General features: G+C 39.0%; 1 protein-coding gene across 2 annotated transcripts; it reads left to right on the top strand.

Annotated features, from left to right (window-relative positions):
- Window positions 1–3,067: 3,067 nt before the first annotated feature.
- Window positions 3,068–45,324, top strand: LOC110964933 (polycomb group RING finger protein 5-B). 2 transcript variants are annotated; one of them, XM_022213796.2, is made up of 9 exons: window positions 3,068–3,329; window positions 8,803–9,438; window positions 14,779–14,875; window positions 15,108–15,163; window positions 19,965–20,024; window positions 21,554–21,738; window positions 22,027–22,125; window positions 25,000–25,089; window positions 44,843–45,324. In XM_022213796.2, exons 2-9 carry the CDS (start codon window positions 9,324–9,326, stop codon window positions 44,888–44,890), a joined length of 750 nt encoding a protein of 249 aa, XP_022069488.1. In that variant the 5' UTR covers window positions 3,068–3,329; window positions 8,803–9,323; the 3' UTR covers window positions 44,891–45,324. The 2 variants fall into 2 exon arrangements, with proteins under 2 accessions (XP_022069488.1, XP_022069489.1); XM_022213797.2 differs by having other exon boundaries at window positions 3,070–3,329; window positions 21,557–21,738.
- Window positions 45,325–72,089: the final 26,765 nt, after the last annotated feature.

A 72,089-nucleotide genomic window follows, 5' to 3' on the forward strand; every position in this document is an offset into this window, starting at 1 on the left:
ACAGAGCCGTGCACTTTAAGGAGGCCTTTTTGCATTTTCATTTGCCTCCAGCAGTCTCATGCAGCCTCAACTTCAGAGTTCAGAGATGGATTGGTTTGCCTGTGGTCCACAATGTTCTCCAATCACTTATCCAGCCTCAGCCAGCTGCAGATGGATTATTTATTGTCCCCTCAAGTTCTGGTCCCCATGAATGTCCTTCTTGGCACAATGCACTTTTCAGATGCTGCAATGGTGCTTCTTTATTTGTTGGATTTGCTTGATTTCTATTATTTGTGAAGAATTCAACAGAAAGTGGATCAATGTTAGGTTTGCTGCTGGAGAATTATGAGGCATTTTACAGTGGAAATAACCTCTTCTGAAAGGTTTTTTGGAGCCTCTGGCAGAAGGTCAGACATAATTTGTTAATGACAGAAAACTCCACAAGGTGTTTTTCCAAAGCAGTATCTCTGTACCCTTCATGGAAGATTTCACTTTCAGGTAATTTATGAAAAACCCTATGAGACGTTAACGAAGCAAACAGCAACTTTCTGGAAGACTTCTAGTATTGTTCCCTAAAGGTTCCTTAAAGGTCATTTCATGAAACTTTTAGAGAAACTTCAGATAACCTTACATGGAACATTTCCCTGACTGTTGTGGGAAGGTTGATTTGGGAAAAAAAAAAAAAACAAGAGTTTTTTTTTTTGTGCGATGGCTCCATCCACCCATCCATTCCATCCCATCCCATCCTCACTAGGGTCCCGGGGGTGCTGGAGTCTATCCCAGCTGACTCAGGAGAAGGCAGGGGACACCCTGAACAGGTCGCCAGTCTGTCGCAGGGCTGTGTGATGGCTGCATTTCTAAAAATGTTTATCCAGAAAATAGCAACCTTCTGGAAACCTTCAAGTCATGTTCCCTAAAGGTTATTTTGTAAAAAATCTTTACAGTACCGCCGGGTAATCTTCAGGTAACAATCTCTGATGGTTCTGTGATGGTTAGTTTGGAAACACCCCACAAAGCGTTTTTGGAAAACCTTAAGAGGACCTTCAGAGAAAGACTCCTGATGGTTCCCTGAAGCTCATGAGGGAAAAAAATACCATGAGGAACTTTTGCAATGACTGCCTTTCTGAAAATGTTCACCCAGCAAGCAGTAACTCTTAGGGAACATAAAAATGAAATGAAAGTTACTTTTAGAAACCTTCAGAGGAATTTCAGGGAATGTTCCCTAAAGGTTATTTCGGAACAACCTCTCAAGGCCGTTTATTGATGGCCACATTTCTGAAATGATTTATCCGACAAACAGTAACCTTTAAGGATAGATGTTCCTTAAAGGTGTCCAGTGATCTTCAGAGGACCTTCAGAGAATGTTCCTTTTAACTTGTTTTGCTAAACCTTCATGGACCTTCAGGGAATGTTCCCAAAAGGCTATTTTGGAAAATCCCACAAGGTTTTGTTGCGATGGCTGCATTTCTGAAAATGTTCACCCAGTAACCTTTGGGGAATGTTGCATGAAGGTTTGACGATTATTTTTTATGACCATCAGAGGAACTTCATGAAATGTTGCCTAAAAGTTATTTCAGAAAAACCTACAAGGCATTTCTGAAAATGTTCTTTACCCTTTAGGGAATGTTCTCCAAAGGTTAAGAAACATTCCTTGAGGGTTATTTTGTATAACCTTTATGGGACCTTCATGGAATGTTTCTTGATCGTTCCCTGAAGTTCATTAGGGGAAAAACACTATGAGGAACTGTTTCAATAACTGCATTTCTCAAAGTGTTCACCCAATAAAGAGTAACCTCCAGAGAACCTTCCTTGAAGGTGATGCGTGAAACCTTCAGAGGACCTTCAGGGAACGTTCACTGACAATTTGCTAAAGGTCATTTTGGAAAAACCCCTCAAGGCCTTTTTGTAGGGGCTGCATTTCTGAAATTGTTCACCCAGCAAACAGTAACCTTTAAGAATATTAAGAATGAAAGAAAATTTAAGAATATCTAGAATGTTCCCTAAAGGTATTTCATGATCTTCAGAGGACCTTCAGAGAATATTCTCTTTAGCTTGTTTTGTGATACCTTCATGGACCTTCAAGGAATGCTCCCTAAAAGTTATTTTGGAAAAACCCCACAAGGCTCTCTTGCAATGGCTGCGTTTCTGAAAATGTTCACCCACAAAAGAGTAACCTTCAGGGAACCTTCCTTAAAGGCAATGTGTGAAACCTTCAGAGGACCTTGAGGGAACGCTCCGGGACAGTTCCCTAAAGGTCATTCTGGAAAAATCTCTCAAGGCCTTATTATGATGGCCGCATTTCTGAAAGTGTTCACCCAGCAAATGGTAACCTTAAGTGACAGATGTTACAATAGGTATATTAAGTGATCTTCAGAGGACCTTCAGGGAATGTTTGTTGTCTGAAAGTTATTTCAGAAAAAATCACCAGGCATTTTTTTTTATACCTGCATTTCTGAAAATGTTCCTTAACCTTTAGGGAATGTTCGGAACATCACTTGAAAGGATAAAAGCCCGACGGTTATTTAGATAAACCTTCAAAGAACCTTTAGGTAGCCCTCAGGACACATTTCCTATACCGTTTTATTCCCCCCCGCCAAAAAAAGCAAACCTTTTGCAGACATTGATGAAAGTTTCCAAAATGAAGGTTGTGAAACGTTTGCCATAAAGATGCACTGAACACAGGCGGAACATTCCCAAAACGTTTCATTGTTCTCTGGCCCAGACTTTAAGAAATGTACCAATTTCTATGTTTTTTTACATGAAAACATTAACTTTGTTTTAACACATTTCATGGACCTTTTAGTAGTTTTTTCTTCACATTAAAAACAAAAGGGGCAGAAATGACGATCTTACCATGTTTGGAGCTGACTGTTGTCTGGAGCCTCATTAACGTGAAAAATGAAGCTATTTTTTCATTTATTTCTATTTTTTACATTAAAATGTGTAGAATGAATAAAACTGTGCAGTCAGGTCAGACTCAACAACTGAAGTGAGCGCTCCATTGCTGTTCGTGTGTATGTGTGTGTACGTGCGTGTGTGTGTGTGTGTGTGTGTGTGTGTGTGTGTGTGTGTGTGTTGTGGGCCAATAGTCACTCAGTTACACAACCGCTTTCAGTTTCCGAGCCCTGCCTGCTGCTGGTGGCTCCCCGCCCACCGCTGCTCTCTGCTGCCTGCCGCTTGCTGCCTGCTGGGCGGACTGGGGCAGATCCGAGCCGACCAGTTCCGTGTTCTCTGCTCCCAGTGCACGGAGCGGACCGACCGGGAGGACCAGGCGGCGTCATGGTGGACATTCCTGGCCGGCCGCGGCGCCCACAAGTCCGGGGGCGCGTGTGGTGAAAGTGTGGACGGAGGTGAGGAGCGTTTCTTTCTTTTTTGTAATTCCTCGTTATTTGTGCGCTGATGTCGGATTCATGTCGTTACGTTTCAGCCAAACTTTGACGCTGCTGGCTGGACCTACTCCCCCCTCCCTTCCCCCTGTCTCCCCTCCTCCCTCGCCAAAGTGCGTCGCCGCGCACACGCACATGCGGGATCGCTGTGCCTTCGTGCAGGTTTGGTTCGTGGAGAGGCCGAGACGTGAAGCTGTGCAACTTTTACCTTCGATGCGTGCGTGCGTGCGTGCGTGACGACGACGAGCTGCGACACGCGCGCACATGCGTTGCGTTGACATGCGGGTGCGCGTCGCTGTAACGCGCGTGTCGTCGTCCATTGATGTTGTTTTGACACAGGTGACGTAGAGCGTGACGCGCCTTAACGATGAGATAAGCAGATCCGCTCTGTGCGTGTGCGTGTGCGCCCGCCCGCCAGCAGTCGTCTCATTGACACTGAGGGGATTTCTGAGCTGCGCACTCTGGGATTTTTCTAGCAAAGAAGCAGAAAGAAGCCGAAGTGTGAATGCTTCCTCTGAGTGCAGTTTCTTCCTGAATCTGGCTGCGTGCACACACCTGACGCACGCACACACACTGCGCGTCCACGTGCAGTTTAGGCCATGTGTCGTAGTTTAAATTGATGGAGGAATAAAGTGCAGCAGTGATGAAAAAGTTGCAGTAACAACCTCTGTTATTGTAATATTTCAGTCTGGAGTTACATGAAGTGCACAAACCTGCAGCAGGTGAACAACACCACAGTAACACCACAAACAATTAAAGAAACATTTATATTTATTAATTATTTTTAATAATAGGAGCCGATCAACACTAGTCTGTGGGGTCTTAGGGACAAATACATACAAGTTTGAATACTATTTAATGAAAAAATGATGAATTATTAATGGTGACAGTTCAAATCGTGAGATGTTTTGTTATACAGGGTGACACAAAAAAACGGGAACTTCTTAACAATCCAATAAAACCAAGAGTGATGGAAGAAAAATAATTTATTCATACTAATTGAAACCTTAAAACATGCCATTTAAGAAACAATGAAGGAATTTTCATTTTTTAAAAATTACTGCCTGTAGATGGCGTCCTCCTGTACGAATGCGTTCTTGAAATCTGCCTGGGCTATCATAAGTGTAAAGTGTACACGACTTGACCAAGAACTCTGGATGAGTCAAAACAGAGAATTCTGGATGAAATTCAAAGTATCCCAGCTGAGATGTTGCAGCGGTCAATGAGGAATCTCTACAGCAGATTTCAAGAATGCATTCGTACAGGAGGACGCCATCTACAGGAAGTATTTTTAAAAAATGAAAATTCCTTCATTGTTTCTTAAATTTTGTAATTAATTAATTGTGATTAATCAAATTTTTGCCAAATACAAGTATTTGACAGAATAAGCAAAGTTTTCCAATTCAAATAAATTCTGGTTGACAACTGAATCGATGAATAGACATATACATGGACTTTGTTTCATTCATATTTATCTCTAATTTCATCTGTCTCCTACATTGACAGATCACTGCAAACTCAAAGTGCAGTTATGCATATGTGGGTGAAGTTTTATTAGCCACAGATCGGTTCATCCAAGAGTCACTTTTAATGTCTGTTACATTTGAATCTTCACTGTGTTTACTTCTGACACCATCATTCATTGGCATATTCTCACTACTATTTATCACATGAGCAGTTTATGGCTCAAAATAATGAAGTCATATGAAATAGAAGCAACAAAACTCATAGAAGCAACAAAAGTCTGATGTATGCTAAACTCATAGCAAACATCAGTCAGACCTAAATGAGCTGAATAAACACAACCTGTCGACTCAATACAGATTATTCAGCAACTGTTATTACAGTCATTTGCATGATGATTAATATTTGATGCTATCCTGTTATTATCTAGTAATGGAGAGACTGCCGCTTGTTTACAAAGAGGAATGAATCAGAGCCGAGAACAGTGACTAATCCCACATCCAGAAACATTCGCCGATCATTTACTGTAACTGCAGCTCTGACGCCCTCCCATTAAAATAAATGCTTTTAGAAAAGAGGTTTGCACAGTAAATATGAAACTTCCAATTGCGCTTGCAGCCGCCAGAGTGAAGCAGCTCAGCGTCTATATTTGAAACCAAAATTCATTCAGATCCATCAAAGTGGGGATAGAATGGGGGCAAGTTGGAGAGGTTGGCTATTCATAGTAATGGGAATCCAGAAGTGGATGCATGTAGGTCAGAACCATCTGGTTAGAGAATGATTCCGTCAATGTTTTTATTAATCATATTAATTACTGATGAATAATTCTCAAAACAGGTACAAACTACAGATCTTACAAGAAGGGAAACACACAGAAAAGTTGTGTATTGTGTGAATATCTGTGTTTAATTGCCAAAAATCACAACATTTTTGACAGCTTTAGAGTTTTGAATTGTCCCACAGTCTTCGAACTACTCAACCGTGATGGAAACTGAACCAAATCTAATATAAACTCTTGTGATTTCATCGAAATGACCTTATTCTACTTACTTCTTTCCAACATTTCCCAAAATAAACTGTTTATTGAAACCAGATTCTTGAAGTACAAAAAATTCTGCATTTTTTTGTCATAAACTACGAGCGTTTCAGCTCTACCTGACAGTCATAATAGGACCGAAATTCAGAAACGTTTTTGTGGAACTGGGATGAACTGCAGCCAGTGTTTATGCAGAACATGTGTAGGAGACAAATACGGAAACAAATGAGAAATTCAGTAGTAAAATATATACACTGCCTGTCCAAAAAAAAAGTCGCCACCTGGATTTAACTAATCAAATAGGTAAGAGTCTTCCATTGGATAATTACTCCAGGGATGAATACTTTTCAGCTGTAACAACTTATTTAACCTTTGCTAATGTAGTGAGGAGCTTCTCATTTCTTTAACAATCATGTTGGAAGACATATCCTGTGGTCATGGAAATGATGTTCATCTGTCTCAGAAGGGTCAAATTATTGGCCTGCATCAAGCAAAGAAAACAACTAAGGAGATTTCTGAAACTACTAAAATCAAGTTAAAAATTATCCAATGCATTATTTAAACCTGAAAGATAGTGGTGAACCATCATCTTCAGGGAACAAATGTGGTCAGAACCAGGCGTAAACTAACCGTGACGTCACCCGTTGGTTTCAACGTCGAGAAAATGAAGTCCGGATTTTGCTACTTCCTGGTCGCCATTTTGGATTTTTTGGAGCCAGTGACATAAAAAGCGTCATCAAACAGGCTGGACCGGAGAGCAACTCGGGGCAGGACCAGTCTATGGGACTGTCAATCAAGTATAGCCACGCCCCCTAGCTCCGCCAACTTTAACGATTTATTTAAAATTCAGTATTGATTTATTTTAAGATCGGCCACCCGATCTCTCATTTTGACCATGAAAACTAACGGGGAAAAAATCCTGAGCTGTAGAAAATCAGTCTATCACATTTTATTTTTTCCAAAAATGAATTGGGGCCTATGGAGCAAAAGCTTTTTGGAGCCAACCCTAGCGGACGGCGTGATATTGCAAGTTTTTGACACTTCCGGGTTGGCTTCAATTTTGGAGCCAGATGCTACGTCCATCTTTATATACAGTCTATGGTCAGAACAAACAGATGATCATAGGAAACCAACAGTAGAACTCTCGGCAATGTCTAATAGTGAAAGCGAAAACATTTCCACACACAATGCGAAATGAACTCAGGGGATTGGGACTAAACAGCTGTGCAGCTCTAAGAAAACCACTGATCAGTGAGGCTAATCAGAAAAAAGGCTTCAGTTTGCTAGGTAGCATAAAGATTGGACTCTGGAGCTATGGAAGAAGGTCATGTGGTCTGATGAGTCCAGGTTTACCCTGTTCCACAGTGATGGGAGCATCAGGGTCAGAAGAGAGGCAGATGAAGTGATGCATCCATCATGGCGAGTGCCTACCAGACTGTGGGGGTGAGAGTTATGATCTGGGGTTGGTCAGGTTCAGCAACGTTATGTTCCCAAAGAATGAGGTCAGCTGGCTACCTGAATATACTGAATGACCAGGTCTTTATATCAATCAATTAATCTAAAATAATCTTTTTTTGTTTCTTCAGGGTTTTGTTTTATTTTTTGGGGATGAAGGAACTTGAATTGTGTCATGAAACACAATTTCTAAGTCCTCTCCATTTCTTTATGGTTGTGCTTTTTTCATAGAGTTGCAGGACTTTAGATTGCAGTGAAAAGTTAGAGTCAAAAGTTAGACGGCGTCTGACACAAAATGGTGTTGAATCCAACAGAATGTGTTGAGTTTTTATCACAGCTGAATGTTGAAAGAGACAGAGTAACGCACAAGGAAAAAGTTTGACTTAAAAACTGAAAATCTGCATGGAGATCAGTGAATGTGAATTGCATTTAAACACATTAATGTATGTGTTATAAGATCTGTCCGTTCCGAGCTTGTGCTTTGAATTTGGTTGCATTTCCTGAAAATAAATCTACAAATTCAAACTTTCTTCCATCTCAGATTTCTTTCTATTAATTAACCTCTTGACTCTTTCTGAATCCGTCAGCTTCTTTGAATCTTGGAGCTTTTGCATCTTGCTTACTTTATCTGTAAACTTTTAATCTTTTGCAGACTCTTCCATCTTCTTCTCTTAATTCACTGTGGAAATACTAAACTCTTCCCTCTTTGGAGTACATGAAGCTGAACTCAAACCTGCACAGTTTTTACTTACTAGACAGCTAAGACAACCGGTTAGAGATTCATGTGTAGCTTCTGTAGAGTTTTTCTTTTATTGTGTTTAAAGCTGTCCGGTAATGTGTTCTTTTCTGGTGCACAGATTTGCTTTTTGCTTCTAGAGCACTTTGTAAATCTTTATTTTAGCGTAAAAAGCATCTAGACAGACTTAAATGCTACAGTTAGTTCTTTTTGTTTAGATTTTTTGGAAGATCTTTGTTTTAATTCAGTGCCCTTTTTTCCCAGTTTCTTGTCTATTTTCATGTATTTGAGTGCAACTGTGTTGAAGTTTGAGGTACTAAAAGTAAAGGGAGGACATTTCTTGCCTTTAAAACAGCACCAGATCTCTTGACAGACTTTCTAGCTGCTTCGTGTTTCAAGCATCTTGTAGCTGCTGCAGTTTTTCTTTAGTTTCGGTGTCTTTTTGTCTCTTCTTGTAACCTCAGACTGACTCGGTGATGCTGAGATCAGAACTCGGTGACCATCTGTTGCAGGACTGCTTGATCTTTTTGTTGCTAAACCTCCTGTTTTTTAGGAGTCTGGCTGTATTTTGTCCTGCTGTAGAGAGAATCAGTGACCGATCAGACGCCTCTCTACTGGATAAGAGTCTAAACATCACGTTTTATGTGACAATTTGTATTCTCTTTAAAAAACTTTGTTCTTTTTGGTACTCTGCACAAAACTGCTTCTGCTCTACCCTGATTTTTTTTTTATTTTATTCTCTCCAGGTGACGTCTTTGTGAGTTAAAAATTTCACTGTCCAAGATGAGCCGACTCGGGTGACACAGGAGCGTTTGGCTTCACTTTATCTCACTTGTGACCCTTCATGGACTAAAAAATGGCACTTTGGCTGCGACAGGGAGGACGGCGACTCTTCTTATTCTTTGACCATTCTGGAAAAAAATTTGCTTGAGAAAGGGTTGGATTATTGGATAAGCTTCGGTTGGGTGAAGAGCAAAAGATGTTCCTGAAGAAGATCTGACTGTAAAACAGAGTTCGAGTCAAGGATGGAGCAGGATTTTACACAGTAGGATCTGCTGAAGGCTTGTATGCATCATCCTGGACTAACTTTAGCCAGTGGTGGTGGATTGTACAACTCTTGACGCCTAATTCAACTTAACAAAACAAACTCTAGCTCTGTAAACCCTTCTGCTGTTGTGAATGGACGTCTGACTCTCCAAAAGCTAGAGGGTAACTTTCCCCTTCGGCTTTAAACTCCAGGTTGCTGCAAAAAAGAAAAATTGCAAACATGGCTGCTACGGGCAGGAAGCACTTGGTGAGAGACTTTAACCATTTCATCACCTGCTACCTGTGTCGAGGATACCTGATCAAACCGACCACGGTCACCGAGTGCCTGCACACCTGTGAGTCAAACGCTTCTTTCCCTACATCTCCTTTCTCAGTTTGTAAATCCTCAATTCCTTTTCTCGACTCCTCTGCTCGCATCATAGTCCCTCAAATCAGAGATGCAAGTGGAGGAGGGAGAGGTTGAGGCAACAGACATCTAACTAAACAAGACATCTTCTTCGCCTTGAAGCAGTTGTTTATAAAGCAGCATCAATTAAGTCTGACGTGTAGTGCAGCTGCATGGTCTGTCTGTTGTTTAGTGTTAACCCACTGCTGTATTTTATGTTCACACTAAATTATGGTATGTATTTACTAGGGATTACATCCACAGTGTAGCAGAACTTAAGTAAAATGTGTAGATGTCATGCATTTTTACTCTGTCAAGGAACACGATGGAGTTATGTGACGGTCAACATTGATTTGTCTGTTCGTCTGTCTGCAAGCAGCAAAACTCAAAAACGGACCCACAGATTTAAATTAAATTTTCAGGGAAGGACAAATGACACAAGGACCAAGTGATCAGATTTTGGCAACGATGCGGCTTATAGTCTGGATCCACGGATTTGTTCAAGATTTCTGTATCGTTGCGAGGTAGCATCACTCTGACAACAAATGAACACTACGTCAGCTGCCTGCTGATGATCACATGATTGCAATCCTGCTACAAATCCACCGCTGCAGACCACAAATTGTTTAAAGATTTCATCCATCAGAAATCATACGACTGAGCAGCAGAGTGTTACGCTCTCAGTGCTTTTCTTCTTGTATTTGCCTTGTTCCAAAATTTGCCCCAAATTAGCGGTTCACTGGAATTGGATTCTGTACAAAAAAATCTCCAAGTCTTCGTGTAATCGTGAAGCTACAAGTGAATCAGCTCCGACGTCATCTGTTTTATTGTCAGAATGACTTCAGTGAGGATTCACCTGCACATTTTCCATTCTCAATTCTCGAGATGCATCTAAGGAATTGAGACGTCCTTTGTGATGCTGAGATTAACTATTCAGGTCACAGTCAGGGCAACAGAGAACAGAGGAGATGAGGAGGCTGAAATCAGTGAAACGAAGCGACATTTTTTTTGTGTTACATGTAAAAAAAATATGATAAGAAATCATCAGAATAGTTAGAAACTGTCACATTGTGTGAATAAAGTCACCCATCCTTATCAGTTAGAAGCAAGTTAATACTGCTTTCATTTCACATTCTGTAGAATAATACTGTGAGCAGCTGAGTGGGAGAAACATGCACAGCTTAAAAAACTTCAAATATAGAAAGCTAATTAGAGTTTTTCATATGGTGCCGCTTCAAGGTTAAAAGTCAGATGAGGGTTATTTCTATCACAGAGAATATTCAGCAAATAATATTAATGTTGCTTTAATTTGAACGATTTTCACATATCCTTCATCGTCAGACCTAAACCGGAGTACACTGAGCGGTAAAACAGAGCTTACACAGTGAACAGTCTTCTACCAGCATTCCTCTGTGGCATCATTTGTAGTACCAGTTTTGCTTTTTACTGTAATACATTTTTACACTCGTAATAGATCTCCCTTGTAATAAGTTGTTCCTCTTGACTGAAGGAGGAAGCATACAGCTGGTCCACTTTATGCAGAAAGAGTCAAATCATGCATAAAACACCCTCTGAAAAGGTTCATTCAAGAATTGAAGGACATTTGGGCTTGCAAATTTTTGAAAAATCAACCTTCTCTTTTGCAGTGTTCTGCTCCATATTGATCAATAATAGGTAATAAACTATCAAAGGCTTGATTGGCTCAGGTTACTCATCAATGGTAGCATTTGTATTCCATATTTTATTTGTTGTTTGCTGACCCTACTCTAATCACAGTAACAGGGTTGCTAATCCATGCTAATGTGATCTTTTTCTCAGCAGTAGAAGCTAGATATTTAGCTAGCTGTTACTGCTGACCAAGAGGACAAACTGACTGATGGAAAACAGTCCAAAGAATGAGTCTGATCCTGATAATATGAGGTAGAGTGAGGCATTGTGATGAAAAGATGAAAAAATAGAAGAGAGGACACAGCTTTGCTCTACCCATTCTTTAGGAAAACTGTTTGATGATGTTCATTCCAGGGTTTCACGTGATTCACTATTTTCTTCTTCCTCTACCACCTATAAAGGTTATAGTAACAGTTATTATTATTTAAAATATTATGTTGATAAAAAAAGAAGATTTAAATTTAATTTTAACTGTTTAATTTGAGATTCAGTTTGGTCATCAGAGAGGTGGGACAAGAGAAAAATGGTGTTTTTGGGGGAACTCCAGACTGATTTGGTATTTTAAAAATTATTTTCAGCCATTCTTTCCTCCTAATTTTTTTTTTTTTTAGATTTGGTTTCAGGACAAGTAAATTTACACAACACCTGCATATTTTAGTATTTTGTACATGGATTATTTGAAATTTAGTGGGTGGGGCGTAAAATGTCCTTCAATTCTGGAAAGACCCAGTTACCACCTGTTTGATATTGTCTACTTTCCCTTTGAGTTGCCAAAGCTGGACCATGGAAAGCAAATTATTTGGGTCCTGCTGGTCGGATGGTGGGACCTCTGTGAATCAGACTTCTTCCAGGGAGTGTTTTGGAGGCCTTGAGCTCTTGGTTATGATCCTGGAGCCTTTTTGGAGGAGTTTTTGCAGTGTGGCAGGCTTTATTGTTCTGCTGGAAGACGCCACTGCTGTCTGTAAAAAATATGTATGTTAAGAAGGTAGCACATGTCAAATATCCACATTAATACTGGAACCCAAAGTTTCCCAGCATTTTGATAACCTGACTAATGTTAGATCAGTGGTTTTAATGTTGTGGCTGATCGGTGTATAGAGTCTAAAGAAATAAACCTGGTTGACCAAAAAAAAAACTGATAACCAATATCATAATATTCATTTTGTGTTTTTCTTATTAAAGTATACATAGTCACAAAGTAGCCCTGTGACAGACTGGTGACCTGTCCAGGGTGTCCCCTGCCTTCGCCCGAGTCAGCTGGGATAGACTCCAGCACCCCCCGCGACCCCAGTGAGGATAAAGCGGTGTATAGATAATGGATGGATGGATAGTCACAAAGTAAAGTATTTATGATATAAAAGGCATAAAAATCAAAAACACTGGACAGGCTTCCCAAAGTGACTAAAAAAGACCAACTAGACACTACACAAAACTATCCAACTCAGCTCAAGCAAACACAACTAAACAGACATCTAAACGGCTAAGCATGTCCATCATCTGGAACTGGAGTTTCAGGTTTTGTTGAGTCGACTAAGACAAAGAGGCTTAGACTGTTTTTATCGAGAGACTTATCAGACTTCCAAATATCTCCAGTTCTCAGCTGTAAGTAGATGTGAGCATTAATAATACACACGTGGACAAAATTGTTGGTACCCCTCAGTTAAAGAAGGAAAAACCCACAATTCTCACTGAAATCACTTGAAACTCACAAAAGTAACAATAAATAAAAATTTATTGAAAATTAAATAATCAAAATCAGCCATCACTTTTGAATTGTTGATTAACATAATTATTTAACAGTTTGATAAATAATTTCTGAGTAACCTGCCAGCAAATGTGTTTACAAGCTTGTAAGTGAATATTCCAATTAGCAGCTCATCCTCCAAAAAGAAGAACAAAAAACCCCCAATAATGATATCAACTAGAGAAGCATTCAGAGAGTGCAGTACATAAGGAAAGTTACCTTCATTGACAGGTTTAACAGAGTGACAGGGCTGAGATCATTATCCACATTGGGGAGGCACACTTTCTTATTATTTGCTCAATACAATGATATTTATAGACAAGAAAAGCATTCACAGAGCACAGTACTCCTCCAAGGCTGCTCATTCCTCCTATTGCATTGTCAAAAATGCAGCATTTGTTTATTAGTTACTGATGATCAGAATTCACAACAGCATAAAATGCGTCCTTTTAATATAGATATACCCACAAACAAAATGACCTGGGCACAGGCGTGTGCTATGCGTATGTACGTTATGTACTGCTACCGTATTGTGTGAACTAAATATGTAGCGAGCGGTGGGAATTGATGGGACTCGGCAACACCCCCACAATTTAATCAGTTCTTCCTTGTATCATTACTGATTGATAAGTCCACAGCGGTGGATTTTTAGTAAGATCACAATCATGTGATCGACAACAGGCAGCTGACATAGTGTTCACTTGTTGTCATGGTTACAGTGACGCTGTGCCTCTGTCTCGCAATGATACAGAAATCTTTAATAAATCCATGGATCCAGACTATAAGCCGCATCACTGCCAAAATCTGATCACTTGGTCCTTGTATCATTTCTGACCTTCCCTGAAAATGTCGTCCAAATCCGTTAGTCTGCTTTTGAGTGATGTTGCAAACAGACAGACAGACAGACAGACAGACAGACAGACACCAATCGTTACATAACTCTGTGACGTTCCTTGGCAGTAATAACTAGATGAGCCCTCAGTAGAGGGCAGAACCGCCCCCTGTCCTCCCTATACAAATGATGCAATATGTATCAATTTTGATCATCGTACGTATCTCCCTTCCTACTTGATCTGCTGACCTGTAACTCCACAACTGAGCAGGGGACCTTAGACTGATCTTCAGTGCCAAGTTTGATTATCCTGACTTCAGCAGTTGCAGAGATATCGGACCGGACATAGCCACATACATACATACATACATACATACTTACCCAGCCAGATACTCCACCGAATGCAATAACCCCGCCGACGTACCCGTCGGGCGTGGTTAACCAAACAGTAGCTGTGCATTATACGTGCCAGCATTTTGCACATATTGTGTTAAACAAAATACAGTTCATACTTTTTGCATTTCTTCAAGGATCTACGTGAAGTAATTTTAGGGCTTGTAGGGTCCAGATGGAGAACCTACACACCACAAATTAATCAGCCGAGCACAAGTCAGTAAATGAATGGTGCTCAAAACAAATGCTAGTTAGTGGAGACCATGCAAGGAGATTCTTCATTATCCACACCTTTGTAGTTCATTATTGAACGTTTTGGAATGGAAGCAATCGCTGCTAAACTTTGGAGGAGCTTTGATCTATGAATGGTCTTTGTTTCATTTCTGACCTTCCTTGAAAATTTCATCCAAATCTGTGAGTCTGTTTTTGAGTAATGTTGCTAGCAGATAGACAGACAAACAGACAGACAAACCAACGGCAATCATCCCATAACTCCCCTGCATTCCTTGTAAAAAAAAAAAAACACGACTTGCTCTTAGCATCTGACATCACAAGCAAACAATTCTGTCCTGTTCCCTGCTCCAGGATCTTTTTCTTTTACTTATCAGAATATTATCCCCAGTAATTCTTGTTCCTATTTTTTTCTCCTGCAGTCTGTAAGAGCTGTATCGTGCAGCACTTTGAGGAGAGTAACGACTGTCCTAAATGTGGCATTCAGGTCCACGAGACAAACCCACTGGAGATGCTCAGGTGAGAGACTCTTCTTCTCTCTGTTCGTGTTTCTTCTTTTTCTCACTGAGTCATCTTAAAAGAGACATTTTCAACACTTTTCCATTCGTCTCAGACACATTAGCTGCCCTCCATTCACCTATTTTGTTCTTGTCTCATTATCTTTTGCTTCTTTTTATTCCTCCTCCGCCTCCCCCGCTGCCTCCCTCCTCCTCGCCCCTCTTTAATTTCATCTCCCCCCTCGTTCTCTCAGGTTGGACAACACCCTGGAGGAGATCATTTTCAAGCTGGTGCCCGGACTAAGAGAAAGTGAGTCGGCCAGATGGTTTCATCAATCTGTCTCCTCCGTTTGCGGTCCACGTTAAATTATGTGACTGTTGGCGGGAGGTAGGAGAAATCATTTACAGCGCTCCACAATCGCGTCGTTTATTAGGAGACTCGCAAAGGCGTTAATGCAGAAGCACAAACGGCCGTCAGCGGGAAGACCAGCAGACCAGCAAACCCCATACTGGTTTATCTGCAGTTTAACCGGGAGAAGGACAAAGAAAGGAAACAGTAAACTTTCATAAAAGATTAAAAACATCGGCATCTTCTACATAGCTTTCTCATGACACTCCATTATGATTATTAGTAAATTTTTCATAGTCTATCTTGCACACTTATTTTTCTTTTTTGTGATCTAATGTTACTTATACATATTACTTGTTAAAAAGGGCTTTGTTTCTTAGCAGAAATCTGTTAAAAACACAGAAACAACCACTTTCCAACATTGAAATCATCTTATCAGCACCTTAAAAACAACAGAAACACTCTGGCTACAACTTCCATAGTAATGTTTCAGCAGTTTAGCAATCAACCTAGCAACTGACCATAGCATGCCCCAACAACAAACCAACAACACTTACAAAACAACACAAGTAATGCACACATTTACTGATATGTAATGTATATTTTACAAATGATTTTGGTCGGTTGCAGATGTTTGGAAATATTTTTTCTGTCTGATTACAGAAACCATCACACATCTGTTCTTACTGAGATGACCAACTGGCAAAATAGAAAATTACTACAACTCACATGTAAAACACCCCTGTAACATTTTCAATCAAGAGTCAAAGTCTGATTTATTTAAAAATCACTTGTAAGAACAACCGATAGTTGAACTAAAGTGCTGTACAACTACAGTAGGAGGCCACAAAACACAATAAAACACAATGAAGGGAGGATGACTCTGAATAACAAGCAATAAAATAAGAGTATAACTTGCAACTCAAGTTTTATCCCATGATTTTTCAAGGAACAATATTGGATGGACTTTAGTCCGAGGCTTTACTGATGTGAGAGCTTCAGTTTTTTTGTTGGTTGCAGCTTTTCTTCATACGCTACCGTTCAAAAGTTTGGGGTCACTTGGAAATCACAGGAAATTTTCTGGGTGACACCAAACTTCTGAACAGTAGTGTAGGTCATCTTTAACTCATTTGGAGCAACTTTAACAAATATAGAGCAACTTTAACTATTATAGAGCATCTTTAACTCATTTTTGAGCAACTTTAAATAAGATAGAGCAACTTTAACTCATTTAGAGCGACTTCAATTCATGTACACTACCATTCTAAAGTTTGAGGTCACTTAGAAATGTTCTTATTTTTGAAAGAAAAGCATTTGTTTTCAATGAAGATAGCATGAAATGAATGATAAATCCAGTCCAGACATTGTTAATGTGATAAATATTCATATTCCATTTTAAAGCCTTTATTGTTTGTTATCATTGTTTATTTCTAGTTAACAGAACCACCTTTTAGCAAAACTTTACAACCTTTTCATCCAAGTCAGCATGTACTTGTAAATTTTTCACATTTTCTTTGTGTCAAACGCAACTTATTAATGACTAACGTTCATATTCACGCAAATTTTTCCATGAAAAGCATCCACAGTAGACTGGACTCACTCACGGTACAAACCAAACCGTTCAGTCAGTAACTCATAATAAACTTCAAGAGATTTACTGTCAGCTTTACTGTTTACTACGTCATTTTTTTGTAAGCCAAAGCTCCTGGTTGCTCTGCAGAGTTTTGATCCTCCAGTATGATGGAGGATGTTTCCTACAGACATCAGCAACGTATTTATTTGTCAATGTCACATTATTTTTGGAAGCTAAAACTAGATGAAGACGTACAGCCGTCTCTCAGCAGCCGGCCAGCGAGAAGCCAAGTCAACATGTCTAACTAAAGCTGTGATGGTACTATAATTTTATGAGTCCATAACTTGAGCTCAGCTGACGGAGCGCTTTGGCAGCAGAAGGACGGAGCAAACATCGTATATTATTGTGGGGTCTGAGCCGCTCGGCCAAGTGGTGTAAAAACCGGCCTCATATGAATTCTACAAACAGAAAATGTTTTTTCCTTTTACCGGACACGTCTGTGCAGAGACTTTCCAGACATTCAGCATTAAATCAAAGCTTTCTGTTCTTCAAATGGCATCGGTTAAACACTTTGTGTTTATTTGAAGATAAAAACACACTTCAGTCATAGAAAACAACCAATTTTCAGCAGTTTGACCACGACTGAGGTTTGAATCCTGCAACAGCTGCCGGGGTTAGAGTGCAACACCGAGACAATAAAATGTTCCAGTTCGAAACTGGACAGTTTGTAAGCTCCTGGGCATCTGGACAGTAAAATCAGTGCAGCCAGTTCATATTCTGTTCTGGCATGGCAGCGTATGGATGACTTACACATCTGATATTTATTGAAGGTCAGAGCATTCAACAGAATAACATTCAATCAACTGATTTGTAACTTTTACACCACATATATTCGGATTCAGTGCAGTTGAAATATTTAAAATCCGTTCAACCCCGGTGTTAGAAATAGGATTGTTCCCCTGCTTCAGTGTGATTGACCCACAAACATCTCAGTCAATCAGTCCACATTTATTACTGACATATTCCTATATTTACACTAACTGTTGGTGTATTCTGTATTTAAGATTTAGTGAGTCTTATTAAATTCTGTCGTGTGACAGCAGCTGACATAATGGAAAATAAATCACTGTAAAACATCAGGAGAAAGGTTTGCTAGGAGTATATTCCAGCTACACTGTCAGTGTTCATCCCACTCCCAAAGAAACAGCAGAATGCAGGCAGTTCAGAACAATCAGCCTCATGAGCACAAAATTATTAAGAATCATAATGCTCAGAATAAGAAACAAAATTTAACCAGAGATCAGTGAAGAGCAATACAGATTTGTAGAGGGCAAAGGTACATCAATATACATTTTAAGAACTATTATGGAAAAGTCAGTAGAAATGCAACAAGACTTATACATGCGTTTCATCGATTACACCAAAGCTTTTGACTTAGTCAAACCTCAAGCAATACAGTAATCCAGATGCTAAAGGACATAAACATAGATGGAAAGGACTTACAAATGATAAAAAAATCTCTGTTGGCAACCTGACCTGTTGTACTTGTACAGTGGAAACATCATGAGGAAAATACGAGGCTTACCAGGATTAGAACAGAAATATCATACGTTATGCAGACGACACAGTGCTGATAGTGAACAGTGAAGACAACCTGTATTTAATACAAAGAGCCAAAAACTTGGTCTGTCTTGAAACTAAAAGAAAACAGAGGTAATGGTAATTTCAAAGAAAAATGTCAAAGAATGAGACCAAGAAATACTGAAACATGTCAATCGTTTTAAATATCTCAGTTCATGGATGTCATCAGATGGGAGGTGAGAAACAGCTGTCAGGTATAGAGCAGCAATGAATGCAAGAACAGCATTTAGGAAAATGAAAAATATGCTGACAAATAAGAAAATAGCAACCGGTTCTGGTGTACAGATGTGTATCTTGGAACATAAATGATAAAATGTCAAACAGAATCACTGCAGCTTCGACATGGTTTTACAGACGCATGCTATATTTATTTTATACGGACAGAATAAGCAATGAAGACACAACGAAAGTAGGAAATGGCTAGCAACGTTTTTTGGACACATCACAAGAAAAGAGGCCCTGGAATATATCGTCATAACTGGAAAAATTAATGGAAGAGAGGACGAGGCAGACAGAGAATGAAAACGATAGATGGACTGACATTATGGCTGCACAACAGTCACAGTTCATAAAGCAAAAGGTCGGATTAGATGGAGAGAAAGGATCGCCTACGCTGAACGACATGGCACTTGATTGATTGACACAGTCAATCTTGAATTGACACAGTCATTAACAATTTATTAATAAATAGATTCACTTCCTAAGGTATTGTGTGAATAAAACTAGGTCTGGACTGGATCCAGGTTGACTTCCTGTTTGATCTGGATGCCGATCAAAGTCTATATAGACAGCTTTCTCACAGAAAGGAGCAAGAAAAGAACAGGTGGATTAGTAATCACTTAGAGGAGCTCCTGATATCACTGGAACAGTCTGCGCTAATGTTATCTACATCTGCTACTATCACTCTGAATATCTTCTATAAGAAAGGTCTGCAGAGCAAAGTTACTGCACTGCAGCACATGTGATAATAATAAATAAAGTCTTCATAAGGGAACCTTTATTTTAAGAATGATTGCGTGCATCTATTTAGCATGAAGCTGTTTAAGTTCTACATTAAACCTGAAAGAACATCTCATTCAGTCAGGAGAAATGCCCTTCTGAACCCATTTTGGTCACATTTTTACTCACTGTTGGTCCATTTTTCACTGCAGTATAAAGTTGGACTAAACACTTAGGTGATTTAATTCATCCCTGGAGGGAAATTAAGTTGGCAGCATGGATATCTAATAAAGGTATAGAATATAGGAAGATAAAATCTACAGAATATACAAGAGTGACAGAATGCTTTACAGAATCTGGTTAGAGCAAACACTCTATTTTTTCCATTGTGTTTTAAATAAACCACCATTCTGATTAAATAGCACAATGTCAAGCCGAGATTTCACAGACGAGTAGTTCAAGGACAGTTGAAAAGTTGGAAATCTGACTTTTCTGTTTTTACAGTTTTTACAGCTTAATCCGGTCTCCTCTCAGCAGTTTGATCAGAATGTTTCAGTGTGTGCTTCATGTTAACACTTCCTCTTTGTATCTGTGGTTTCATGTAAATAGAAGAGGAACAGCAAGAACTTGAATTCTGGAAGAAGAACCAGCCCAAAGAAAACGGTCAAGGTGAGGTAAACTGTTATTATGGGATCCAGATGACCTCAAATAACTTGTTCTGAACCTGTAATCACAGACACTATGAGGGGAACAGCTATGATTTCTTATAACTTGGGAGATTGTGTGTCAATATGCCACACATCTCGTTATTGCTCACCATTTTATTCTTTTTTTTTCTTTTTTGTTTCTAATTTACGGTCTCTCTTGGTTTCGTTTGAATTGGAACTAGAAATTGGGGGAGTTTTTGATCAAGTTCTGATTCAGCAGCGTGTGATTAATCATCAGATTGAATGTGGGGCAACGTTGATTTCAGGGAATTTCTTGCTCATACGTAAAGGGGGCTGTCCTGCATTTTCATTATTGTACATCATCCTTACATTTTAAACCGTTGCCTTATTTTTCCGTTTAAAGAAAGATTTTAGAGGATATTCAGAGGCCAAAAGCGACCCACGGGATGACTTTGTAAAGTGCAAAAATTACAGAGAAGACATTAACTACAATGTGTAAATTTGTAAAACTATAAATTAAAAAAATTTCTAGACCATGACAAGTTGTTTGATCATGAAGTAAAATGAGAGATTGCTCATTGTTCTTTTGTCATTTTGTCTCATTTTTGTAATATATAATACTAATTTTTTTTCAGACTTTTGTCGTTTGTTTCTCATTTTTTTTGTCGTTTGGTTTCCTTTTTGTCTCACTTGTGTTTTTGTCTATTTTATCGTCATTTTGTTTCTCGCTTTTGTCATTTTTTTGTCTTATTTTTGGAATACTTTGTCTTGTTTTTGTTGCTTTTTGCCTGACTTTGTTGTTTTGTGTTTCCTTTTTTTGTTTTTTGTCTTATTTTTGCCATTTTGTGTTTTGATTTATTTGTTGTTTTGTGGATCGTTTTTGTTTGTTTTGTCTTTTTTGTCTCGCTTGGGTTGTTTGTCTACTTGTCTATCGTTTTGTTTCTCGCTTTGGTCATTTTTGATCTCGTTTGTGTCATTTCTGTAATTTTTTGTCTTGTTTTTGTTGTTCGCTCATTTTTCATGGCTTTTACCTTTTTTATTTAATTTTTTGTCTCTTTTTTGTATCATTTCGTGTCGTTTGTCTCATTTTTTATCATTTTGGATCTCATTTTTGTAATATTTTGTCTTTTTTGTTGTTTTTTCCTTTTTTTGTCTGACTTTTATCGTTTTGATCACAAAGTAAAATACTCCATGATTCAGGTCCAGATAGCTGTGACTAAATGCTGTGTTCCTTTGTAGAAACTCTGTGATCTGTACGTTGTAATGTGTAAATGATAAACTGAGGTTGAATGTTGCTGAAATTGAACTTATTCTTCTGAAGAAATTTCAGGTTGTTCATAATGTTTTGTCAAAAGATAAGTCTTTAAAACACGAACATTTTCAGAATGTACTTTTTTGCACTAAAACAAAGGAAACATTTGGAATTGTGGTTATTTATAGGTTATTATGCTGTGATCTTACTGGTCACTTTAGATCAAATTGGGCTGAATGTGGCCCCTGAATTGAAATGACTTTGTTGTGTGCTCCCAGCAGCAGAAACCCTGAGGTGTCAGAGACTCGGGCTGCCTGATGTCGGCATCGATGGCGGCGACGCTGGTGATGATGATGATGATGACGGAGCTGCTGATGATGATTACCACAGGAGTGACCCTCAGATCGCCATCTGTCTGGACTGCCTTCGTAACACGGGACAGTCGGGGGAGAGCACCGTCACTGTACGTGTTTTCTTTTCTCTTTCTTTTATTAGGTCATTTTCGAGTAATTAAACTCTAAAAAGTGAAATTTTCCATTTATTTTCTCTATAAAATGGCATTAAGGGAATATTTTTTGAGCTGCTGTTGGGTTGTTAAATGTTTCTTAACTTCTTGTATTTTCAGTATTTAATGTCTTTTAAACGCTGGATTGTGTTTTGAGGTTTCTCCCTGGAAAAACCTATTTTTGTCTTCTGGCCGCCTCTCCTCATTGAATCAGGGTGTAATAGAATTTGTCTCTCTTCCAATTAGGATTTGATGAAGAGATTCATCCGCTGCTCCAGTAGAGTCACCGTGGGAACAATTAAGAAGTTCCTCAGTCTTAAACTAAAGCTGCCGAGCTCTTACGAGGTAAAGAACCCATTCAGCTCGTTTCACCGTCTTAACGGGAAACATGTTTTTTGATGAAGTAAATGAGGGCAGTTTAACTTTTCCACCCACCCAATCGAATTCCACATCACCTTTTGAACTGCCTGCATGTCATTTGAAGATATGTTGATCATGAAGATGACCTTAGCTTAGCAGGTTTTCTTCAAAAAAAACTTGGAAATAAAAAATAAAAATAGCATTTAAACAGTTATGACGATGAATACGTTGTCCCCCTTAACCTTACAGTGTTGTCATAACAATAGACATGGACTTTATTTCTATAGCACCTTTCAGAACAAGAGTTACAAGGTGCTTTACACAACATTAAAATATAGAATGTTTTCAAATGTTGTACAAATGCTCAAATGGTGTTTTAAAAGCTTTTTAAACTGAGGTTAAACTTTTCTGACTGTACAGAGAAGCTTTTTCCAGATATGAATAGTAAAGAGGTGAAGATCCAAAGACTGAAACATGCACACAAGTTGAGAGTGATTCAAAAACAGCTTTTAATGGCAGACTAAGAATACAGGCAAGGCAACAGAACACTAAGAAATCAGGCTGAAGCAAAAAAAAAAGGAAAGATATGAAGAACAAACAAAGACCTAAACAAGACACAGGTGAAACTAATGAGGGCGGAAAGGGCGATCAAAAGGAGGGAAAACACAAAAGTTGGACGATAAGTAACTTTGAAACGCAGATAAGCAAAGACTCAAGGAAAAGAAGACGTTTAAAAACTCAAGAACAAAACCCAAGGTGCAAACAGTAACCATGACATGTAAAATATTGTTAAATTTCCTATTAAAAGTGAATTCTTTTGGCCAAATACAGTTTTGTGAACTCATTCCACTGATTTAATCCCTAAAAAAGATAAATTGGTAAAAGATGTAAGTACTTCTGCTTAATGGCCTCATTTAGTCTGTAATGACTTATTTCAATTAAAGCTGACTGATTGGACTCCCTTTAAAGTTAAGTAAATTTTTTTTTTTTTTTTCACCCCATTATTTTACTCTGTCACATTGAAGTACAGCTACACATTGGATGGTTGGTTGCCTCTCATATCAAAGTCAGAAAAACACACAAAAGGTGATGTAGATGTTTATTTCAAGCTGTGACTGCACTTTTTTGTAGAACATAGCAGCTAGTTACAGATTGGACTGCAGCACCAGATCAGCAGGTGGACTTCTGGAGAATTTAGAATTTCCCAGTGTGTTTAGACACGCTTTATGCAAGGCATTTACAGATCAAAGCTACATAACTACACATGCATAACACACACCCAGGCCCGGACTGGCAATCGGGAGAGGCGGGACTTTTCCCGGTGGCCTGCCTCCTTATTGGCCTGCCTGGACAGGCCAGCCACGGACTGGCAGGCCAATGAATAAAAAGTTGATCGGCTTTTTGGCAGACAGGCCAGAGACAGCAGCGCCAGAAGCCTTACAGAGTACACGCCCACCCTCCTGTCACTCACACAAAGCAAGTGCTCTGAGCTCTAAATCAGAAGGATAGGGATTGGTCAAAGTGACATTTTTTTAGAAGAAACGTGCCATGATTGGTTAGTTGCTTTATGGCCCGCCCCTTCATAGCGAGAACGGGGAAGCATGCACTGCAGAGCGGTGAGGAGAGAGAGTGGAAGGAGTGAAGATTATGGAGCACCCTTAAGTTTACAAACGGTCGGTTCTTCTCACAAATGCATCATCAGACTTCAAAGGCCAAAATATAATAAAAAATGTCTGGCCCAGATAAGCTCCACAGGTGTCAGGTGGGTTGCAGGAAGCCTGAAAACGTTTGAGACCCCCTCTTCAGGTAGGATAGGCAGTTGACTTACAATTTTCAGTTATAAAATGAACATTGGTGTTTGCATGTACTATTAGCTATGACCAGCTGACATCTAAATGATTTGCTGACAAAATAATATATATATTTTTAATTCCACGTTATATAAATAATAGGAAAAGGAAAACATTGGAAAAATTGGTGAGGGTAGTGAAGAGATTACAGAAGAGAAAAGTACTGGACTGTATGGAGCTGTCGTTATGGTTGTGTTTAATAGACTTACTGTCTGTTTAGTAGTGTTGTAATTGCTATAACATAACTGTAAAAGGCATATTTTTGGAAGGAAAAAAACAAAATTTCGGTGCATTATCCCACGTGACACAACCCTTGCGGCGGCGGAAGTGGCCTGACTGGAAATCTCCCAGCCTGAATTTCTTTCCCAGTCCAGCCCTGCACACACCTGTGCTCAGCACAAAGTCATTTTGTTTGTGGATGCATGTACATTAAATGGACGTAAAGTACTCCACTCTCTGAGTACTTTTCTAGTTTTCTAGTCATTTGGTTTGAATAGCTGCAGGCTGACTTTACAAAGCTAAGTCCAATCAGTTCATCGTGCAAATGAGGAAAAAAAACACAGTTTTACAAGTTAAAATAACAAATTTTAAGCTTGAAAAAAAACAATTTGTGCATGATTTAGTACAGCTTTTAAAACCTCAGTTTAATGTCGGAAAATCAGTGATCTAGCATTGAGGAAAACACTTCTGTAGGTCTCAGAAGTCGAGATGAAGTCAAACTGTGATCTGTGTTAAATCCACCGGATGCTCTTTGATATTTCTTTCCTTTATTGAAGCATTAAAAACTGTTGGGTCTGTGCAGACGGAGCTAAAAGTGGTGAAACATTCACATATTCAGTGCAGCCTCCCACTCGTTACCACAGTAAACTTCCCCTCTTCTTTCATTTCTCACGTTAGCACCGAGATTGTTCTTCATCGTTTCCTCAGTTTTGTGGGCAGGTTCCTGCAGCGTGTTTTCATTTTGACCCTTTAGTTCAATCAATCTGTTTCTTTATTTTTAATCTTGCAGCTGGATGTGCTGTGCAATGGAGAAATCATGGGCCGAGATCACACTCTGGAGTTCATCTACATGACCCGGTGGAGGCTACACGGAGAGAACGTGAGGCCTTCACTTCCTATTTCTGTCTGCACATTTGCATTTATTTCTGCATGTATGTGTTTTGCATTCGTTCACACCATGGAGACCGATCTGCCCAGAACGGGAACTTCGTTTTACGTTGTGGTTTAACATCAGGTTTAAAGGTTGTGGTTATGTATCCAGAAATGAAAGTACGGTTCGAGTAAGAATGAAAGTGTGTGAGCGAGTGTATGAAACCTGGTTCATTGACGTGCCTGTTGAGTGTTAACTGTCTGAGCTACAAGCAGTTTCTCGACGATTTTTGTCACATTTTTCCCTCACTGTGGGTTTATTTTTCACTGCAACACAAAGTCCTGCACCTCTATGGAAACAGAAGATGTTTCCAAGGGGAAATGTGGAATAGATGAGGGCGTCTGGGTGGTGGAGGTGAAGAAGGCTGAGCAGGAAAGCAAGCTGTAAGATGTAACATGGAGAAGCAGCGAATGTGAACAGACTTGAACAAAATGGTATTTAGAACAGACCAAACTTGACAAGAGATGCGCATTAGAATGAAGTGATTGACTGCCAGGCAGAGACGGCTGAGAATTCGGCTACAAAGTGACTGAAGAACTGGTGTCTTACGCTGCACGGGTGATTAGAGAACCAGGATCAGGTGAGGCTTACTGCAGGATTCAGTACAGATGATAAAACCAGCCGGACAGGCAAGAAAACACAAAAACTCGACACAAACAGACATCACTGCAGCTGATGAGATATTTTTTGCACACTTGTAATGCCATGAATAACAAAAGCTGAATTTCTTGATTATTTCGTAAAAAAATTTAAATCCTGGAAGCCACATGTCTAACACTTCCTAGTGCTCACAGGTGTTAACAATGCTGGGAAAAAATGCAGACATTTGGGTTAGGGCTAGGGTTCCATATAGATATGTTACAACTTACGTGGTTCATTCCAGAACTGGAGGACATTTGGGCTTCAACATTTTTGAAAAATAAAGCTACTCTTTTACAATGTTTTGCTCCATATTCATCAATAATAGGTAATAAACTATCAAAGGCTTGATTGGCTCAGCTTACACATCAATGGTAGCATTTTTATTCCATGTTTTCTGTGTTGCTGCTAACCCTACTCCAATCCATGCTAATGTGATCTTTTTCTCAGCAGTAGAAGCTAGATATTTAGCTAGCTGTTACTGCTGACCAAGAGGACAAACTGACTGATGGAAAACAGTCCAAAGAATGAGTCTGATCCTGATAATATGAGGTAGAGAGAGACATTCAATCAAGGCTGACAATGTCATGAAAATATGACAAATAGAAGAGAGGACATAGCTTTGCTCTGCCCATTCTTTAGGAAAACTGTTTGATGATGTTAATTCCAGCGTATCATGCGATGTACTGTTTTCTTCTTCTTCTTCTATCTTCTAAAAAGGTCGTGCTAACAAGGTTGTTGTGGGACACACGTTCCATGCATAATAATTATTATTTGAAATATTATGTTGTTTGAGGGATCCATGCAAAAAATAATACCAAACAAAGAGATTTAAATTTCATTTTAACTGTTTTATTTGAGATTCAATTTGGTCATTAGGGGGGTGGAACAAAAGAAAAATTGTATTTTAGGGGGAACCTCAGACTTATTTCATATTTTAAAAAGATATTTTCAAACATTCTTTTCTCCTAGTTCTTTTTAAAATTTGGTCTCAGGATAAGTAAATGTTTTAGTATTTTGTACATGGATTATTTGAAATTTGATGTGTTGGATGTACAGTGTCCTCCAGTTCTGGAATGACCCTTACACAATTTTGAAACTGAATTTAGAGTGTGATATACATACATATACAAATATGGTGATGATTTGCAGAGAATTAAAATGTAACATCTTACTACCAATGACAAAACCCTCATACAGCTTTGGAAAGAAAATGTTCCTCACTTTTGAGGCCTAAAATCTGACTTGGTCCTCACAGAGATAGCAGAATGGTCTCGCTCCCGGCAGGAGGAGTCGTCCTGTTCTGGTGTGAAACGTGCCGATGCTCTCAGGCCTCGAGGTCGTTGTCCGTCGTCGCTTCAGTGTGACGATCTGCTGGTGCATGAACGAACACATTCCTGTGCACGGCGGCGGTGGCATATTTATCTGTTTATCAGCACACGTGGGTGTTTTCATGTGAGCGATTAGCTACTGAAAGGTCTCGTCCACCGGCGGCCGGTGACTGAGGAGTGCAGACAGCTGGCTCAGCAGGAGGCGTCAGATCCTGGGTCAGCGGGAGGAAGTCGGCCTGAAATGAGAGACAGCTGCGCCCTCGTGTCTTTCACATAACTCCCATCTCACTGCAGTCTTTTCTTACACTTTAACTGGAATAACTCTTTCACTGAGTTATGACGAGATGGAATTATTTTTCCTCCCTGTTACATAATCGTGTTGCGTAATGAGCAGAAAAGTACACAAATGACTTTAAACTGATCAAAATAAAACACGGTTCGACCCTATTAGTCCTGTTGGAGTCGACATGCTTCTTATGTAATAATGAGATACAGATTGCGTGTTTGAGTGTGCACAGATTGTCAGAATTGTAGGTCATGTCATTTTCCATCTGCTCCTTTATCCCATATGGCGAGCTGTGGACACAGATTATGAAAACATATTAGAGGACAATAAAACAAGTCATTGAAAGGGAGCTGCTCTGGCATGTAATCCCTGCAAGTAGCACAACAAGGATTACTGCGGAATTCGATTTTATTGATGATTCGCGACCGAAAAAAATCAAACTTGAGATTTAAGCAAAATTACAGCATCTGATCCTCTGAACTGAGGAGCTGATTTTACATGTTTGGGATTACTAGTTGAGCATATTTTGTCAGACAAAGCGATTTCCTCCAATATAAGGTGATGAAAAATTAATTTCAATTGTGATTTTGGCTTCCTGTAATTTAATTAGCACAATCAACTATGAAGCTGACATTTAAACCTCTAAACCTGAAGCAGCGTTCTTTGTTTCTTACTTCTGTTACTTTCTTAGACACGTGGTTCTCATTTTTCACTGCAATATAAAGTCCTGCACCTCTATGGAAACAGAACAACCATAGTTAAAGCTGCAAGCAGCATTGGTCGGGTCTTCGCATCCTTACTGGTCAGCGGATCCAAGCATGTCCACCAAGTGACACTGCATCTGAGAGTGTATTTCGGCCTGTGGATGTGATCGGGGTGGGCCTCTGATCAAATATGTAAAGTTTCAGGCATATTGGAGCATGTACAGGAGAGTTAGACAGCACTTCCTGTTTCATGGTGAAATGTCCACCAGGTCGCGCTATGACTGTAAATGTATATCAGCCTATGGAAGTGATGAGGGCCAGAATCTGATCACATATGTAAAGTCTGAGGCAGATTGGAGCATGTGCAGTCTAGTTAGACAGCACTTCCTGTTTCATGGCGAATCGTCAAAATTCCACCGGTCACCATTTCCACGACCTCAGACTTTTGTGGAACATTTTGATCATCCTAACAGCCAGTTGTACATCCTGGCCAAATTTGAGGTTTCCCGGCATTACCCCCTTTGAGGTTGTAGCTTTTGAAAATGTCCAAAAATGTCCCAAAATCATCCAAAATATGACACATAATTCAAAACGGTTGACTTCTTGTTGTGCTTGGGGCATGGGTGTCAGCTACATTTTTGTGCATTGTGGTGAGTTACATACCTGTACTGAGTTTCATGGGTCTAGGTGACACGCACTGGCCGTTTTGGTACACACCTGTGGCATTCCCCTAAAATATCACATTTTTGCAGGTCCTGATGTGTGTGCAAATTTTCACATGGTTTCAGGTGTTTTTAGGCATTCAGAAATCTGATTCAAAAAGCGGACGAAGAATTAAGATGAAGAAGAAGAGAGAAAAACCCATGGGTTTTACTAGAGTCATGCACATCATTTGGTGCTCGGATCCCAGAAATACAGACAATTCAGAAATATCATGTGGACAGTACAACACAGATGTGATGCCACAAATAATAAAAAAATAATACACCAAAGTTGAAATTCTTATTTGCTTATTTTACGTAAATTGGAAAATTTGACGACCGTTACCAACACCAAATAACATACATTTATTTTATTAATTAGATGTTTAATTTGTTTCTGCTCTGCCTTAACACTACCTGCAGTTCAGCCTACTATTGCTAAATAGCCCCTGATTTTTTGTAATGAGATTATTGGTCACAGCCAAGTTTCCCAAAGCTAGTCTGCTGACAAGAAGTGTAGAATTTTTTGTTTTTTGCAGAATGTAGTTACAGAAAATGGCTTATATTTTGTGTGTTTTTTTTTTAATGGGACATTTGAAAGAAAGCGACTTTGATTTGGTTGAGTTTTCCAGTGGAACAGCACGTCACAGATAAATAGCTCAAAGACCATCAGAAAGTTGTTCAGTTTCTGATTTTGATAAAGGGTTGAATTGTGATGATTAAAAAAAACATAACAATAACATACCATTCAGTCCCAGGGTTTAGAGGATTAAAATGTTTTCTCTGCTCATAGAAAGCTTCCTAAACTCTCAGCTGGGAGTTATTGAGATGTTTTGGCTTCACTTTTGGGGAGTTGTCATGCTGCTGCACGCGCACACCCTGCAGCAGCTGCCTGTGCAAAACTCCCCTGGATGTTGCCGCTGCAGTCCAGAACAGAATGGTGATGAACAACAGAGAGCAGATGGGCAAAAAATCACATGTGTGGAGCAGAAGGTGAAGCAATAGTTCCTCGCTTGCTGTTTTCCTGGATGTAGAGAAAAAAATCACTTGCAAAGAGTGCAGCAGAGACTTTTGTGTTTCTGCCACAAAGCAACACAACTGACTGAAAAACATCTGCAGCGAAATGAATGCAAACCCCACCTCACTGAATCCTGGTCCAGCTTCATTGCAGATATCCCTAACAGAAGTGGAAAACAGCTGTACTGATTAGATTTTAGCTAAAAAGTCTTCAGATTTCTTGTGGAGCTCAACAAGCACCAGAATTTAAATGCATTGAAGCTGAATGTGTGAAGAGGGCTTGCTAAAGGAAGCACTCTTTTTGTTTTTTTGCCTCCAGTCTAATCCCATTTTACTAGATTACTTACAGTATTGTTGATAAGGCACAGTTCCTCATTGCGCCACCCTGTGGAGCCTCTTATTGTTTACCTGTTATAGCGACCAAAGGAGGCGTACATTTTTGATGTTGGCAAACATTATGGGTGTTTATCTAGTAAAGGGGCACCATGACGGAGTCTCTTGTGATGGTTTATGATCTCCAGCTAGAGCATCATATGTTAAATCAAGCCAAGGTCAACAAAGATAGCATATTTATATTGTTGTAGTATGTTTAATAGCTATGTAGTAAGTACACATCGCTTAAAACGGCAATATAGTAATGTAATACAGCATAACACATATTCGTAATGTATTTAGAGTTTGTTATAAATTAGCTACAATCTGATCATGCTGCTTCTATAGTTATGAAAAAATATTTAAAACTACGATATCTCTGTGACCTGATCTGATGTAACAGTGTTTTCTGAGATGATACACACTTGAAGTATTGTAGTTTTGTTGTAGTACCTGGTTGTTCCACCAGGTGGAGCCTCTTACTGTTTACAGTAGGTCCTCGGTTTACAGCATCCTTGACCTACAGCATTTCGTGGTTACGATGCCATCTCCAACAAATTTATTGAGAAAGTCTTGTTCCATCATTCTGACGTGCCATTTGTGATTTTAAAACAAATTTCACGCAGAAACTAGTTGGCAAGCAGAGCAGATGAATACAGCGTCGCACACCGCTATACGAGGAAGACGGTTTTGTTAACATTCGTTGTTAACATTGTGTACATGTATGAGTTCTGACTTACGTTCTGAAAATCGCGTTACATCGCACTGTAGGAGCAGAATTCTGATGTAAATCAAGACCCCCCTGTATTCCTGTTGCAACCAAAGAGGGTGGTCACTCAGACTACAGGCAGTTCCATGTTAGCAAGTGGAGAGCATGGTGAGGATTTAGCTAGCACCATGGCACCATGACAAAGACTTTTGTGATGCTTAATGAGCTCCAGTCATTGTCTTTGTGTTTTAAACGAGCTGAGACTGGCTCAGATCGCATCTTTATACCCCAGCTGACTAAACCAGCAAGATCAGGGGCCTCATTTATAAAACATTGCGTAGGATTCATACTAAAGTTTGCGTACGCCGAAAATCCGAAATGGGCGTATGCCCTTCACCCCTGATTTATAAAACTTTGCGTAAGCACAGCTGCACACAATTTCTTGATAAATCACACACCAGCTGGAACACCTCACATCCCGCCCACAACACACCCACATTTTACCATGAATGGTCAATGCAAAGTAACTCATGAATGTATCTGTTTATAAATAAGCTGCTGATCCACGGCATTTCACGCAGCGCCGGCCTGCAGTCTTTTCACTGCTGTGCATCAGGATGAATGAATCGTGTTGACCCAGGCCACCCTGCCACTAAATTTGCTATGATCATGTCCGATGTACAAATAATTTGCACACTGATTGAATGTACATTTTTTCGGTTCACATAGACAAATTCATTTTCACTTGGGAGTTGTGGTGTGAAGCATGTGTGCCTGTGTGCCTGTACAGGGCTGATTAATGGTTGGACGCTCATCCCATTCGGCTGCATATGGATAAATAAACAAAATTCTTTACTTTTTTTGCCTTTTTACTGTGATAGTTGCAGTGAAGAGTGACAGGAAATGGGGAGAAGAGTAGGGGGAAGACATGCATAAAAGTGCCGCGGGCAGGAATCGAACCTGGGTCACTGCGTCGGAGACCACCCCTACAAATGGATGAGCCATACAGGCGCCGGGTGATCAGTAAACAAAATTATTTAATAAAGATCACCGCACCGGCCCCAGATGTGGCCCTTCGGTCAAATGACCGAATGAAATAACGTTCAGTCCGCCCGTGTTGATATATGACAGTTCTGCAAATACAGTCGTCGGCCGAATGACGCACTATATGAACATCTACAACAATGAGGGTTTATGATTATCCGGCTCGACAAGTCTAATAAGTGATGACAATAAAGGTTTGAGATCAATCTGGTTTCAATTCGCCACTTCACCCTCCGGCACTGCCGTTCCCTCTGTCTCCAAAATGTGCTTAAGCAAGCATCGAAGTTGGCGCACCGGTGCGCACATTCTCACGCCAAATTTGTTTTAGAAATCACAACGTACACAGCGTACGCCACTTTATACGCAAAGTTTGTGATTTACACCCTGTTTTGTGCGTAAGCAGTGTTTCCCCTCCTATATAAACGACGAGGCGGCCCGCCTCGCTGCTATAGGCCACCGCCTCATTAAAATTTTGCCGACATTGCTGCCTCACTGGTCCGCACCAAAAAAAAAAAAAAAAGGTAATGCTAAATATTAGAAAGCATTGACACATAAGTCCGGTAGATTCGCCGCTGAAATCAACAGAATGGCAGCTTTTTCTCGCCGTGGGTGAAGACAGCAACGCACATCCCTGTTGGTCGGTAACACTCAGTTCTCGTATGACATCCTGCGAGTTCGTGTTTCAAATATCGGTCGTTCCGATTGGCGAACAACGAGCATCGCGGATAAGAAGCGGCAGCGCTCCATCGTTTTGTTTTTCGGGGCTAAAAGCAGGTGTGTATCACAGACATATGTCAAATTAAGTATCAAAACTATCGCATGTCATCAAAATAAAGTAAGCAACGCAGTGTAGGCATCGATCTCACTTCCTTTACTGAGTTTGCTTACTGTTTTGTTGTCCGCGGTGATACGAATTGACAGTGACTGCAAAAATGGCTCCCGTTAAAACATTTAGGCACGACAAAACCCGTTCTCACGAACGAGACAAATGATTTCAACGGAATATAAAGTTCCTAGTTTCTTTTGATAAAATGATTTATAGAGTGCCCGAAATTATATCATTCAATGGCAAAACAAATTCTGTGTTCAAATTCTAGTTCTGTGTTCATAAAGGTAACAGTTTTGAAAACAGAACTAACTCCTTCAGAAAACCAGTTGTTAACCCAGAGTTGAAGTTTTCTTTCACATTTTTAACCCTTTAAGCTTCAATCAATTCCAGCCGTTTTCAGTACAAAAAATCGCTAATATTCTATTTTTAAATAAAAAAAATTACGAAAAATACGGGGAATATTGGACGGGCATCACGAGGTGCATTTCCTTGAAAATGACCGATTCGGGGATTTTATACGACTTCAGGACATGTTTTGGACAAAACAGTTTACTGGCTTGTGTCATCTGATGTAAAAGGTTGGATTATGGCCGTTTTTTGTGGAATCTTTTTTTGTGTGTAGTAATGAACCCGGAAATGTGAGTCGCGCTGTGTGCGTTGAAGCCGTGTATAGAGAACGGATGGATGAATATTCGTTTTTGTCGGACAAATGTGTTTTTCTCACCCGCTGTGGTAATCGCATCTGAAAGTGGTTTATACCGGCGGATTCATGAGAATCGAAGCTTTCCATCGGCGTATAGTGTTTGTATAATTGTGTTTGCAGCCGTCGGACATTCTTGAAATTCCTATGCAAATTAGTAGGTGTACCGCCGGCGGTACACCTACGACGCACTGAAGCGTAAAGGGTTAAGTAAAATGAAGGTCATGACATAACCTTTTTATTATAAATAAAAATGAAGTGGGAATTTGGTACCTAACATGTAGTTGTTTTTAGAAAAAAAGTAAAAGTCACCACTTGATTCCAGATTCAAGTCCTTTATCATCTTTTTCAAATTTGTAATAAGAGCTGATGTGGCATTTTGGAATGGCTTGTGGAAATCTGACCAGAATATAATAGACTGGACTAGTTGACATGTTTTGATCGCAAGGACAAGTGAGTTTATATTTGTCATATTTTCTCCCTATCACTAATTTTTAGAAAAGAAACATGAAAATTTTATTTAATTTAGTTTTTGGAAATGGCTACAAATACAACAAAATGTGCTCCAAATTGTGCCAGAATGCCTCATTTTGCATCTTGATTTTCAAAATTTTTCCGGGGGGGCGTGCCCCCGGACCCCCCTAGTTGCTTCGCGCCCCCGGCACAACCCACCACCTCGCAGCCATTTCAACCCAGGGGAAACACTGCGTAAGCAAGCATCAAGAATCAAAGTTGGTGCACCGGTGCACACATTCTCACGCCGAGTTTGTTTTTATAAATCACAACCTTTGCGTAGAAAGTGGTGTATGCCACTTTCTAGCCCTGTTTTGTGCGTACGCAAGCTTTATAAATGAGGCCCCAGGACAGGATAAATGTTCAATGTGCTCAGTTTCTGTTATCAACAAATCAATTATTGATTAATAATGCTGCATGTCTTAAGAAGATTATTCAAAATTGGCATCTCTGCCATGAGGTGGTTTTCCTCTGCAGTTTCCCCTCCACAACAGGAGACAGAAATCAACCCCTCAGAATTATTTATGTCCTGATGGCTGAGTCACAAGGATAAACACCAAGAAATTATTTTTGAATCCCGTTTGAACCCTGTCTGGCTCAGGACAAGGTGAGGAGGGGGATGACGGAGAGGGTGAGAAAGAAACGAAGCCTGCGAGTCGGCGATGGAGACAGAAGTAGGAGAGGAAAAACATACAAGTCATTCATCAGCCCCATCCTGCTGACAACTCCACAGCTCGACTTCGTTTTCTACGTTCGAATTAGAGGCCGGTCAGGACGGCTGCACTCACTCGGGAGCAAAAAAAAATCAATCTGTTGCCTCTTGGGACGTCTTTTAGTCAGAACATGAAGCTGCTTTCTGATTGTCGCCATGGTGACTTTGAAAAACATGAGAAATGCTCTTCTGACTGCGCTGTGGAAACACTCCGAGGTCTGTAAGCCTATTATTAGGATGTCTCGCTTTGGTTTATTTCTGTTTAAATTCATCACATCAGGCTAAACTACTTAGCTATACGGGGGAAAAAATGAAACAAGGGCAAATCTTTATACAGAAAACTCGCTAAGAGAATGTAGTGGATAATTAAATGTTCTGTTTGTTTTTATAGCCTGTCGAATTGCAAGCAGTTTGGGTAATTTTCACATTTTTAATCACTATACACGCATTTTTCACTGAAATACAAAAATCTGTTAACAATATAAAACTGAAGGTTTTGTATTTTAGAAGAATTAAAAAGATAATTAAAAGAATTTTTAAAAAAAACACAACTGGAATCAACTAAATTTTTCCAACAGGAGTTTGCAATGTTGGGAAAACATTACTACATATTATAGACCAGGAGTGTCAAACTCATTTTAGTTCAGGTTCCACATTCAGCCCAATTTGATCTCAAGTGACCAGTAAAATCACAGGATAATCACCTACAAATAATGATAACTCCAAATTTTTCTTTTATTGCAAAAAAGTACATTCTGAAAATGTTCACATTTTTTTTTTTACAAAACATGAACAACCTGAATTGTCTGAAGACAAATAAGTTCAATTTCAGCAACATTCAGTCTCAGTTTATCGTTTACACATTACAACTTAAAGACTACAGAGTTTCTACAAAGACACAAAGTATTTAGTCACAGCTATCTGGAACTGAATGATAGAGTATTTTACTTTATGATCAAAAGTCAGACAAAAAAAGACAAAAAACTACAGAAACAAGACAAAATATTACAAAAATGAGACACAAAATGACAAAAAATGAGACAAATGACACAAAACAAAAAGAAAGAAATTAGACAAAAAAGTTAAAAAACAAGAAATGACAAAAACATGACTAAAAGTGACAAAAGCAAAAAACAAATCAACAAAAAGTAGACACAAGCCAAAATAAAATAAAACAAAACTACAAAAACGATACACAAAGCAACGAATAAAGCAAAACACAAAATGACAAAAATAAGACAAAAAACACAAGAGAGACAACAAAGGAAACACAACACGATTAAAATGAGAAAAAACAAACAAACATGAGACTAACAACAAAAGTCAGACAAAACACACAAAAACAAGACAAAATATTACAAAAATGAGACAAAATGACAAAAGAGTAATGAGCAGGCTAGTATTTTACTTTATGATCTAAACAACTTACCATGGCCTAGAAATGGTTTTAAATTTGTAGTTTTAAAAATTTAAAATTTGCAGTTAATGTCTTCTCTGTAATTTTTACACTTTACAAAGTCATCCCACATGTTTGGAACCAGTGTTCTCGATTTTTTAAATTTTGAAAATATATTAAGTTTATTTCCATACTCCCATCTGCTCTGCGTGAACACAGCCTGCTGTTCAGCCAAAAAAAAACTAAATTTTCGTAACCCAACTGTTGACGGTAGCTCAGTCAGTTGAGGTTTTTCAGTTGCGCAGAAAAATGCAAAATTTTAGTTTTTTAACAGAAACTAAAGACATTCATTTTTGTTGATTCAAAAAAATTAAATTACGAAATTTTAAATAAATCACGTAGGATAAGATGGTGATGAAATATCAAGACTTTAAGTCTAGATTTGAAAAACTGTCCTGACTGCACGTCACACGATTCACACAATTCACTGATCTGTCAGTGATCAATGGAAAAGTCAGTATCCAATGATTTTCCCCCCAGTTTTACAATCTTGGGCTCTGATAAATGCTGTAATTTTGGCAGTTTTGTAAACACAGCATGTCTTTTAAACCCGCTGGCTGGTTTTAGGGGCTCAGATGGCCAAGATACTCATCTGTTGTGTAGAAAATGACAGGAAATGGTCCAAAAATCAATATGCTGTGTCATATGATCAATGTTCGTAATGCAGCAGTAGATGGAGAGGCAGGTGGTGATGACCTGAAGCAGACTGTTGTCCAGTAAAGCATTACAACAACATATTCACAGCCTCACAATCCAGTTTCATGTTTATCCTGTTCAAAGTTCAAATCCTCCTCTGACTGGAACTTAAAAACAGTAATCTGACTATGTAAATCAAGCAATCCCTCCCTGGAATCGGTGTGAGTCACAAAGTGCAGCTGCTACAGATTGGTTCCATCGACTCGTTAACACAAACCAGTTTCAGGTGTTTGTTCAGAAGCAGGAAAGTTTGTGGCCTCTGTGATGGAACTTCACTCTGAAACCCCAAAACTTTTTCTCTAAACATCTTCAGGCAAGTTTTCCACCCAGAACACACTTAGATGAAACTTTTTAAAAAGTGTACGACAGAAAAGTCAAGGTAAAGCTGCTTGCAGAAGGAGGTTGATCTGAGAAAAGGGCATCCAGACATTCAGGAAGACAGCAACTGGAATTATCTCTTGAAAAGTCACCTGGAGCTAAAATAAACCTCTGTGGCAGTGATACAGAGAAAACTGCAGGTGTATTCAATTACAAACATGCTTTACATGCAGTTTTCCTGATGGAGAGAGTCCTGCTATGCTTGTATAGTGTCTATTTGCTGAAATGAATATTGCATTTAGAGGATGACTAAATTAAGAGAAAGCCTCAGAGAGCGCAGTCCTCCTCCAAGGCTGCTCATTCCCTCATATGGCATTGATACATAGATTAAACCTTTACTAATCCCACAGCGGGGAAATTTACTGCATTGTCAGAAATGCAGCATTTCTTTGTTAGTTATTGATGATCAGAAATCGCGGCAACTTAAAATGTGTCCATTTAATATAGATGTACCCACAAACAAAATGACCTCACGTTGAGCACAGGTTGGGTACGGATACCGAATCCTGTGCCTTAAAATATGTAGCGGGCGGTGGGAATTGATTGGACTTGGACTCAATTTAATCAGTTGTTCCTTGTATCATTTCCGATGGATAAATCCTGATCAGTCCGCAGCGGTGGATTTGTAGTAGGATCACAATCATGTGATCATCAGCAGGCAGCTGATGTAGTGTTCACTTGTTGTCATGGTTACAGTGACGCCGTGCTGCTATCTCACAATGATGCAAAAATCTTTAACAAATCTGTGGATCCAGACTGTACGCCACATCACGGCCAAAATCTAATCATTTGGTTCTTGTTCATTTCTGACCTTATCTGAAAACTTCATCCAAATCCGTTCATTTTTGAGTAATGTGAACAGACAGACAAACCAAAGCTGATCATACCTCTGCTGAGGCTCCGCCTCCTTTGTGGAGTAATAAAACAGTCAAACAGTAGTGGTTAAATCAGAGAAAGTAGGCTAGATGCTGGCATGAATGTGATAAATTTAACAAGAAAAGCCCTCAGAGAGCACAATACTCCACCAGACAGGCAGACAGACCAACCAACACTAATCATGACAGTTATGTTTTAGGTAAAAAAAATCAATCAGAAAATGCATTATCATAGCAATCAAAACCAACCCAAATAGGACTTTTCTGGAACGAGTATTAATTCACACACATCTGAGATCTTCTGAGTTAAACATGACATGAATCTATTTTATTTATTCAGTATTTTCAAGTTGCACAGGTGATTGTTTTCCTAAACTTTGATCTAGTTTGTATTTTCATTGTCCCGAGACTGATTCCTGAAGATATTTAGTCGGTTCCTCGAGCTTGCCACCATGTTTCCACAGAGAGTACAAAGACAGACGTCCAGATTTGAATAATTTCATTGGAAATAAACCCTAAACATTTTTTACATCACCAAAATTGCACCATTTATCAGATTCAGAAACTGTAAAAACCACAAGAATCTGCAGGTTTTCAACTCTCTGATGGTCCTTCACTTATTTTTGACCTGATGTTTCCACGGGAAACTTAACTGTATTTCTGAATGTTGTGATAATTCAGCAAAACTACATGGCTCTACACGACTTATTCAAAAGTTTGCTAAAATTAAACCATATGCACAATATTCTGTGAAAAAAGGAAAACATTTGCACTTCATGGCTCAGCCATTGTTGACTCCATTATGACCAACAGTTACATTATAAAGAAATCAGGGACTTAATGAAGAATCTAATTACAAAAAACATAAATAAAATATCTATAGTTTGTACAATCACCATTTTTTTCCAATATTGGTAACACCTGTCCACTTTTAGAAAATGTTGCATGTGGTGATTGCAGATAATTTTCTATTTTTTTAGGAGAAGGAAATGATTTATGTCATTCTAGCTGCACATAGAAGACATTTCTGAGTTCTCGTTATGTCTACTTGTGGTTATTCTGCTTCCATAGAGGTGCAGGACTTTAAATTGCAGTAACGAATGACCAGAAAACACCCAGAAATTGCTTGGAATTGAAGGTTAAAATCGAATATATTGGAGTTAAGTATGTCAGTTTGTTGTCATTTGTACTGAACAACAATTGACAGCAAATTTAGTTTCCTTTTCCCTCGTTTTAAACTTTTTTACTGCTGTTGAATGATTCAACATTTCAGGCTTTTGACAAGGGAAGAAAATCCCTTAAAACTAGCTGACGGCTGCTCACAGGATGCTAGTGAAATATAATTAAACCATTTGGAGCCAGAAACGCTGAGTGAAGGAGTGTCAGATTCAGACAGAGCGGCTCACCGACAGGCCTGTTAGATTGGACTCGCCGTTGTCTTTATTTCTTTATTTTTTCAGAGGCATGATGCAGCAGAATGCAGGAAGGAGATGACAGCAGCTGTGCTCTGCTGCAGCATCGAGCTGCCAGAAATAGGAGACTGGCTCTCCACTTTGCAGCTGCTCCGACACAAACACTCGCCTTTTCCCCTTTTTGAATTTTTTATGAAAAGGGCAGCTCACGTCTTTTGACTTTTTCAAATGAGTTTTGCCGTCGAAGGAGGCAGGAATGTGTTTAACAGTTGGCACTATTTCACCTCAGTGATGGATGACTGGTAGAGGTGGAGGCAGGAGGTCCCTGAGTATAAATCATCTTTATAAATAACAGTCTACATTTACATGGCAGATGAAGACCGGTTGTGTTTATTTATATCAAAATTGTACAGTTCAGGCTCTCTGGTGTATTTTAAAAAAGTGTCCTCCGGCTCTTGTTGACATGTTTGCATTTATAGAAACCAGCAGTCTTTGGATGTTTACGTACGTTTCAGCTGGAGGAAACTACTCTTTTATTCTGGCAGGATATGTCATATGGGATCATATCTCGTGATCAGGTTGAATGTACAAAATGCTAAGCTTTGCCAAATAAAGTCTAACTTTGCATCCCGAGACCTGTGTGGCTGCAATCCGGCTCCAAAGTGTTCATAAAAAGTGGTTTTGTGTTGATATAATAAGATCCTTTAGCCAAGAGCAATAAGTTCATTAATGCAAACATAAAAATCTGGATTATTCTGAAGTCGGAGTGGAAGTTAGACATTTTGGCTAAAAGCAAACTTTAATCAGTAATAAATTAGCTCCCCGTCTCACTGACTTCGTTCAGATGCTTTTTTGGTTAGTTTGTTCCATATCGGCCAAAGATTCATCAGTTTAAAAGTTGTTTCAGTGTTTAGTAGGGTCTGCGCACCAATTTTGAAGGCCTAGAAATACTTTAAACGTGAAAATTTGCACACACATCAAGACCGGCGAAAAATTTGATATTTTATGGAACTTGCACCGGTGTGAACTAAAATGGCTCAATAGTGCCACCTGGAAAAGGGCGTTGCGATCAAGATGTGTCACCTACAGCTATGAAATTTGGTAGGCATGAGTAACTCGTCACAGCACACAAAAATGGAATTGACAGCCATACCTAAAACACAACAGGAGGTCGGCCATTTTGAATTATGTGTCATATTTTGGATGACTTTGGGCCAATTTTTGCACATTTTCAAAAGCTATAAACTCAAACAAGGTAACAGAACTCAAATTTGCCCTGATGTAGACCACGCAGGGGCGATTAAAAGTGATCAAAATGCTCCACAGAGGTCTGTGGATGTGGAAATGGCGGCTGGCGGAATTTTGAAAATTCGTCATGATGCATGAAATGCTGCGTCACTCATCTGTACATGCTCCAATCTGCCTTAAACTTTACATCTGTGATCACTGTCTGGCCATGATGCTATACCAGGGTAGATATACATTCACAGTGATAGTGCCACCTGGTGGCCACCTTTGAAAGGTCGCCATCAAAGGCTGAAATACACTCTCAGTTGCAGCGCCACCTGGTGGACATGCTTGCATTCGCTGACCAGCAAGGATGCGAGGACCCGACCAATGCTGCTTGCAGCTGTAGTTTAAGTTGACCTATTGTTTTGTTTGTTTTATCCGGCAGCAAAATGAAAACCACATTTTTTGTTCCACCTACAAGTGTTGAGCAGAGAGAACTCAGGAATGCCCTCTGTAGGATAATAAATATTAATATAACGATAATAATAATAATTTTTTTTTGACTATTTCACAAAAAATAGAATATCAACGTGCACCACAGGTGTTAGGGTTAGGGTCACAAACTATATTTTACCACTTACATTTTTAATTTTCTTTTCCACTTTTTGACTCTCCAGTTCAATCAGAGAAACCAGAAATTCTTGTCATTGCCGTAGATTCACTGATAGCTTTCTGGTTTATAGAGGACTGTCGAATCTTTGTGTTTTTGCAGTCTAGTTCCTTCATTTTTAGGTGTAAAATAAAATAAAATTTTGATCAAATATCACAATTCTCAGGCTAAATTTGTTTAACTTTCCTGACAGAATGACGCAACACAGATAAGTAGTTCAAGGATTGTGAAGTGTCACAATCTGTGGCTCCGATCAGTGGCGCCATTTTGGTGATTTGTTTTTAAAGAGAACACACCTTTTAAACCTGCGTTTAGGTTTTGAGGTCAGAAGGTTTAACGTATGTAAAAGTTAAACAGGCATTTTAACAAAGTTTATGTTATTCTAAATCCATTTTTACTGCAAATGCAGAAGAGCTCCAAACATCGGTTATTGTTCTTTCTGGGTATCAACCCTAAAACACATCAGTTCATCACTACTCTTCTGTGGAAAAGCATCAGCACATTGTAAAATATTTAAAGGCACATGTTGGTGCTAAATCTGGTCTGTTTTGATGAGGAACTCAAAATGATTTGGACTTTATGAGGAGGGTCACTTCTGGGTTTTGAACCTTAATATGCTTTAATATAATCAATGTGTTGCTTTTTACCAGCTGTGATTCTTCATATTTCCCAAACACTGAATGAAAACGGTCATCTCATCTGTGCTTTTCCACACAGTGGATTTACAGCGTTTTGTAAATAGACGTTTATATTGAACCTCCGCACAGCGAGCAGCAGCCAGGCCCGTTTTATTTCATATTTTCTTTTATGGCCCTTCTGCTTCAGACACTTGGCCTCCGTCCCCACAGAGCAGATTCAGGTGGATCCAGGAGCAGTTCATGGAAATGGCTTTACATTCTGATTTAAGTCTGAATCTAGGAATCCTGCAGTTTGAAATCAGATTAAAGAGGAAAGAAAGATGTGGTCTGTGTTTGAGTCCGTCAGAAAATCCACCTGAGCTTTAACAAACGAGTGAGAAATGTGTCTAAACTGATAGGTGTCAGTTTGTAGGGTGTGTTTAGAAACTATATGATGAAAATACAAATACCGTCACAAGAAAAGGTCTGTGACCCTTTGGGATTATTTGGATATTTTTATAAATTGCTATTAAAATGTGTGCTCTCACATTTCGCCCAGTACTAACACAAATGTCTATAAGACACCTATAAACCTCATAGTAAGTGGGCCTCCTTCAGTCAGGGTCGACTATGGGTATAGCATCCTAGTTGTGTACTTGGCTGACGCATCGGCGACTATGGCTGTGGAGACCGATGCGTGAATGGCAGTCCTTATTGCAAGTGCTGCATATGTATGCTGTCTGTTGGACAGAGCTGACACAAAGCTTTCTGCGGGCCCGCCTCTCTGTGGCGGCTTGTGTCAGCTTCTCTTCTCCTGTTCTGAGGTGCTTGGTCATGGCTCCTCTCCATTGTGACCGATCAGCAGCGAGATTTTCCCAGGTCTCTGTGTCAATACCCACAGCCTTCATGTCACGCTTCACAACGTCACGGTATCGCAGCTGTGGGCATCCAGTGCGTCTACTTCCAGTGGCCAGCTCACCATACAATAAGTCTTTGGGGATGCGGCCGTCTGGCATGCGGTGAACGTGGCCTAACCAGCGGAGTCTGCGTTGCCTGAGTAAGGTGAACATGTCAGGCAGACCCGCACGAGACAAGACCTCTATGTTTGGGACTTTGTCTTGCCACGAAATTCCCTCATGTGGAAGGTGTTCAGGCGCCTTTCTTGTCTGGCGTATGTCGTCCATGTCTCGCTACCGTATAGTAGTGTACTGCTGACATAGGCGTTGTACACTGCCATCTTGGTCTTCACTGTGAGCATGGGGTTGGACCACACATGTGTAGTGAGGCGTGCAAGTGTGGTAGCCGCCTTTCCAATTCTCTTGTCGAGCTCCACGTCCAAGGATAGGTTGTCGGTGACAGTGGAACCTAGGTACGTGAAATGATGGACCACATCAAGCTCGTAACCATCGATGGTAATGGTTGGTGGTGTTTCTGTTCCTTGTCCCAGGACGTTAGTCTTTTTCAGGCTGATGGTAAGCCCAAATTCTTTACAGGCCTGGGAGAAATGGTCCGTCAGTGACTGAAGTTCTTGCTGAGTGTGGGATCCTACTGTTGCGTCGTCAGCAAATAGCATGTCTCTTATCAGGGCTTCACGCACTACCTCATAATGAAGTAAGATTTACAGTCATGTGGTATTTCTAGCATTAAACAAATAATAAATGCTAATAAGTTTGAGAAAATAGAAAATAACCAAGAAAATAACCAGCAAACTGCAAATTCTCAATAAGCAAAATGAATAAATATCCACATCTATGCATGTCCAAAAAGAAATCAGAAGTCCACACTTAAATGGACGTGGCCTTTTTCTATTATCAAATATAAGTGATTTAAACATATATTATCAACTTACAGATGTCGGCCAAACACCAACAAAGTGCCTCAGTCATAACCACACTTCTTCCTCATCACTACAGAACTTCTAACACCACATTTATCCACATAGTTCAGAACTTTTCTACGGTTGCCAGATAAAGTATATGAACCCTTTGGGATTACTTGGATTCGTGCATAAATTGGTCATAAAATGTGTTCTGATCCTCATCTAAGTCACAACAATAGACAAACACAGTCTGCTAATACCGCACAAAAAATGATATGCTGTCATGTTTTTATTGCCGCATGTAAACATTCACAGTGCAGGGTGAAAAAAGTATGTGAAGATTTGGATTTAATAACTGGTTGACCCTCCTTTGGCAGCAATAACCTTCCTATTTTTTGTCACTTATTGCCATTTAATATTTGTTAAATACTAGAAAAGCCATATGGCTAGAAATCTTACTTCATTATAGGCATCTTATTATAGAAAACTGTGTTAGTACTGGGCGAAATGTGAGAATATTTAGGAAAATTTAAGCAGAACAAACTGTTCTATTGTAGAATAGATTTTTCTAAACCACCAATCAGCTTTGAAAATGAAGGTGTTTGCATTTTACTGTTCCATTTTCACTTTCTTTTGGTTTAAAGTGTATTTGCTGCATTCTAAATATTCAAATATGACAATATTTGTGACATTTAGCTTTGAAAAACCTCATTCAGTGATTATTAGTTGCTTTTGGACAACTGGGTTAGGGTCATGTGTCCTGTATGTATGTGTGTGTGTGTGTGTGTTACTGATATTTTATAATTTTTTTTTTATAATTGACAACCTGTACACTGAATCTTCCAGCTCTGGTGATTCTAAATTCATGCAGTCCTCTTTGTGTTTTCAGCATCAGCAGCCGTGTTGTTATCATCTGAAAAATGCTCGTGTTTACAGTTTAAGACCATCAGATTGATTGTATCTCTGAACAGTTTCTCCTTTTCCCCCCTCAGACGTATCCGATGGTTCTGGAGTACCGGCCTCGTATCGACTTCGGCTAAGCCAAGCCTGCAACAAGAGGAACACACACACACACACACACACACACACACACACACACACACACACACACACACACACACGTATATACTGTATATACACACACTTAAACATGCATACAAAGTGTAGAAGACGGTAAAAACACCTACATTTCCAAGTGGACACACACCGTAAAACACCAACAAGCCCACAATGTGCAGAGAAAGAGAAAGATTTAAATGTATTTTTGTACAGCCAATGATGAAGTGCAAACGTTGTTATGTTAAAGAGCTTTTATGCTACATAGAATAATATATGCTATATAATATATGATATTTTTAAATGTATGTCCCTGTGCCTAAAAACCTGTCAGATCAGATCAGAAATGAAGTACGACCATATCTCCACTCTGCCTGTCTAACTCTAACTGTAGATTAAATGTTGATTTTCTACTGTTCACGGTGGTTTTTTGTCTTTTCTTCTGGACATTCACTCTCATGATGTGAACATGTGGCTAAAACAACACTCAGACTGCCTTTATATTATTTTTATGTCTTTGCTTATGGATCAATCCACCTCAAATTAGCAGGTTCCTTCTGCTCGACCATCTCTGCCTTGTTGCCCAGTCGTAAAAGATGGATATTTTGTTGAAATTTTAAATTATATATCAAATTCTTAATGATATGCTGTGGTACAACTTGTTATACCTGCTCAGTCAGTTTTGAAATTTGACTGGAAATAACCTAATATTTTCAGTTTTGTGATCAAGGATTTCATATTAAAAAGTATTCTGTAAATTTTGAAATTCTAAATCAATTCTGCAATAAAAATTAAAGAGTAGAAATTTCAGATTCAGAAAACTTTATTTGTCCCTAGGGGCAATTAAAAAGGCACGTAGAGCAGGGAGCAAAACATGGTGTAAGAAATTGAGTAGAAAGAAGAAATTAATGATAGGCAACATAAATAAAACAATGGGGGAAAAAGTTGAGAATTTCGTTGTGATATTCTTGTGCAAACAAAGCTTAAAAGTTCAATGTGTAACAACGTGCTGAAAGTGAGTTGATGGTAAATTTTTCCAAACAACGTCTTGAAAAGCGTTGGATAAATCAAGCTAAATTTTCGATATTTTATGTTGAGGAAAGATTCAAGCAAATTGGAGATCATCAAGCAGAAATTTATCTAAAAATGTGCTAATTTGAGAAGGAATGACCTGAATGGAGAAGCGAGTTTTCTTCAATTTCATCCTTTAACACAGATGAAATACACTGCCATTCAAAAATTTGAAGTCATGCCGACAATTTCATGTTTTCCATGAAAACTCACACTTTTATTCATAATAATGGATTTGATTTATATAGCGCTTTTCAAGGCACTCAAAGTGCTTCACAATGGATCCATCATTCATTCACTCACACATTCTCACTCTGGTGGTGGTAAGCTACATTTGTAGCCACAGCTGCCCTGGGGCAGACTGACGGAAGCGTGGCTGCAAATCTGCACCTACGGCCCCTCCTACCACCACCAACATTCACACGCATTCATACACCAGTGTGAGAGCAGCACTGGAGGCAAGGAGGGTTAAGTGTCTTGCCCAAGGGCACAACAGCACATGACTAGGCGGGAGCGGGAATCGAACCACCAACCCTTCAATCATTGGACGACCCACTCTACCACCTGAGCTAACATAACTGCACAAGGGTTTTCTAATCATCAATGAGCCTTTCAGCACCATTAGCTAACACAATGTAGCATTAGAACACAGGAGTGATGGTTGCTGGAAATGTTCCTCTGTACCTCTATGGAGATATTCCATTAAACATCAGCCGTTTCCAGCTAGAATAGTCATTTACCACATTAACAATGTCTACACTGGATTTATCATTAATGTTGTCTTAATTCAAAGAAATGCTTTTCTTTCAGAAATAAGGACATTTCTAAGTGACCCCAAACTTTTGAACGGTAGTTTAACACCAACACTGGATTGCACCAACACTAAATATACTAATGAAAATATTAACTTAGTTACCTGCCTTGTCATCCAACAAACGGCGAGCAACCGGAGCGTCAAAAAGTATCTCATGCAGTGACAACTTCATACACAGTAAGACCAGGAGTTATGGTTAGAAGTGGTGGTTAAAGCTACTAAGCAGAATCATTTAGTTTTTCTGGTATTTAGGTTTTTATTAAGATGCTGTTTACCTGGATTCTTCCAGTTACTGCACTTGAGGAAAAAGAGAGTCTATGTTGTGTTTTAATCTCGTAATAACTTGCAATTCTCACTGTGAGCTTCATTAAATTCAGCCTTCAGAAGGTTTAAGACTTAATGGGAGATCGTAAATGTCTTGTTAGTACAATATGATGTAAATCTACCGTATACATGCAACTTATATATCAGTAAGTAGTAATTTAAAATTGCTAGAACCTTGGTAACAGATGTACTAAAAGGCAACAGACTGCAGTTAACATAGTTGTTGGCTGCAAGATGATTAAAAATGAGTGGTTTCCTAAACCAGCTGTTGGCAGTTACTGAAAAGAGCAAAACACTAAAACTTTAAAAGCTAGTTTTAGTGCACAGTACGGAAAAGCTTTGGGAGGCAAGCTACCTGCTATGTAGAGCTCAATTTATTGATACTTGCTCTGGGTATTGGAACATCTTACACCAATCCAATATCTACTTCCAATCTTTCAACATCTTTTTTCTTTTTCATAGAATAATGGACCTTGTCAGCTGTGCAGACAAAAGCGTAGAAGTTAAGTGCCAAATGGGCATCCGTGCAAACTTTTTGTCCCACAATTTTGCTGTTTGACACATCATTAAAATATTTTAAAAGCCAGAGGTGCCCATCGCTTGGTTACTGGATTGGGTTGTCCACTAATTGCAAGTCTGCAGACACACTAAACCCCAAGCTGCCACCTTAAATGACAGATGAACCACCCAACTCTTTGTGAATCAATGAATGAAAAACCAAAAAGTGTGAACCATTTACCGTCTAGGTTCTGATTAACTTAACAGATCAAAAAAGATGCCTCAAACTCATGCCTGTTTGGTAAAACTGTGGTCGTGTTGCAAACAGGTTTCCTTTGCACTACGGGATTACTCTCATTTCACATCTCAATAAGGTAAGATCAATAGGAAGGGAACGTTTTAGTAGTAAGGCTGGCAGAGAGGCGATTAGACCTCACTGATGAGAGGGCTTCTTTGATTAGCATGTGCCCATGAAGACAGAAGATACATCCCTGTGGGCCTCCAGGCAGACAGCTGATTGAAGTACTCAGATTATCTCTTCAGATAAGGTGGTGATGGGGAGGCGGGGGGGTTCGTGCCATCATGAAGACAGATTGATGGAGATATTTAAAGAAAACCCCCTAAAGACTGATTGGTTTTAGGAACAATAGATGATAGCTGGACATTTATGGTGACCTCAGATATAAATGAAAATGATTTTGACAGTAGCATCGCGGTTAATGGAGCAGGAATTTCAGGAGACTCATTTTAGATGCATACAGTTGTAGTCTGACCATCAAATCAAGTTTGTCTCCATCCATCTGTGTTTATCTGTCTGCTTGTAATTATTCTGTCCAACCGTCTTTTAGTGATGTCACCTCAATGAAAAAAATTATTCAAGGGAAAAGAACTGAAGGCCAGAGCTACAAAAATATCACACAAGTTGTAACTAAACACACTTTTTGCTGAAGGTTTGCTGTGGTTCTTCCACTTATGTTAGTCCAGGATTGTGAAACCAACTCTGACAGACGCCATCATCAGTGTCCCACCAAGGCAAAACAATAATGAGTACTGGAACCATAATGCTGGCTTCAGACAACAGGATATTTTAGAAGAACAGACCAGCACAGTCATATTTCCTTTCAGTGACTTTGCTGAGGTTATATAAGAATATAAAGCAACAATGGCATGAATCATACTGGTTTTCAGAAAAGCCTGAAAGAGAAAGAATAAACAACTGTGGACCTTCCATGGGTTGCATAATGACGACAGTATGGGTGCTTTGGGGTCCTGTTGGTCAAAGTCATGGACACTTTGTGGAGGTCTGGACACATCTGGAACTTGAATCAGTTGCCATTCTACTCTGACACACTGACAAGTCTAAAATGACAGGAGATTTACAAGTTGAAGTTTCAAATCAAAGCTCAAAAGTTCAATATGGCTGCCTTGGTGAAATGAAGCATGTCTTGTTACGAAAGGAAGGGTTTGAATATTTGCGACATCATCAGAGCTTAATTATGAACCAAGAAAACAGAGGCTGAAATTTTGCAATATTTTGATTATTATTAAAGGTCCTGTATGGTGAAGATCCTCTTTTATTGGGTCTCATGAACTTGGAGATGTAAATTAAAAGCTAGGAGTGTATTTCAACTATGAGCAAAACTCAACAAAAGTTCTGGTGCTGGCTGTGAGAGTGAACACGAGAGTCTTTATGCACTCAGAAACAACAATCAGAAACGGTGAAAAATGTAAGACTAAAACAGTAAATGACTGGCTGAGTAACTGTGTTTTCATGTCTCTTGTTGTGCTTCAAGTTCAGCCTAAACTCAGCTGCTGTTAGCATCTGTTAGCTTCTCTGTGCTTATGTGTGCTGTATTTTGATACAGCTGAATTATTAAACAGCTGTTCTCAACAGATAACAAAATAAGTAAGAAATAGTGACTGAAAGGCAGCTCATTAGGATGAAGTGTTAGTCACTTCAGAACCATTCCAATCTGATGCTCTGCAGCTAAAATACAGATTTTAGAAACACAACGACAAACTCACTAAACATGAGTTAAAAACAACTATGCTGTGAAGTTAGTGATGTTTTCAATGTTTAATGACCACTAAGAAAGAAAGTTCAAGGCAAATTGCTCCATGCTGTTGATCAGAGACACAAAGAGAGTTTTCTTCCTGAAGGGGGCAGAGCCAGAAGCAGCTGCATTTAAAGGTACAGACACTAAAGCCATCCATATATCCATGATCTATATACTGCTTACTCGTCATTAGGCTCGCGTGGGGGGTAGAGCCTATCCCAACTGACTTAATTGCCCCCTGGGGACAAAAAGAGTTTTCTGAATCTGAATCTTAGGTGAAGGCAGGATTCACCGGGGCAGGTCACCAGTCTGTCACAGGGCTAAATATACAGACAAACAATCGCGCTCACATTCACACCTACGGACAATTTAGAATCGCCAACTAACCTTAGCATGTTTTTGGACTGTGGGAGGAAGCTGGAGGAAGCATGCACAGGGTGAACATAGAAACTCTATGCAGAAAGATCCTGGGAAGGCCGGGGATCTTTTAGCCGCAAGGCGAAAGTGTTAACCACTAATACACTGTCCAGCCGAGCTACAACCAGTCATGGTGAAATGAACCATCTTTGTGGTAATTTTGAGTTGAAAAAAATTTCTCATTCTGGCGACATGTGAGACCTTCATTAGTTTGCTGAAAAGGGGAACAGTGTCAGTAATGTTTACTTTTTGTGGATGCAGCTATCAGAACATCTCCTTCTTGGGAAGCTGGGTGCATGAATTTGGTTTCCCAGAAATGTTCAACCTCTGAGCTGCATCAGATGCAGAATTAGAGGCAGAAAATCACAGGATGAGGCTGTGCAACAAACCCAGGAAGAAATGCCCGTCAAGACAAAAACATATGCTCATTTAGAAAGCCCTGGTAAAACTGTAAGTATCTCAGAATCTAGCAGCACTATGTTTTTCCTCTGTGGACCAATGTAACTGTGACACATAATGGTGTTAGGTGAGTTTCACAGCAAGAAAGAGGCTGAAAATCTAAAGATATCTGAATTTTTACAACATGAACTTCTCATTTTTATCTGCATGACTGACCAAATCTAATCAATTGGTCCCTGTGTCATTTCTGACCTTCCCTGAAAATTGCATCCACATATTTTAGTCCATTTTTGAGTGATGTTGCAAACAGACAGACAAACAGACAGACAAACCAACATTGATCATCACATAACTACCCTATGTTCTTTGGCAGAGCAATAATCTTGGCAGAGTTGTGACTGACAGCAGCATCTACAGGAACCCAAACACTGATGGTGGTCACTTTTATTAAAGAGAGTCTTGGTTAAATATGACTTTTTCCTTGAAATAAATCATTTGAGTTCGTCTGGATCGTTACCTCATCCCCAACTCACACACGCACAGAAAAATGTTTTATGAGTTGGGGTGGTCGGGGTCAGACGAACCGTGTGTCTGCTCGCTAAAACAGTCAAATTTATGAATCTGTGTCTGGATTTATGAATGACGAGAGCTCACAGAATGATAAACAGGCAGACATACCTACAGAACATATGCACACCTCATGACAGCCTATAAATACTCCGTTACAGAGCAGACAGCACGTTTGCATCTTTTCCATGGATATCTGAGTGAATGTATAGACGTCTGCACACCTTCTCCGACAGTTTAACACAAACACACTCTCGTGTATTCATGCTTCTTCGCTCTCGTCCTTCCAGCTGTTTCGTCTTGCCCTTGCGCTGGTTTTTTCAGGTCAGAGTTATGTAGGCCAGAGGTCCCTGTGGTTTTTATATGACTCACAGTGATGCTGCTGTGCCGAGTCGTCCTCGCTGTAATAAACTTAAGATGAAAACAGAACTGGGAGGCAACAATAGACGAATCTTGTCCATGTGATCCGTCTAAACCTCTGCAGCCCGGCGTGGATGAAACCCGCAGAACTTTATTGCAAATTTCAGTGGCGATCCAAAAGTTTCCAACAGTATAAAATATGTCAAAATTTAGCTAATTGTGGATAAAATGGTTACTATCCTTTCGTTTTGTTGAGTAGTTTGGCCATAAAAACCTAGATCATTTCAGTCTGTTTAAACAGCATAAAACTTTAACGAAGAGCTGAAACAGGCTGATGTAGTATAATATACATGATATTGACAGTGTGGAATACTCAAAGCTTCATATAAAGAAAACATTTTTTACTAGAACATGAAGTCCTGCACCTCTATGAAAACAGCACAGCCATGGCTAGAAGTAGAAAGAACTCAAAAAGGTCTTGTATGGCATCACAGAAACAATTGAATTTCTTCTATTGTCTATTTTACAGAAAAATGGGGGAAAAAAACTTGCTCGATAGGCATGAGAAGGAACTTCCTCTCCGTCTCAAGGAACTGAGGACATGGAGGAAATTAAAGAAGCTATTTAACAACAGCCATCTACTAAACATTCTAACAACACTCTGGACAACCCAGAGTTATCACCACAGGGAGCTGGTCCAAATTTTAGACTCTGGCAAAATGCTGGTTTCACCTGAGTTTATGATCTTTTTGAGAACGGTAGATTTAACCCAACACCGTATGTCCAACAAGGATTCCTATAAATATGAACAGGTTGAACACTTTCTTGAAGTTGTTGGAACTCTCCAGAGAACTACATCCACTATAGACATTCTTTATAGACCACAGAGAACAGAGGCGCTTCTTATCAAAGTTCTCTTCTGAACTAGGCAGTCTGAACTTGAACAAGCTTGTGCTATTAAGAACATCTTAGTGTAATCTGCTCAGATGTGGGATTGATGATGACGTATGGGATGAGACTCTCCAGCAAACCTCAGAGTTTTCAATATGCAACAGATATAAAGAGATACAGTACAATATTCTGCATAATATTTGTATTTCCCCATATACTTTTAGTAAGTACAAGTCAGGAGTTTCACCGAACTGCCCTAAATGTAAGACTCATGCTGGTACTAGTTGACACTGCTTGTGGGAATGCAACAAAATCAACTCACTTTGGAGGACAGTTTGTGAAAGCATCAGTGTGGCAATAGGTCAGAAAATGCCACCAAATCCTCTTCTGCTGGGGTGTGTTCCTGCATCTCTATCATCAATCCCTCATCTCTGAAGTTGTAGCTCTGGAAAAAATAGACACCACATTGAAGGAAAGACACATTTTCTGCAGATATGGAGAACACCGCTGGAAAGCTTTGGAATAAAATATAAGCTGGACTGAATTGGACAGCAGTTCGACTTTTGACTTAGGGAGGGTCATATGAACAAACCTGGTCCATGTACACTCAATCTATAATCACAATCTGTCTGCCATTCTCATGAGTGTGTCTCTGTTTTTTGTCTGTATTTTATGAACCAGGACTGTATCATAAGACTTTTTTGTAACACTGCTTGTTCATGAAGGAAAATTCATTTAAAAATTATTAAATAACCTAGAATCAACATGTACAACATTTTCCCAAGTGCACCCAGGTGTTGCCAGTATTGACTCTACACAACTGTAAATACTTTATTACATTCAGTTTAAATTTCACTTATTTAGCTAAAAAATAACCTCCTGAATACTTAGTTTTTTGCATGTTGGTTGCAGCTGAGTCAAATGCTGTCAGTCAGAAACTGACTGACAGCAGAATAGAACTGACTTATGGTCTGTTCTATTCTGAGAACAGACCATAATATATAGCAGTAAACACATGAATCCCACAATCGGACCGTTCAGGTTACAGTAGTTCTGATTACATTAATAAAGGTTTGGCTCATCATAGTGGAATGAAGAATGTTCACTACTGCATAAAGAAGTGCAAAAAATGGAATCTAAAACAATTTTTTTGTTTTATGCAATTTCTTTGTAATAGAATATGTAGAATTAAACTATTTCAATAAAATACCGTAATTCTAGGATTAGGTTCAGTTGTTCTATTAAACAGCATGAGTGGTTAAAAGATCAATTAGAAAGTTGAAAGTAAGGTGATTTTTTCAGCTTTTTCATTCTGTGGCTCTGATAGATGATTTCATTTTGGCAATTGTTTAAGGACTGACAATTTTTAGGTTCAGAGGTTTCAAGTTATCAAAATTGGGCACTAATCAATCTCTCTTAGAATGTTTTGATTTCTAATGTTTTTTGTATTGTGTCAGCTTTATCAAAATCCGGTCCTACATCTCCCAGCATGCCCTTCGACAGCCTGTACGTCACAATGGTCGTCGAGTCTTTCCTCTGTGGGTCTGTTGTCTGCGTGGATGGACTGAGTGATACCGAAAGTCAGAACAAGGAAGCAATATTTTTTCCAGCTGAAAAAAAACGAGAGCTTCTGCCTTCATTCTCAAAACAAAACCTGCTCTACAGTTCAGTGGAGCCGCCGTGATGACTAATGAGTTTAGTTTCTATTCCTCTTGTTAGATTCATTACAGGTAGATGAACAGAAAACAGAAGAGGACTGAGTGAAAAATGTAGCAGGAGGTTAGTATTAATGACACCGAGCAGGATCACTGGCACTGCAGAGAGTTTTGTTACCATTTTGGAACATTTACTACAATATTTGCAACATAAAACTATCTGAAAGCAGAGAAAATAAATATATGAAAAAGTGTAATACTGAAGTTTGACATCACAAGGGAAGATTATTCTATTTTGAACGTGTTTCTCAAACTAAAAAACATTTTTCATCAAAATATTAGCTCAGCAATCTGTGAAAAATGCCAAGGAATTTTAGAAAATCTTTTTTTTGCCTAAATTTGGATTTAAAGAGAGCAACTATCGAGCTGCATTGACTCCTAGTTCACTTCAACCATAAACTGTGTGTAAATGATGTACATAGAGGCCAGGATGGCATCCTGTTTTAAAGCCTTGAGTTTGGCATTTTGGCCCTAATTTTCAAGATATTTTCTAAAACATACCTATAACATACCCAACTTTATGATCTATTTTACTCTAAATGCGACCATGATTTGCAAAAGGACCATCATAGAGTATAGAAGGAGGCTGGAAACTAGTCATTAAGACCATAAACCTATTAAATAAATGTTTACATAAGTAATAAATCAAGTGAGAAGTAGTGCTGTTCCTCATGGATTTCTATACAATCATGCTTGTTTTTGTCGCCCCCTACTGGCCATTAGAAAGAATGCAGATTTAAGACATTTTTGCATTTGTCTGCCTTTCAAACCCAGAGGCTACACTGGTGTTGTTTATACAGTGTGTCGTTTAAACCTGATAAACCATGTTATCCCAGCATGATGTGGCAATTAGCGAAAACCTTCTTCTCATGCCAGGAATGTTTCTTTTTCTAATAAGTTGTTTATCTAAAATCATCAGCTTTTCTGAACAGTTTCTGCTCAAGCCTGAAGTGTTTATAGCACAAAATCTGAATATTTATAAGAATATTGCTAAAATTTTAGATTGGCATATCAAATACTTTCCTAGGTGTTTTTGTTGTTGTTGTTGTTGGTTTTCATTCCCCATCGAGTCATTTTTAGCATGTTTTGCAAACTGAAATCTGATATTTGAATGATAATATCTGAATCTGGAGCCTTACATTTTCACAGCTATCTCTCATTATATCATTGAAAAGGCAAAACATATAGAATGTTTTTTTTTAAATATCAGACAAAGCAAAAAAAAAAACAACCAACATTATTATTGTTTTCTTTTTTTGTTTTTTTTTTATTCATTCATTTCAGGCGATTTCAATAACAATGCAAAAAGCAAACATTCCAATATGGTAACATGCATAGAATGCCTGAAAAGGGAGTAGGAGGAAGAAAACGTATTAAATCCTACCCCCAAGCTCATCTACGGAAACACTATGAGCTGTGACTCATCATAACAACATTATGTTACAATGACAATTACAATATAATGCAAACAATTACAATATAATACAAACAATTACAATATAATACAAACAATTACAATATAATACAAAACTTTAACTTTACATAATTGATTCAGCAGGCATGACAGGTCATATGGCAAAAATAAAAATACTAGAGGGTAGTTTAATCCAAGCAGAACAGATTTCTGGAGGTTTTTTCATGGTTCTCACAATATAACTAAGAAATACTTTCTGTCAGTGAACAGAGCTTATTATATTGATCTTCTGATCATGTGCTCACTTTGATGAAACTGAATCTGCTGCATCCAAAGCACAAAGTGTTTTACAGCTCCACATTTTCTCACTTGGTGCTATGTTTCCTGCTATCACGGTCCTTTCTAGTGAGGAATGTTCCGCTGGAAATTTGAGAAACAGGTGAACAACAGCTGCAGGTTGATTAACCTTAGTGAGCCTCTGATTAGTTAACTACATCCACCTGAGTGTCATGTGAACCCTGTTTAAACAGAGTGATACAACTCAAGGAAATCTGTGCTTTTGTATAAAGAAGTTATCAAGGTGACATCTCAAATCAGCTTCAGTCTGAAGAATCTGAAATATTTCCTCTTTATTGTTGAAGTTCTTCCTCAAATGTTTTGGATCATTTCGAACCGTTTACCATTCAAACGTTTGGGGTCACTTGGAAATGTTTTATTTTTGAAAGAGAAGTTGTTTTTTCAATGAAGATGACATTAAATGAATCAGAAATCCAGTCTAGACATAGTTAATGTGGTAAATGACTATTCTAGCTGGAAACGGCTGATTTTTAATGGAATATCTCCATAGGGGTACAGAGGAACATTTCCAGCAACCATCACTCCTGTGTTCTAATGCTACATTGTGTTAGCTAATGCTGTTGAAAGGCTAACTGATGGATAGAAAACCCTTGTGCAGTTATGTTAGCACATGAATAAAAGTGTGAGTTTTCATGGACAACATGAAATTGCCCACAAACTTTTGAATGGTAGTGTATTTCGAACACTTTCAGGTCTTCTGGTGGCAAATCACTGGCAAATTGAATCAAAAATTCTCAGAACACAATGACAATTGAATAGGGAAAATGTTTTTGGGGTTTAACAGAACATACCAGAATCCAAACAAGAAGTTATTATTTCAGTTTTATATTTGAAACCACACAACCACGTTAAGTGGAGCTGATAAAAGGCTGGACTGAATCTAATCTCCAACACCAGCTTCACCGATGTGTGCCGATGCTTCCAAAGACATCCACTAAAACCCCCTCTGAGTCCTTCAGCTCTGGACTGCTGCCAGCCGGCCGGACACAAACACTCAGTGCAGGACGTCAGTGATATGGAAGCTAACCGTGCCTGGAACGAGGACAGACGTGTCTCGTTTCTGCAGCTGTGACCGAATCACCGGCTGTAGCCACATGTGAGCTTCAACCTTGGACGGACACTAATGTCCTTTTATCAGGAATATATTATTCTCTCAGCACCGTCCCTAGTGAGATTCTGCTGCAGGTGTGAGGCTGAATAACATATTTGTCAGTGAGCTTCAAAGTTCAAGACTGATAATTGATGTTTGTTTGATGTATTTTTGTTGGAAAAATAGCAGAATCCTGTCAGTGGTTCAAAATGAATGATTCCTGATGCTTTCGGTGAGAAATCGTATAAACCAGAGGCCTTTCTAGATGAATTTGTGGGATATTTGCTGTGTCAAAAGACCTCTTTAAATTGATTTGAAATCTACAAAGCAGATTCCTCTGGTTGTTACTGATCACATTCATACTCCAGCAAGAATGAAACCTTGTAATTTTTATACCCAAACTATATTTTACTATCAAATAAACAGATACCCATCAGATTCACTGAGCATCTCACGGTGCTGGATGATTTTGGTATATGTACAGGCATAAAAATGAGAAGTTCACGCAGTAAAAACTCAAACATATTTAGATTTTCAGAAAAGCTCAACATTAGAATGTGTCACAGCTACATTGGTCCACAGAGCAAAACACAGGATTTTTACAAAATACCAGTTCTCCTCAGCTTTGCGAGGAAACACCTGGAGTTTTGCGTTCAGGTTTAAGTATGTGAACTCAAACCATCCCCCCACCCCCACCCCCACCCCCCACCAATTCTGTTTTTGTAATGTAAACCAAACTGCAAACGACTGACAAAAAACTACAAAGGCTCAAACTCCAGTCTGCTGGATGAAAGGTTGTTGTCACTCAAAGCACAATTCATGTCAAAGCACTTCGCACAGTAAACTGAACATCTTGTGATATTAAATTACAGGGACATTGGGACAATGTTTGGTGACAATGAAAAGACTCAGCTTTAATTTGTTGTCATCTTCTGTTTCAATGTCTTTGTAAAGCATTTTGAATCGCCTCGTTGTTGAAATGTGCCATATAAATAAATTTGCCTTTGCCTTTTAATTTGAAGAAACTTCCAGCAGAACCAGGTTCAGGAGGAGCAGACATCTGCCTTGACTGGTTGGGGTGAGGGCAACATGAAGAGAGAACAGGATAGAAGAACAAAAACAGAAGAACAATGCATAAGAGAATGATAAGCGGTGATTATGTGTCACAGAGGTGTCAGCAGAAGTGGCTATTCAACAAAACCGATAATAAAACTACACTCAAGTCAAATGTGCTAATTGAAGTGAGTGCAGCAGTGTTTCAGGTCTTCTTGTGTGGATAAATGGCCTTTTATCATTACTGTAGTCTTTTGTTCTCACATTACTGATGGTAAAACCTTTTTTCTCATCTACTGCATATAAAAAAACTCCACAAAGCTTTAAAGCTTCGACAAACTAAACCTCAGTGTTGTCTGACTCATTTTAATTAATTCAAAAATGAGTGACAAGGTAGAGCATGGACTGTGCTATGACAGCGCTCATCTTTCACTAAAAGCAAAATGATTCAGTCGTGTTACGATTTAAATGGGTGACCCCGCATAGCTGTCATTCACAGGGCAGTTAACTAAGGAAACCATAACTTTGTTTTGTACCAGACTGCAAACACATTTTTTTCTGCTGAAAAGTTTGGCATTTTAACATGGTGGTCTATGGGGATTGACCCATTTTTAGATCAAGCCTCTAGTGGCCATTTGAGGAACTGCAGAGGTTGCCACTGTTGTCCCAGTGACCTGCTGCTTCTGTTTAGGACATCAAAACTCTGAGTGGAAGAGCCGTTAAGGTGACACATTCAGATATCAGCGGCAGTGTTTGTCATTTTATTACCTCACCCTGATATCATCCCGGTGCTCGGTATCAACACTCAGCATGGATATCAGCATTTCAAAGGTTGGGCCAAGTTAAACAGCAGATGGCATGAGACACCCCGAAGCAGCAGGGATCTGACCCAGAGTCTGTTTCGACAAACAGCAGTCGGCCGAGTTCTGCTGAGAAGGTCTGCATGTGTGACGGTTAACCATCACAAGCTCACGCTCACACTAGGTTTAGTGAGTCATTGTATTTAACAGCATGACAAGGAGAGTGAAATAAACAAACCTGCTATACAGTATGCACACTACTGTTCAAAAGTTTGGGGTCACCCAGACAATTTCATGTTTTCCATGACATCTCACACTTTTATCCATGTACTACCATAACTGCACAATGGTTTTCTAATCATCAATGAGCCTTTCAACAGCATTAGCTAACACAATGTAGCATTAGAACACAGGAGTGATGGTTGCTGGGAATGTTCCTCTGTACCCCTATGGAGATATTCCATTAAAAATCAGCTGTTTCCAGCTAGAATAGTCATTTACCACATTAATAATGTCTACACTGGATTTCTGATTCATTTAATGTTATCTTCATTGAAAAAACTGCTTTTCTTTCAAAAATAAGAACATTTCCAAGTGACCCCAAGTTTTTGAAAGGTAGTGTATGTGAACTGAAGTTGTTCTATATTAGTTAAAGTTGATCTACAATAGTTAAAGTTCCTTTATAAAAGTTAAAGTTGCCCTTTATTAGCTAAAGTTGATATTATTAGTTAACGTTGCTCTACATTCATTAAAGTTGCTCCATATTCATTAAAGATGCTCTATATTTAAAGTTGCTCTAAATGAGTTAAAGTTGCTCGATAAAAGTTAAAGTTGTATTATTTAAGGTTGACCTTCACTACTGTTCAAAGTTTGGGGTCGCCCATGCAATTTCATGTTTTCCATGAAAATTCCACAATAATGATATCTAGACTGGATTTCTGTTTCATTTAATGTTTGAAAAACTGCTTTGCTTTCAAAAATAAGGACATTTCAAAGTGACCCCAAACCTTTCAACAGTAGTGTATGTGTAGAATCTACAGTATATTTCTACACTGCAGGCCAAACGTTTGGAAGCAAGCTCAAATTTGTTTCATAAAAAACAATAGTGTCATTGGCATACTTTGCAACAAAATAAACATGATTATTATATAATTATAGTCACTCATCAGAAGACATTTTTTACTACAATAATCAGGTTTTAATGTCTTGTTTCTTTACTCAGCTGTTTCTTTGTAGTCATTAGAGATATGGACACAGTTGGGATTTATTGGGATTTTTGTTTGCAAACTTTCAAAAGCCAAAGACCTAAAATAAATACTGCAAACTGTGATTTGTTTTTTACTTTTACACTGAAGTTGTGAGTCTTGTAAATCTGTCCCAACTTTAAAACAAAGCCCTTCTCTTCTTTTGTTAACATTTATTCAGTAGTTATCTGATAACTTCAATGTGTACTTAAAGGTAAATTAAGGAAAATGATGCATAGCAGTGAAAGTAAAGTCTGATTATGCAGTGAATTCAGCCCAGAATCCATAGAATTCATACAGGTTTTTAAGAAAGACGCTGTGAACAGACACTTGAAGTTGCTTCCAAATTTTGTCTTGCAGTGTATATATATATATAAAATTGCTCTTTTAATTGCTCTTTTGGGATAAATAAAGTGTTTTGAATTGAAAACCATGTTGTTTCTCTTGCTGTAAAATATAAAAGTATTTCTGGTGACCCATCATGAGGTGGTTGCATAGATTCATCTGACCAAATGTGAGTTTGTGCAGCCATTTAACCACACTGATCATATAAAACCACACAGCTGTGCTCTCCTAATATTAGCAAACTAAATTCACAGGGATCCTTAATATCTGACTGCTTTTATTCTGTATTTCTATTTATTTCTTTTCATTAACGTCACTCTAAGTGGATTTAGAAGAAGGTCAAATAAGGAGAAAAGTGAATATAGAATACTGGAGGGGTGACGTAGGTGTTATTTATAAGATGAACATGTAGGTTATTTTTATAAATGACATTACAGAGGAGATGGTGTGTCAGGGGGTGTTGTCTTCTCTCTCTCTCTGAGAACCAAAATGCATATCAGAGGGAGAATAATGAGATTATTTTAAAGTGTAGAAACTGTTTTTTATGTGGTTTCAGGATTAGGCTAGGCTAGGACTTTCTTTTTTTTGTTCTTATTTTTAGTGTCACTACAGCACAATAGACAAGCACTCAAAGGCAGATGTGGCTCAGGTGTTAGAGCGGGTTTCCCACTAATTGCAAGGTTGGTTGTTCAATCCCTCCACATGTTGAAGTGTCCTTGACCAAGTCACTAAACCCAAAGCTGCTCCAATGGTTTGTGAATAAGAAACACGCTGTAAAGTGATTTGAAGACCCTTAAGGTAGAAGTGCAGACAATTTAATTTTTAAACTAGCATGATGACATTCTGACCAATGATGGAAAAAGTACCGGAAAACTATACTTAGATCTAAGTATATAGTGAACATGTTGCTTTATTACTCCGCCAAGGAATGCAGCAGAGTTATGTGATGATCGGCGTCTGTCTGTCTGTCTGTCTGTCTGTCTGTCTGTTTGCAACATTACTCAAAAACAGACTAATGGATTTAGACTAAATTTTCAGGGCAGGTCAGAAATGACACAAGGACCAAGTGATTAGATTCTGGCAGTGATGCACTGTATAGTCTAGATCCACAGATTTGTTAAAGATTTCTGAGTCACTGTGAGATAGCGGGACGGCGTCACTGTAACCATGACAACAAGTGATGGTCACATGACTATGATCCTACTACAAATCCACCACTGAGGACTTACCAGGACTTATATGTTGGAAATGAAAGGAACAGCTGATTAAATTGTGGGCGTGTTTCTGAGTCCCATCAATTCCCGCCACCCACTACATGTTTTAAGTAATGGGATCCGGTATCCGCACACAAGGTCATCTTGATTGTGGGTACATCTACATTAAATGGCCACATTCTATGTTGCTGTGATTTCAGATTCTCAATAACTAATAAAAAAAAATGCAGCATTTCTAAAAAAAAAAAAAAAAAAATGTTGCATTTCTGACTATGCCATATGGGGAAATGAACAGCCTTGTTGAAGTAAGTAAAACCTGTAAATTTACATATTCTTTTTACAGGCTAAAGATTATTTCTACACCAGAATCAAAACAGATCCCAAGAAATGGCTCATGTTTGGTTCAGCACAGCTGAAGTGAAAACTGTGCTGTTCTTTTTTACCATTTCTTTGGGTATTTACACTATGTTTTTGCCGGATATTGCAGGTTACAGTAAATTAGCGTCTCTCCATTGCCTCTTCCTGTATGCGGAGGTTCTGCAGGACATATTGGGAGTGATGATGATGCCAACATGAACCGTCGACTCAGCACACGGCTCGGCCCATTTGTGGGAATGTCATGTTCATGTATGTCCTGAGCGGGCGACTCATAAACGGTGACACATGAGGATGCCACAGGAGTGACGGCTGCAGGTCGGAGGTCATTCAGATTTAACGGGGTGTGAAGGCGGCTGCACAGTGTATCAGTGAGCTGCCGTGTGTGTGACTTGTGATACTGTTACGTGCATGTATGGCAGATGGAGAGGCCTGTAAAAGCTCGATGACAAAGACGAGAATGGCACCTTGGCGTTGTTTTGCATTTCAGTCAAGAGACTGGTCTGTTATTTTAGGGGTGAGAAGGAGTTTACTGACTGTTATGTTACTAATGCAAAGAGAAATTTTTGCTCATGACCTCTGTTTTGACTCCTATGGATGTGCACAGTGAGGTTTTTATGGCTTGTTCCAGAAGTAGGGGACGTTTGGGCTTTTACAGTTTTCTATATATTCATCTATAATAGGTAATAAACTATCAAAGGCTTGATTGGCTCAGCTTACACATCAATGGTACCATTTTAATCCCTGTTTTATTTGTTGTTTGCTAACCATACTCTAATCACAGTAACAGAGTTGCTAATCCATGCTAATGTGATCTTTTTCTCAGCAGTAGAAGCTAGATATTTAGCTAGCTGTTACTGCTGACCAAGAGGACAAACTGACTGATGGAAAACAGTCCAAAGAATGAGTCTGATCCTGATAATATGAGGTAGAGTGAGACATTCAATCAAGGTTGACAATGTGATGAAAATATGACAAATAGAAGAGAGGACACAGCTTTGCTCTACCCATTCTTTTAGGAAACTGTTTGATGATGTTAATGCTAGCATTTCATGTGATTACCTGCTTTCTTTTTCTACCAGCTAACAATGTTAAGGCAACAGGGTTATTGTGGAATGCACATTCCAAGCATATCAAGAAAAGCACTCAGAGAGCGTAGTCTCCACCAAGGCTGGTCAGTCGCTGTATCGTCTACGACGACTGAAATCTTGAAAAAATCCAAGCACAAATCACAGCACCATAGAATGTGTCCATTTAATATAGATGTACCCACAAACAAAATGACCTTACACTGAGCACAGGCATGTGTTCTGCATGTGTACGTTATGTATGGATACCGAATCACGTGACCTAAATATGTAGCAGGTGGCGGGAATTGATGGGACTCAGAAACACCCCCACAATTTAATCAGTTGTTCCTTCTATCATTTCTGATGGATAAGTCCTGATAAGTCCTCGGTGGTGGATTTGTAGTAGGATCACAATCATGTGATCGTCAGCAGGCAGCTGATGTAGTGTTCACCTGTTGTCATGGTTACAGTGACGTCATGCCGCTATCTCACAATGATGCAGAAATCTTTACCAAATCCATGGATCCAGACTATAAGCCACATCACTGAAAAAATCTAATCACTTGATCTTTGTGTCATTCCTGGCCTTTACTGAAAATTTCGTCAAAATCTGCATGAAAAAGTGTGTTTTTGAGTAATGTTGTAACGTATTGTCACACAACTGTTGATTAAAAAATATTCCCACAACTACAAGAGACATCAATAAAAAAAATACTAAAAATAGAAAATTAATTTTAGCTGTTTTTTTTTAGATTGAATTTGGTCACCAGGGGGTGGGACAAGAGAAAAATGGCATTATAAGGGGAACTCCAGATTGATTTGGGATTTTAGAAATTATTTTCAAACATTCTTTTCTCCTATTTGTTTTAGATTTCGTCTCAGGACAACTACATTTACACAACAGCTGCATGCTTTAGTAATTTGTACATGGATTATTTGAAATTTGATGGGTGGGATGTAAAATGTCCTCCAATTTTGGAATGGCCTTTACAGGGTTTTCAGTCTCATTGGCCTCAGTAGAGACAAAAACGTGGTGAATATCTGTGGTCATCAGATCAGAGATCAGAAATTAAGTATCTATGACGACTTGCAGAATGCACCTGTTCGTTAGCACCACTCCCTCGCATTAATCTGTCAGTGTCGATGGGAAATGGCGTCTGAGTATGTTGGCTCGTTCCAGACGTCATGCTGGAAACTCCGTAAGATGATCTGATCATTTCTTCCCTCCTGCCGAGTCACCTCAAACTAATTCCTTACTTGTAGCCAGGCATGGGAGGTATTTCATCATTTCGTTTCTCGTACAGGGGAGTGTGTGAGTCTCCTCGTCCTCATGTCATCCCATGTGAAGTCAACGCATTCTTCAGTCAGTATAACTCATTTTATGAACTACTGCAATCACTTTTGAATTCACTGTGACTATTGATGGTCTGGAGACATTTTTTAAACACCAACATGAGGTAAAAATATCGCCTCAAGCATAAGAGCCATTAGAATGCAGAGCAGAGTTTACTGGGCAAATGTATTCCCCTCAAATGATTTACCTGTTTTATAATCACACCATAATGTTTTAATTAAGCCTCACCCTGCAGACAAACTCTGCTGCTGCAACTCTAAATAACCAGTCTGTTGCTCAATTTGTCCAACACCTTTCATGGCTTTCGCAGCTTGTAAGGACAGAAACTAAATTTGTTTAAGTGCTAATGGATTCTACTTGTAGCACCCATGAGGGAGTTCATACAATATTTATCCAGAACATCAGTTTAAGAAACCTGCTGAAGACAGACCTCCTGTGTTTAAGTCTAAGGTGATGCTGTTTAATGTCAAAGTTTGCATATGGAAGAGGTCAGGGTGGAAGGACGGGTCAATGAGACACTCAAAAAGCATCCCTGAACTTTAATTAAGTTTGATTATTCTAACAATGGTGAGGCAGATCCGATAAAGCAATAGGCTGCTAATGCTAGCAGCTAATTGTTCCATTGTTAAACCACCTCTGAGTGGTCCAGTATGATGTCCTGTTGGTGCTAAGCTGTAGATGTTTGGTGCCACTTGGAGGAAGACTCTAAAATATGTGGAAGAACTGATGCAGGTTTACATTCTTGTGCTGTTTGCACTTACTGCAGAAAAGACAGAAGTGATAGTGGAGTGAACCTGGGTGACAAAAATAGTGCAATGAAAGTATTACTCTCAGATCGCATGCACTGTTCATGACACTGAAATCTAAATGAGCTCTGACCTGCAGCCCAACTACAGTCACTCACAGTCATTTGGAATCCTTCTGTGTCAGCGGGCTATCGGTAGATGGATAAGTACATGCATGAACATGACTTTTGCACAAATGACCCTCTACCGCTGAACCATGTGCTGAGTCAATGGCATCGTCATCATAGTGACATTCCTTAAGGGTCTTGCACTTAAGATCAGGCTAATCACAAGAATGTTGTTGTTTAGATGTGAAATTTTGCAGAAACGTTGGTTGAATGTCAATGATCAGCACCTCTAAGTGAAAGGCCATGGTTCTCTGTCGGAAACCGGTGGATTGCTCCCTCTGGGTTGAGGGGGGGTTGCTTCCTCAAGTGAAGGAGTTCAAGTATCTCGGGACTTGTTCACAAGTGATGTGAAAATGGAGCGAGAGACGGACAGGTGGAATGGTGCGGCGGCAGCACTAATGTGAGCGTTCTACCGAACCGTCGTGGTGAAGGTGGAGGTGAGCAATAAGGCAAAGCTCTCGATTTACCAGTTCATCTACATTCCAACCATCACCTATGGTCATGAACTCTGGGTAGTGACCGAAAGAACAAGATCACGGAAACAAGCGGCTGAAATGAGCTTCCTCCACAGGGTGACTGGGCTCAGCCTTAGAGATAGGGTGAGAAGCTCAGACATCCAGAGGGAGCTCGGAGTAGAGCCGCTGCTCCTGGTGGTTTGGACATCTGATTCAGATGCATCTGAGGAGACTACCTTTGGAGGTTTTCTGAACACGTTAGGAGTTTGCTAGGAGACCCTGGGGTAGGCAAGAACTCACTGGAGGGATTATATATCTCATCTGGCCTGGGAACACCTCGGGATCCCCAGGAAGAGCTGGAAGCGTTGCCGGGTGGATGGATGTCTGAGACAGCTTGCTTCGTCTGGTGCCTCCGCGACCCGACCCCAGATAAGCGGAAGAAAATGGATGGATGGATAATTTTTACTTGAATATTTGCTGTGTCTCATTTCCATTCTGATTTTTAAAAAAAATGCAAATATGAAGTGACAGCCACATTACACAGCTCGCTTATCGCCTTGCTGTGCTTCCTCACGCAATAACATTTTCTGACTTACAGTGAATTGAAACAAAACTTTACATTCCATCATCACGGCCCTGTAACCCTGCTTCAAACCAATTCATCCTCTTACAGCTGCTGTATTTTAGTTTTATAAAGTTGTTGGTGTTTTCTGTCTCACAGGAGCTTCTCTGTGCCTTAAAATCCAGAATGAATTATGCAAAAGCGCCTGTATATTCAGCTCCACCTAAACGGGAGCGGCTGCAGAATGATTTAAAGTTGAAAGAGCCGCTCTCTCTTGGTGAGTTTCAAGTGTGAATACAGGCCCTTGTGGCAGATTCAATAAGGAGCTGTCCTTGCAAAATGTAAATGAGACTGCTGGCCAGTGATTTGATAGTGGACCAGCGCCTCTGGGAGAAAAAAGATCCCTGTTTAAATCTAGTTTTTCTATTTTCATACATTAATTTGTTTTAGTTTTGGCTGTGTCTCCAGTTTATTTTGCTCTAATTTCGATTGTCTAGTTGTCTTTAAGGCTTTGTTTTCACTGGCAAAGAGATGCATATGATGCTGTTTTTTGATTTATCAAAACAAGTGAATGCACTTTACTATACATATTGCTGAGGTTCATATGCTGTATGTGTTTATAGGATATTTAAAAGAAAATACAGCAGCAGAGTAAAGGAACTGGGATCAAAATTGCATAAATAGACACTATTAAATTTGTATTTTAGTAACTGTCAGTTGTTTGATGCTGGCTGTCTAAGTGTACCTTTTTGAGACTAATTTCAGTTTAATTTAACATCCAAAAGTACTTCTTGCATGAAAGTGAAATAATGACGCCTCCACCAACAACGAAATCATACAAATGATCACTTTTCATGATTTCATCTTCTCTCATCTTAGTTCAGAGGCCACAGTCAGCCCAATTTGATCTCAAGTGGGACAGAGCAGTAAAATCACAGCACAGCTCCAAATGTTTCCTTTGTTTTAGTGCAAAAATGTACTTTCTGAAATGTTCACATGAAAGGAATCATCTTTTTACAAAACAATATGAACAACATGATTTTTTTTTAAAGAAAAATAAATTCAATTTTAACAGTATTATGCCTCAGTTTATCATTTACACATTACAGCTCAGAGATCAGTGTTTCTGCAAAGACACAAAACATTCAGTCACAGCTATCTGGAACTGAATGATGTAGTATTTTACCTAATCATCAAAACAACATGTCAGACAAAAAAAGACAAAAAAACAACAAAAAAGACAAAATATTATATAAATGAGACTCAAATGACACAAAACAAAACAAAAAAGGAAGAAAAAATTAGACACAACAGTTACAAAGTGACAAAAATAGAGACAAAAGCAAGACAAAAAATTACAAAAATGACACAAATAAAACCAAGAAAGACACAAGTGAGAAACACAACGATAAAAAACTAACACAAGCGAGCCAAAAAAGTAAAACAACAAAAACGATACACAAAACAACGAACAAAGCAAAACACAAAGTGGCAAAAATGAGACAAAAAACACAAGCGAGACAAAAAGGAAACACAAAATGACAAAAACCAGAAACAAAACGACCAAAAATATGAGACAAACAACAAAAATCTGAAAAAAATCAACAAAAACAAGACAAAATATTACAAAAATGAGACACAAAAGAACAATGAGCAATCTACTATTTTACTTTATGATCAAAACAACTTGTCATGGTTTAGAAATTATTTTAAATTCATAGTTTTACAATTTTCCAATCTGCAGTTAATGTCTTCTCTGTAATTTTTACACTCTAAAGTCATTCCAGGAGCTGGATCGGACTCCCTGCTGGGCTGGTTTTAACATTTTTAGCACCCTGATTTAAAGTATAAACCTGTTGCCACACGAAAAGAAAAATGAGGTCAGAGAGTGTAAAATATGAAATAATGCGTATAAATACATATAGTTTATAGATTTATTGGCAGCCTGCAGTGTAAAATAGAGATGCACATCCCAGAGTCTCAGTATGTGGAGGAGCATGTGTGTGACCGAGCCACAGGTGTTTTTCTGGAATAGAAAGATGACATAATGCTGCGACAGACTGCGTGTGTGTGTGTGTGTGTGTGTGTGTGTGTGTGTGTGTGTGTGTGTGTGTGTGTGTGTGTGTGTGTGTGTGTGTGTGTGTGTGTGTGTGTGTGTGGATCGGCATTGTGTGAAAGTGTGAGGAGAAGGTGGGTAATGAAGTGTGTGTTCTATACGGGAGATCTATAGGATGCTTTGTGTGTGTGTGTGTGTGTGTGTGTGTGTGTGTGTGTGTGTGTGTGTGTGTGTGTGTGTGTGTGTGTGTGTGTGTGTGTGTGAGTCAGTGTGAGTGGGTGTGACTGTGTTTTATGGCAGCAGGTGTGTGACAGCATGCAGTATATATGTGAAGTATGCTGTTACTTCAGCGCCGATGTAACTTTGTCTGAGCAGGCCTCTGGAGACGTGTGTGTGTGTGTGTGTGTGTGCGTGTGTGTGTGTGTGTGTGTGTGTGTGCGTGTGTTGGCAATAGAGTTGATGTAATCCATCCCTTCGCTGCAGATCGATATACAGAAGCGTTTTCTGGTATGACGCCCCTCATTGGGAAGATAATGTAATTTGTGTTTAAATTGGGATTTGTGCTACGAAGCAGGATTTGATCTAACTTCAGGTTTATTTCTGGGTTTTCTGTCTCTTGTACAAATTTACCAACATGCCCAGAATATTTTTCCATCACCTTGCTTTACTTAAACTGCAGTTGCATCAGAGATAAGTGGTCTCATGGAGCTGGTTATCACCTCGGTATGTCAGCCAGGGTTTCACATGAGAAGGGGCGGAGTTATCTCCAGATGACCAAACATGGACAGGAGTAGAGCTGCATGTATTTCACAAGAAGAACAAACCATATTTTTAAGCCAACATGAGGAGATGTAAACTGGGCAGGAAAGCTGCAAAACGGATGCTGATTTTGTCAATGTGAGTCAATAGGTTTAAATATCACTGCTTCATATGAGTCACCATCTGATTAACTTTTTAATTATTTATAAGTTGCTTAGATGTGTGGAAGTTCGTTGGAACGTATTTGTGATATGTTACCAACAAACATAGCTTCCATCAGAAATACGTTGTAGTTAAAAAGTTCGAAATTATCATGCAAGTAGGATTTCAGTCAAATAATAAACAACAGATTTGTGTTTTTCAATGAAACATTTTGCTTGTGTTGTTTCTTCTGCCTGCTGAAAACACAGACAGCAATTTCACACAGTTTTGATGGTTGCTTTGGCAGGTGAGCCTAATTAAAGGGAAACTACTTAAGAAAGTTGTTCCGCATTATTAAGCAAGTCACAGGAATCATGCAGTATGGGGAGAGAAAAGACCTTTCTGCAGATGAAAAGCATGAAATATTACAATGCCTTGCAAAAGGTATGAAAACACTGGAAATTTCACAAAAACTTGAGAGATCATCGTACCATGAAAAGATAAGTGTGTGATTCAGAACACAGACAGGTTCATTCACATAAAGGTGTACTGAGGAAGATTTCTGTCAAGCAAATACATGATATTAAGAGAGCAACTGCTGAAAAGCCACTGCCTCTGAAGTCCCAAGAACCTGTCGATGCAGGATCCTTCAGAGGCTTGCAGTTGTGCATAAAGCTGTATTTCAGCCACCCCTAACCAGTGGTCAGAAGGAGAAACAATTGCAGTGGGGCTCAGAAATACATGAAGACCAATTTTGAAACAGTTTTATTCTCTGATGAATGCCGTGCTACTCTGGATGTTAGACATGGATGGCTTCTGGATGGATGGCAACCATGTTCCAACAAGGCTGTGACGTCAGCAGGGAGGTGGTGGAGTGGGAGTGATGTTTTAGACTAGAATGATGGGGGGTGAACTGGTGGTCCCTTTAAGGTGCCCAAAGGTATCAAAATGCCCTTTGCAAAATATATGGAGTTCCTAACTGATCATTTCCTGCCATCGTATAAAAGGAAGAGCCGTGCTTTCTGGAGTAAAATCATTTTCATGCAAGACAATGCATCCTCCCATGCTGCAAAGAATGCCATTGAGTCCTTGGCTGCTATGGCATAAAGGGAGAGAAAATCATGTGCGACCATCATCATCCCCTGACCTCAACCCTACTGAGAACCTGTGGAGCATCCTGAAAAGGAAGATCTATGAAGGTGAGTGGCAGTGTACCTGAAAACAGCAGCTCTGGGAGGCTACTTTGGTGTACACAACTGAAATCCAGGCAGAAACTATACACGGACTCACAAGTTCAATGGATGGAGAGTTGTGGAGGTGACATCCAGAAAGGGTGAACATGTAGCTTGATCTGTAGAGATGTTTTTGATTGAAAGAGCATTTATGTTGAGAAAAAGCATCTCCTAATGCAGAACATATAAGAGATTTGCGTTTTCAATTCTTTACAACCCAGGGGTGTCAAACATACGGCCCATGGGCCAAAACAGGCTCCCCAGAAGGTCCAATCCAGGATGATGTTGTAAAGTGTAGAAATTAGAGAGAAGACAGTAACTGCAGATTGTAATTTAGAAAAACTAGAAATTTTAAATAATTTTTAGATCATGACAAGTTGTTTTGATCATGAGTCATTGTTCTTTTGTTGTTTTTTGTCTCATTTTTGTCGTTTGTCTCATGTTTTTGTCATTTACTTTCTGTTTTTTGTCATTTTGTTTCCTTTTTGTCTCGCTTGGTTTTTTTTTTGTCTTGTTTCTATCATTTTGTGTTTTGGTTTATTTGTTGTTTTGTGTAAATTTTGTCTCGTTTTTGTCATTTACTTTCTGTTTTTTGTCGTTTTGTGTTTCCTTTTTGTCTCGCTTGTGTTTTTTGTCTCATTTCTGTCATTTTATGTTTTGCTTTATTTATTGTTTTGTGTAAATTTTGTCTCGTTTTTGTCGTTTCTCCATTTTTTGTTCATTTGTAACTTTTTTGTCTATTTTTTATCATCTTGTTTTTGTTTCGTGTCATTTGTCTCATTTTTTTTTTATAATTTTGTCTTTTTTATCTGACTTGTCATTTGTCTCATGTTTTTGTCATTTGGTTTGTCATTTTTGTCGTTTTGTGTTTCCTTTTTTGTCTCACTTGTGTTTGTTGTCTAATTTTTGTTATTTTGTGTTTTGCTTTACTCATTTCCTTTGTGCATTGTTTTTGTTGTTTTATGTTTTTTGTCTCGCTTGTGTTGTTTGTCTATTTTTGTTGTTTTGTTTCTTGATTTTTTTGCTTTTTTGTCTCATTTTTGTCGTTTATCTATTTTTTGTCTCTTTTGTAACTTTCTTGTCTCATTCTTGTCTTTTTTTGGTTTATTTCATGTCATTTGTCTTATTTTTTATCATTTTGTTTCTCGCTTTTGTCATTTTGTCTCATTTCTGTCATAGTTTGTCTTGTTTTTATTTTTTTTGACTGACTTATGAATAGACTGAAGAGACTTTTTTTGCACTAAAACAGAGGAAACGTTTGGAGTTGTGGTTATTTCTAGGTTATTATGCTGTGATTTTACTGGTCTGTCCATTTGAGATCAAACTGAACTGAATGTGTCCCCTGAACTAGAATAAGTTTGACAGCCCTGCTACAACCTACTGAATGCTTTGAAACTCTGTTGTGCATAATAATGTGGAACACTGTATTTTGAATTATTTTTAAAAAAAAATCCTGTTGTCATCGTCTGAAATTTGTTTAATAAAATCTTGATAATAATATCATTGTTGAGGTTTTTTTTAGTTGTACCGACTGTGATTTGTATTTACTACTTAGGAAAAATGAACAAAAACAGCATTATGCATAACAACTTGGAACACAGTTTAGATGTATAGGCATATCATTTTGTGTCGGCTG

This window comes from Acanthochromis polyacanthus, chromosome 15, assembly GCF_021347895.1.
Source record: "Acanthochromis polyacanthus isolate Apoly-LR-REF ecotype Palm Island chromosome 15, KAUST_Apoly_ChrSc, whole genome shotgun sequence".
Taxonomy (NCBI): Eukaryota; Metazoa; Chordata; class Actinopteri; family Pomacentridae; genus Acanthochromis; species Acanthochromis polyacanthus.

Coding starts and splice junctions, on each gene's coding strand:
- LOC110964933 (XM_022213796.2), top strand. CDS start 9,324: ATGGCTGCTACGGGCAGGAAGCACTTGGTGAGAGACTTTAACCATTTC. Junction 14,876..15,107: donor AACCCACTGGAGATGCTCAG/GTGAGAGACTCT, acceptor TCGTTCTCTCAG/GTTGGACAACACCCTGGAGG. Junction 20,025..21,553: donor GCCCAAAGAAAACGGTCAAG/GTGAGGTAAACT, acceptor GTGTGCTCCCAG/CAGCAGAAACCCTGAGGTGT.